Here is a 72,089-nt window from a genome sequence, read left to right on the forward strand (position 1 = left end):
TTTTTTTAAATAAACCTAATATTACTTATTTTTCAATTTTCTGGATATTAATTTATAAGTTTATATAGCATAATTTTTGAGATTGAGCCCTACTACTTATTCTCATGTGACGCTTTAGTTTTAAAGTAAACATAATTAATATGTTAATTTGGATAGCTGAAAAAATGGTTAACATTAAATTAAACAAATATTCATACAAGTTCACACAGAACTAGCCATCCACCAATTCTCTAAGGGGTGTCAGTCGACACCCCTGACCCTCCCTGTGTGCGCCACTGGTTATATGTAATTATATAATTTTAAATCTAACATCTAACACATGAAATATGTAACATATATTAGCTAATAACATTTGTTGTTGAAGCCTCAATTTTCAAAAAAAAAAAATAGAATAAACAATCAAATGAAGTAATCGTATAGTAATAACTCGACTTAATCCATAAAATTAATTTACATTTCATACATCTATAAACTGAATTGTATGAAATTAAGCCGAGGTGGAGGTATTTTGTGTGAAAACAGTCCGTGACAAATATCACACTAATTTTTTTTTTGTGTATTATAACATATACTTACTTTTACGGTATCACTACATACATGTATCATTATTTAAATAAAAATTAAATATTACCTAGATACCTAGAAAAATATACATATTAATTTATTCAGTTATATAAGCACTACTAAAAAATGTTATTAAATGTTATTTTTAAGCAGGTAATATTTATGCATTACCTTGGAACTTATAAATAACATATAGTGTCGTATACATAGGCGAAAATAGGAGAAGGAGCTTAGAGCTTCTGGGGTTACTATAGCTTCCCTCAAAAACCAATGATTTCACTTCATGTTTTTTTATGATATAAAAGCATCCAGTATAGACTTAAGCTTCATTTCCCTCTCCGAATCTCAAACACTTGCACATATTGTAGTATAGTTATGTAAACGAAAATAGTTTGACTTAAAAATTTGTAAACAATAATCGATTACTTAACACCGAATCCTTTGTGTTAGACATTGGACATGGATATTAAGCGCTCATGCAGCTGTTCTCTACGTCATGGTAGTTATTAAAAAAATGTTACTTGCAAATACGCAATCGCCATAATATTTCACAGTTGTTATCAATGAACGCACTTAAAACGTTACACAATACTATTGGTTATCTATAATACCACACGATCAAGATTACATAAAACATACGAATCAATAATTGCATTCAGTAAAAACAAATTCCTCAATACACCATGCCCATATTGATAAACATTGAATATAGCTTCAATATCATTATTTACATTTGGGTTTATTTCCATAGATATAACTGGAACTTACGTTTTTGGAGGCTAAAAAGTATCAATGCAATTTATACCTGTATTTACTTATTTCATTTAAGTTAAAAATAATAGGTCCATGCGATATTACAGGCTTGCATTCAAGACTCAAGACAATACACGTACGTAGGTGTATTATAATCAAGGGTAATCTTAAACATAATGCATATACAAAGGAATGTTTTAGATAGTGCATTTTACTTAAAACATTATAATAGGAATAACCACATTTAATTTACGTTAGCAGTTGAATATAAGGCATTAATAACCAATATGATAGGCGTAGTCACATATAAGAAATACTAAACTAATGCATATAATAATGAATGCATGTAAATCATGTATAAGATAGTATCACATAGTAAATATATTAGAATGTAACAAATATTTATATGTAACAACCCGAAAATGAGCACATAATGATGATTAGAGAAAAGTCAAATCCCGGACTAACAGGAAACTCCTTATATTTGAAAATAACTTATCGTTGACCACATCCTATGTAGAATAGTCATTAAAAAAGAACAATAAGAAGTTCACACGAGATCTGGCTTTAAAAGGGGTTCTCGAATAGACCCATTTTCAGATGTGTTTTAATTTGGTAAATGCAACTTCACGCCGCTTAACTTAATAAACATTTAATTTGGCCTTAGAATTATTTCACAAGTATTTAATTTGTATTTAAAATTATTTTATGAACTTATATTATTTGAACTTAGAGATTATCATAATAAAATAAATATTTTAAAGTCAAGAGTTCTTTTATTCATCACTATCGATAATTTAATTGATTGAGAATCTGTACGATTGTCTGTATTGTCTGTATTCTTCTCCCGTTGCAATAGTCTGTACACTCAGACAGGCACGCAACAGCGATTACAATGAATTATTTAGAAATAATTAGACTATTGGCGATAGAAAGTGATAATCTTTAAAGGGCACGTTATGCATTATTTGTCATAATAATGTTATTTTTCCAGTCGCATGTTACACATCCACCCTCCGCCGACCAATACATTAATAAGTTGTTTATCGCCAATATAGGCAGTGTATCTATATCTATAAATTAGCTATTTTTGTTTTTATTTATTGTAGAGATTAAAATCTATTTTGGTAAATCCATGGTAATATTCCGATACCGCGACTGTGCTATTAATAAAAACATGTTTACAACTTACGTCTTACATTATAAATTCTACTAATCATTCTATATTTGTGAATTATAGTTATTATTACTAATTTTTTTTATATATTATTAAAATATACTGATTGTATTGTCATATTACACTCAATACTCAATACTTAATGAGCTATAAGACAACACGAGAGAGCACAATACTGGTTTTAAAAATAATAATAATAAATTATCTAAAATTTAAATGTATTGTAAATAATACAATTACTTAGATTTAAAAGTTAAAATGTAGAATAAGTAATACGAAAATGTAAAATACAATAGTAATTAATAATTATGGTTGATTTAATTTGTAGGTAGGTACAATGTACATGATAAAAAGTATTGAGTTCGAGTTCGACTTAAAATCATAATAGGTTCGGTTCAGTTCGAGTTCGAAAAAATAATTTAAAATTCGGTTCAAGTGCTGTTCGATTTAGAAAATCAGTGTTCGACCCATCACTACTATATGCGTATCTTAATTAAACATAACCAAAGTTATGACGTTACGAAGTTATTTGATCACAATGGAATCAATAACCGATAGAAACAGTGTGAATTGTCATTTGTAAAACGACTACGGCAAAGTAGTATAGTTAGTAATTAGGATTCAATTTACCAACTACCTTTTTTTCCCCGGGACCCAAGTTACCTAATTTTTTTTCCCCGGAACTCAATTTACTGCTTTCAAAATATACACAAAATATCGCGGACTCAATTTACCTAGCCCCTTAAGAACATAGAAATTGAAAGATTATTAATAAATTGGAATACCTGTCTTCTAAAATTCACTTTATATTGGACAAGTGAAGGTGTGTTTAGATTTCTTATGAAATGTGGCCAATGTTCGATTTCAATTCAATTCAAGTAGATCTAATCAACCACATTGCAGTATGTACAAAATTAGTCCAAATAGGTAATGCAGCAATTGTTTGAATTAGAAATTATTTAAAAAAAGCAAACAATAAAATCAAAACTGTTTTATTTCAAATTGCATCATAAATCTATTAAACAAAAAATCTTAAAAATTATAACAACTTTTATTGAATAAACATAAATTAAAACACCTGAATTATCAATTATATCAATTAAAAAATGTATTAGGTATCCAAAACATATTTTAAGGAATGAGTTTTAAATAAAAGTATACATGGTTAAAATAAAGCAAAATTTATAAATTACATAATAACTAATGTGATATCATTCTTTAAATTCTTTAGTAAGTATATATAGAAACTTAAAACATTTTCTTTCGGAGTTGAAAAAGTTCACTTTAAAAGTACGTTTCTTAGTATTATCTTTGAACTGTAATTAATATACTACCAAATTCATTCAAATAACAAATAATTATCTATTGGTGGTATGACAAGTTGGCCCCAATATCCCAATACAAATTTCAGGCAACAAAATAAAAATAAATAAAACAGATAAGACATAAATAATAGTTAAGTAGCTACTTAAACAATAATTACTGTGATAATTGAGCAACAAATGATAACTGGTATTATTTTGACACGCTATGTTCTACATTTTGGCACCAATTAAATTTAAAAAAAATCTAATTTATAATTATTTTAAATTATAATTAACAATTTTTGGTATTTGATTAACTAATTACAATTATTAAAATTATTTGGATTCTTAGTACATATATAACATACATGGTTAGTTTGAAAATGAAATGATTAACTTAAAATTACAATTTAAAAATACAATTGCATTTTTATTTTTTTTTTTAATAAATGTTTTACCAGTAACATAGATTTTAATAACTATAGATATCATATTAATTAAAGAATAACTATTTGCAACAGCATTCTCGTTTTTAATACAAAAAATTATTAGGAATTTAAAATGATAAAAAAAAATATTTAAAGAAAATGTTAAAATATCTTTTAAGAAAATAATATTTTTATTTAACGTGTAAAATATCCCAAGATGTAAAAACTCAAAGCTTGACAATCTACATGTACCAATTTAAATTAAGTAATACATATTATTTTTACATTCAACATTTAATATAATAGATACTACCAAGTCAATCCTTAAATTTCTGAGCAAGTCTATCAAAAAATCTTTTGATAAAAAAAAATTGTATATAATTTATTAAGAAACATTAAACAATTTAAAAAATATTCTATTTCCAGGAACCTCAACAGTGACCTGCTGCACAATGAGGATATGGCGTATATCACAGTAAGTGAATATCACTTTATAAGGATAAAACTCAGCTAAACTGATATATATCTGACAAATCACTGCAGGGGTTTTTTACACTTGAAATAGAACACAGATAAGTAAACCATGAGATCTTTTGATATCCACCACAAACATTAAAGTATAATTATGCTACATTTTAAAATGAATACTCATATTAGGAACAAGTACACAATAAAAAAAACAAAGGTTTAAACCAATTGAAAAAAAATATTTGTGAAATAAAGAAGAAATTATTGTAATATCTTAATTCATGATTTATGTTTATATATTTGTTAGCATATGTCATATTTCTAAGTTATTTAATCAAAATGTACACATGAAAATACAAATTAACAATTTTTGAACACACCTGTACATTAATCTGTATAGAAAAATGCAATAAAATAAATCTTGTGACCCACAAAAATTCCAAATATATATCAAATTGAAAAAAACTGATTCTAGCCAATAAACCCATTTAATCTGTAATTATGGATGGTACATTTTAATTTAATTAATTCCTTGTGTTAAATTAAGTTCCCAAATAAGAAAATTCTACAATATTTTTAATTAACAATTGAAGCAAAATAAAAAAACTTGCAAAAATAAAATAATATTTATACTTATTTATTACTTAACATTTTTTTTAAAAATAGTGGAACTTTCAACTGTAAAATTTGAATGCAATAAATCAGTTTTCAATCCTTGACTTTTAAACTGTTAAAAATTATATTTCATATACAGTAAAATGAAATTTATATTTTTGATACAAATAAATATCTAAAATAACTTCAAATAAAATTAAGAATGCTTTTAAGAAAGATAAATAATTAACTATAGAATAAAACATTCTTAATCTTAAGAAGTTCAACAAAGGGCAGTATAAAAGACTCTTAGTTTATTAATTTAAACATTCAAAGAATAAATACATTTATAAAAAAAAAAAAGTCAATATTTAATATTCCTACTGTTGTAAACATTTTATTATTTTTTTATTGCATAATTTAAAATGTATCAAAAATATTTTCACTATAAAAACAATTGTTAGTAAAAAAAAAAATGAAAATGTTTCAAATAAAATAATAAAAAAATAAAAACAAATCATGATAATAGACAACTTGAACTTGAAATGCAAACAAATTTGATAATCAAAATATTGAATTTAATTTTTATTTAATTCTTATAACTGAAAAAAAATTAACACTAAAACAATTACCTACATAACACATTTTTTAGTTAATTAAATTATAAAAATGATAAATATTTAAATATTTCAAGGTATTTAAAAACTTAATACATCTGGAACAAAATACCAATTAAGATATTTAAGTACTCAACATTTAGAATGAGTACTTAAGAAAATTAATCAAATTAAGCACCCAGTCTCAATATTTTTTTTATATTATATTTAATATTTTACGAGTATTTTATTTTTATTATATTTAATATATTTTTTTATTTTTATTTTAATTATAAAGCAGAAATCTTTTCTGTATATGTGGATTAAAATATTCAAATTAGAAGATACACTGAGGCAATTACAAGGGCTGAAATACAATTGTTGAGGGGCTTCTAAAAAGCGCTATAAAAATGTTATACTATTTTTAACTTTTAGGGAAATCACTATTTATAATTATTAATCAAATATTATAAACATTAAAAATTACTGAAGCAAATGTATTTTAATAATAATTACAATTTTCAGTAACAAATAATTATTTCTGAAAATGTCTTATTGCAGAGGCTAAATGCTGTAAATGGTATTTCGGCAACAATGAAAAGAAAGGTATTTGATGGACATTATGATTAAAACTATACAGATTTGCTTGGTCTAGGCTCTAAGGGAGCTCTTAATATCAATGTCTATCTAAGGAACCCAATAAAAATAATGCTGAAAATAATTATACTAAAGAAAATATACTTCATACTTATACAGTTATATCACTTGAACTTTTTATACTAAACATCTCTTACGGATTATTTGTGGCGCTTGAGACTATAATATAATCATTTAACTTAATATCTAAAATATAATTACATCATTATTTAATTATACATGTACATTTCTTTTATAACATTCATTTTTAATATCAGCCTTATTTAAAATACTAACTTCACAAACAAAAAATAATAATAATAACAAATAACGTTGTTACAGGCTACTTATCACAATTCAGTATTCAATTTTCTAAATATTTAACATATATTACTTAGATTAACTGTCCAATTGATACCAACATTTACGTCAGGCCCAAGATTGAAGGTGAAACAACCATATTTTTATCATCTGGTTGAGTAACAATACTCCAAAATTTTCTCATTGACTCGTCTTCATTAGTTAATAAACAAAATGTAAACTTATGACTAATATTTTTATCGTTCAATAAATTATATTCTTCTACTACTAACTCTCCCAAATTAGTAGGTGTGATGTTCTGTTTAACAGCAATTGTACCAGTTATATGAACATCATCGATCCAAAAATATGGGGTTACTTGTGCTTCTGTATATAATTTGTAAATGACATCTGGTGAATAAATTATTGCCCATCCATAACAATATGTGGGATACCATCGATTTGGATATTCTGAATATGAAACCCTCCATCTTGATCGGAATGAACGTTTCACTACACTTGACAGAGAGAGTTGGCACATGAGTAAATTACGTGCTCCTAAAGGTGATAATCTATGATTGAGTATTTCCAATAAATATGGTGCATTAACAAATGTATCATCATCAGTTTTGAGCAAATACCTGGCACAACGACAATAGTATAAAGTCCATTTTAGTACCATCACATGTTTATAAGTTAAATTACGGTAACAATCCATAAAGTCACCTTGTACAATATCATTGTACATTTGATTTTCTAAAATAACTTGGTTTTGAGTAACATTTGAATCTGGGAGACCCATGAAAAAATAAGTTGGTATCATTTTTGCCCATGTATCTCTTATAGCCTGACGTTTTACATGATGACTTGGTGCAGTATGAACTAAAGCCACTATCAAATGTGAGGTACTGTTGCATACCTCTTTGTTTATTTTGAAATTGAATGATGGCAAATCTATCAGGGAATGAAGATCGGCATTGGATAAAGTATGTACCTCGAATGGTTTTGAAGTAACATTTTCTGTTGTGAGAATACGATAATATTCGACATGGCCTGTATGTGATTCGTTGACACTGACAATTTTGCTCCATACTGACCAAAGTGAAAATGTGATTAATGTGAGGCCGCCAAGCGATATAATTAAAGAATATAATCGTCCAATCATGGCATTTCTCCTAATTGTTAACTGTTCTGAAACATAAATATATATCATTAATATAGTGATTAAAATCTTTACAAAAATTTAAAAAATTCAAATCTTATTAATAAAACTTTTTAATACAGATAAATAAATACAATTTCAAAACAATAACTAAAATGAAATAAAATCAACTAAAACATAGTAATAAATGAATATAAAATTATAAAATAAATAGTTTGAAATTATGTGACTGAAAATGTAATAAATAAAAATAAGATATTAATAGATAAACTCATACTTTTTTTAAATAAATAAATAATTTTTGTCATAATCATTAATAATAAAGTATTGTAAAATTGTTACGTTATATGCTTTCTTCCATTTATTTTAAGAAAACTAAATTTTATTAAAACGTTGTCAGTTTACGCACAAGCCATCACGAAAATGAAAAATAATGTTACCAACTTGTTACTGATATTTAAGTTAATTATTTAATTAAATAATTAAAATTTTTGTCATGTATCAATTTTCTTCGTCAACTCATAAATTACTGTTATCTTACGACAATACAAGTTAGTTTGCCATACATCACGGTCCAACAAAACCAGTATTATATAGTCATTAACAATTTAAAATTTTGTCTACAGAGTAAATCAAAACAAACTTCCTCTTTATTTACTAAAACGATTTAAAATGACAGTTTCATTCAACAGGATATACATTTTTCACATCTCTATCACCAAATATACTTAATCACTAAAAATAAAAATACAACATAGAAACTAAACTGAGGTATCAGAAGATTTAAATAACCAACTGATGGCATAGATTTAGAATCATAATACAATGAACCTACTACCATTATTTTAAGAACCACACCAACTCCTATCTTCATTCATCTAGTTAATGATTTCAATTCATTTTGTAATAACTCAACAAAAGTGACATAAGTTCTCGTGCAAAAGTTCATAAAATAACTCAAAACTCTACCTAATCAGCAAAACCTTATCAAACTGTTATAAAATGCCTTCAATATTTGTTTAACTTTAATACAACTTGTAAATATGGAATAACTCCACAAACCCAGGCACAATAAATCATCCAAATTGCCCATATTATTTTTTCAGTATCATAGTCTAATGTTCAAAAATAAGATTAAATAAAATAAATCTAATATAAGTCTCAACATATTCCTACAACTAATTTGGATTTAGGAACAATCATCTCTCCACCAAGTCCAGAGAATAGTTGATATAAGCAAATATCTCAAAAAATATAACAGAAAAATGCAGAAAATACAAGTTTTAGATAATACAATTTCAAAATATGTTCAGCAACAAGTGTTTCTGTATTTCCATAATTATAAAACAAAACTGGTATGACGCATAATTCAGACCATTAGTATATATATATATATATATCCACTCTTACATAGAATACATAATTAACAAAAATAATATACTTACATTCCTCAGTTTAGATTCTTCAACAATTTCAAGTAATCACAATTGAAGATAATGTATGAGTTGATCATTTATAAAACCTAAAAATAAATAAATTAAAATTACAGAAGTAATTAATAAGATTATGTAATTTGCAATATGCAGTCTCCATATATATACATAACTATATGCAAACTATCTATGTACTATTTAAAGATGAGTGTGAAAATAATATACCTATATATAAACACTATTTCATTATAACTGATTTTTGATTTTTTAATTAATTAAATGATAATTTCAATCATACAATAATGATAGATTGTTAATTATTGCTCTCCATTTACATTCAATTCTAAATAAATGTAGATTATAAATATTGATGATACATAACCAATCCTAGCAGAAAATTAAATTAAATACCATAAGAACACAAGGCTTTGTAAACAAATGGGAGTTTCAGTAAAATGTAAGAAATTAAATAAAATAGCTAAGTAAAATATCATTAAAAAGTGTCAATGCACTGCAGACTACCATTAACCTACAAATTACTAACAAGTTAATCCGCATATGAGTAATCGAAAATTGACTCTATATGCATGGATTTTATACTGTTCAAAAGTTGAACTTCAAATAGGTGATGTTAAAATAAATAAAGATAAAATTATTATCAGGTATATCAAAAAACTAATTAAAAAAATAATTTCAAACAATTTTTTTTATCATGGTTTTTAACTTAAAATAACATTATTCCAGCAAAAATATGTTCTCTTTTCAGACTAGGAAACAAGTAGCAAAACAATAATCCACACAATGCCATTTCATACCGATTACATAACTATTTTTTGTCTACTTTGTGATGGTATATGAACATGATTTATGTCATGGTTAGTGTCATTGAATAATTATCCGTATGACTACTGTTCCATATCTAGTTTTAAATTACTTTCACCAACTGCCTACTTTAAGCCTAACTAATTTAATTCATCACAACTAATACTCTTAATTTAGCTTCACTTTTATTTTTATTTTTTATTAATATAATGTTCTACTTCATTGACACTACCTATTTATATTTTATACCTATATAACACATAAAAATAATAAAATATGTCAATACTTTAAATTATTTAAAATTCTATATCATATAATTAAATTATAAGTTATTACCAATTATTATTTAAATTACTACCATTATGAAAATTATATATTTCTTTTTAATATCAATATTTCATTACTTATGTATATCAGTTATAATTAATGTTGAATACATTGATAAACATTGAACTTCGATAGTTATAAAAATAAATCCATATGTATTAAATAAAAATGTTTCAAAATAAATAAGTACATAAAAAATTAAAATAACTAAAAAAAAAAAACATTAAAATGTATGTACACGCTACATCAATTACAATAATAGTTTTGATATGGAACTCACATCAATACAAAACCCTAACAAAATTATAGAATAAAAATATTAAAATAGTTTATTGGGTTGAAATATAAAATATTTATCATTATTCTTATAATTAATCTTATAATTTAACAATTTAATACTTCGAAAAAAAAATAATTCTACTTATTAATAAATAAAACATTTTGATATACCATTCCGCAATCTCCATTCTACACATACCTTTTATGTACAACCTAAAAAAAAAATCTATAGTCATTATTCCCCTCCAAGTATAATTATCAAACAGAAATCCATAAATAATTTTGACTTATTTTTTTTTATTTACTGAGCAATTTGAAAAAAAATCTAAGTATTATACAATAAATTTGTATTTCTTATATTAATATTTTATATTTATGTATAAATTAAAATGTATTATATGTTTAATTTATAAAATTCAATTTAGGTACATTTCTTTATATTACCATTTCCATATTTTTTAATTATTTATAAGACATTTAATTAATATTACTAACTGTAGTCTGTGCTCAACAAGGGCATAATAATTTATAATAAATTCTTTGTCTACAATAAATTATTATTATTATTATTAAATGTACTCAATCATTATCCTTATTAAGATGAAGTTTATTCTAAAGAAATTTTCTTCATAGTTATGCATAATATAAGATTAAAATCAAATAAGTAAAATTTAACATGTAAATGTTTTAAGAAAACAAATTTGATTAAATTTTAGAACATAAGTTTGTAAAAATAAATCTTAATTTTATTAAAATACTTAAATTTAATAAGTTAATTATTATTTAGCTACTTATATATTAACATAAAAATACAAAATAATTTCTTCTATAAAATATATTGACATTGAAAATAATAATAGCAATAAATAATAATAAAAATAGCAACTATAAAAAAATTGTCACTAAACCAACTAATTATGTTTGATCATTTTATAATTAAAGAAGTTATAAATATATTAATGACCTAGTACAGTTACATAAGTAATGACCAAGGATAAAATTTTGATGCACTTAGCATTGTTTTCCAAAGCTTACTGTGTGATGCTTGTCTTGTCATAAATTTGTTTTATGTACTTTTTGAATGAGAATAGGAAAGTTTATTTTGCATTTTTTTGTTTTTAGGTAATTTTCTTTATTTTTTAGAGCATTTTAAAATTTTTGGAGATTTTTTTGAATTTTTGGAAACAAAATTTGGATTTGAAATTTTATTTTAAGATTATTAAGTTTTTTAAAGCATTAAAATCTCTGCCCTAGTTATGACTAATTGATATAATATATTGGCAGAGAGAACCACCTATTTGAATATGAATTAAATTAAGAATATTCAAGAAATCAATGTGAATACACTCTATGACCTACACAAATTTATTTTTATAATATTTTATTATAAATTATACTTCATTTCATATCAATTAAAATTTCGCAACTATAAGCCTTTCTGATCAAACTTTTATGCTACTTTAAATTTCTTTATAATAATTCAAAATTTTTAATTACTGTACAAAAAAATGTATTGATTGTAAATACTCAATTCATAAATAATATTAAAAAAAATAAAAATATCAAATTTATCTATTTTATATAAATGGGAGAAAACTTAGAATTTTGCCATTTTTCTAATAATTAAAAATACTATTATGGTATTAAATATTAACTAATTTTAAATAAACTAAAAAAAATATTAGACATCATGAGGATTATGAAAATAATTTTTGACATTTTCTAAAAAATAAACTCCATAAAATATCAAATTTTTTGAAAATAATAAAATTAATTATATTAATTAATTACATTATATTGATCATCTTCATTATCTCAAGAAATAGATCTTCTTTCTGAGACACCATGTATATTACATATAAACAATAATTTCTGTGCAATCATTATTATATTTAATGTAGAGTATGTCAGTACACAAATATTACATTTTATAAAAGTTATAAAACAAATGTACTCTATCAAAAATATCATCACGTGATTATGATATCATCACAATTCATAAATTGGATAATACAAAAAATTTGAACTTAAAATCTAGAATGAAGTAGAACTTCATAACTTTAATTTGAAAATAAGGCATTTTCAATTGACTACAAAATACAATTCTAAGATTCTAATAACCTATTATATAGAAATTAATCATTATATTTTTCTATACTTAACATATTACTATACCTGTCAACACATAGATTGAAAAATAAGGCAATAGTCAATTTACAATTTATACACCGACATTATAAAATCGATTGAAATATTACTATTAATACTTAACTATAATAATTTATGCTAAAGAATAGGGTAGTAATAACGTCTATATGATACCAACTACAAAATCCTTTGCAATATTGATGACTTAGTTTTCTATGCAGTTGATATACCCATAATTATTTTGCTTGAAGGACAAAAGCTAAGGATATTATAATTTATAATATTATTTTATATAAGATATATAAATATGCACACACACACATACACAAATAGCATAAGAACATACTTTATGGTACATATTTGACCCCAATAAAATAAACAAAATATTGGTATATTAAAATAATCTATTTAATGTAAATAAGCAGTTTAAAATAATTTATATTGTATTATTTTATATGAAAGGCATTAGTGTATTACCAATTTTAAAGAAAAGTATATGATTACAGAAAAATAAATATGATCAGAAAACCTAAACATTCTTAATATTATTCAAAATATAAAACTATGAATTTTTTTTTGAAAATTTCCTTTAAAAAATGTATACATTTTAAAATAATTTAAAAACATAAATACATTAGAAAACAAAAAATCAACATAAAAACTTAGATGAACCATGATTACATGTATATAATTATTAATTAAATAAAAAAATGTAACTATTAATTTATTTGCATTTATGAGTTGCTAGTTAACTTTTAAAAAATTTAAGAATTCTAAACGGTACTCAAAATTGAAGCAAATTATAACATCTCATTATTGATTGGATAAATTAAATAAATAGTTTTAGTTATTTGATGGTTTGGTGTACAAATTTGTCCAATAATACATTCACGATGAAAAGATCCATCAAACTACTCAATTAGATGGCAGTCAAAAATTCATTACCCAGAATCCAATACAGTTGAAATGTTCAAGTCAAAGGTTAATATAACGACAATAATGAATCAGAAACTTTATATTAATTTGTCAGTGAAAAAAACAAAGACCCATGTCTGTAGAGCTGTTTTTAAAGTATGTGAGGCCCCAGGGTCTAATATACATAAAGGACCTTTAAATACATAAAGCAGATACACATATTTTCTTAATACATCAATTAGTGTAAGCTATTAAAAAATTTTTTTTTTTTAAAAAAAGAAAGAAAAAATGTAAAATTATAATATTTTGTAAAAATAATGTAATTTTTGTATATTTGGGGCCTTCAAATTCCGAGAACCCTCGACGACAGAATGTCTTTCTTCTTAAACTACTGAAATTCGAGTGACGGAAAAATTAAAAAATCGAGAATCTGGTAGTAAAGAACTTTGAATTCTGTTTTTTCCCCGATCCATTGAAACTGAGAGGGGGAAAATACGTAATACAGGATTCTTTTAAAATACATGCGACATACCAGTTTGCCTGTTTAGTCAATGGTCGTTGTGAAAACGATACTTGTTTGAGACTGGATCGCGCGCAACTTTCGATCATCAGATCAATATTGACAGATGAAAGTCGTACAAGTCATTCATTACAGATAAAAAACGTCAGAGATTTTTCTCTCTCTACGTGGGCTGGCGATACGTGACCGCCAGGTCTTGGAACTCATAGTTGATTTTTCAACAGCTGTACTCGATAAGGAAAAAAAACTGTTAACGAGTTTCGTGCAAGTTGTATTACAGAATTCCGGTAGAAACCGAAAAATAACCCTCTCCCCCTCAGGACGAGGGAGACTGGATCGGCTTAAGGTGAGGGTGGGTAGGTGTATGCATTTGGGGGAGGAGGATTAAGCCGGGTAACATCGAAAATCAACAATAACAAACGATAACACGGGATATACATTCCGGTGTAAATCTCTGCGAACGCGATTTATCGATATCGCACGACGATATCGAGATACTCGTACATCCGATAACGAACGAGGGTACTACTGTTCAGTACTCACCGACATCACGGGCCCCAATTGTCGGCGGGCGGCGTTATGGTGCCGTTCGTTGCGCGGCCGTTATTTTCTTTTTTCCACTTTATCTCTTTCTCTATCACTGCTTGGCATTCGTTCCCTCCGGCCGACGCGTGTGGCGTACTGGTGGTGCGAACACCACTCGTCGGTCGCTTAACGGGAACGGAATATGACCGACGACGCCAACCACTCGCAGATCGCACCGGCCCGCGGACGTCACTGAACCGCTCACACGCTACTACACGTCAACACTACTACAGCATTTGTCGGTCGCCGCAGTCGTCATCGTCGCATGTGATAACACGACCGGTGGTGGCGGCGGCGGCGGCGGCAGTCGCGGTCGACGGCGTTCGACGACCAGTGGCGGCGGCGGATCTGGCACGCGGCACGAACACAACCGATTTCAGATTTGGTTGCGATAACGACGCCGTTCGGTCCGGACGATAACCGTTCGTAGCGGACATTATTTCATCGGACGGCGCTGGCGGTTGCCGTTTCGGACCGTTCTCGATCGACCGCATACGTTTCGTCGGTTCATGGTCGACGTGCAGAAATTGTTCGTCTATTTGCACGGTGAACGAAATCGCAATCGTGAAACAACGTACAAAACAATAACAACTGCAACGGGAGTACCGTAGACGGCGGCTGTTGGGCGGTTCTACGGTACCGCGGAGGGGTCGAGGGGCTTGAAGCGGTCTAGGTGGTGGCGTCGGCGCGGTGAAGGTGTTAGGCGGACGGCGTATCTGCCGACAATACGGCCGAAAGGTGCGGGTGACGACGTCCGACGCGGTGTAGTGGTGCGCGCGTTTTTTCGCGGCCGCCGCGTCGGGATGCGTTTTTCGAATCACCCGCGCGCGTCACTACCGCCAACCGACCACGGCCCGTCCAGTGTGACCAATTCACGATGCATCTCTCGCACGACCGTCAGACACCGTTCAACTTCCGTCGTACAGTGACTTTTAACGGACAAGACGTTTTTAATTTTACGCCTCGCCAATCGCTTACGCGCGCCCGTCACTGATGCAACGGACGCGTTGTCGTCGCCGTGGATCAGTCTCGCCCTTCCCTCACCCGCCCCAAAGATGGCGTGGTTTCGACGGGTGGTTTTCGCGATACGGTACGCACTGGACGTGCGAGCGGAAAACAACGACTTCGGTTTCACGGCGAACAAAAAATACGTGCATCGACAATTCGAAGATTTTCGATTCCCTCTGCACCGCTTAAATTCATACGCGAGTTAATTGACGATGAGGAGGGATATTTGTAGCGGGATTTCCGCAGTGACAATACATCCCGAGAAAAATTCCCATCCTTTTTTTTACCACCTACTCAAATCGATTTATTACACGTTGGATATTTTTGAACGAGCTCTTGTACTATAAATTGTTAAAAACTTATTTAATCAATGCATCAGCGCCGCAGCTAAGGAGTCTTATTGTCTTATAACCCTCTTCCCGAAGTGCGAGTATTTTCTAAGAATCCTTCATACAAGTTTCATAATTTAATTTCCAATAAACGATACCCGTGCACGTACACGTCCTTATTATTCACGTACCACGTACAGCGATATTTAATTATTAAGACTTCACTCAAGATAACTACATTGTAGCTTATACTATTTTCAGCGTTGCTTACTGTTTTATTTAAAGGTTCTACATGATGGATTCCGAATGATTATTCTTTTCTCGACCAACTGAGAAATGTAATTTTATGAAAGATTTTTCAATCTCACCCGGCTTCCATAAATATGAGTAAATTCTGGTCGCGCATAAGTTGTAAATTTGTAATATATTTGATGAAAACGGAAACCGAACTAAAATCGTGAGTGCCCTGTAATGTCTGGAGTTGGTAATGTGGTATATACGTATTAACAGTATTCAATACAATTCCATTATAATTAATAATAGTTTATAATAATTGAATGATATTTGGAACTATCGAGTCGCATACGGTGTACATATTTTGGATTCCTGAGTACCCTTATTTAGTTGTAATGAATTCGAATTAACGAGTCAAGTTCACCGTGCAAGTTTGAAGAGATTATTATCTATCGAAATAATCAACATGTGTTTTTTATTACAACGCGAAGCTTCAAATCGGAGTTTTACGAACTGCCACTCCATAGTATATATAGGTTGACTAAGACAATATGTACTAAATTATGATATACATACTAAATGTACAATTTAATTATAAACCCATAAATTTTCATAAATATCTGCAATATCTGAGAGATTCTTTTTTTTTAATACATAGGACATTGGCGTCGCTTTGTACTGAAGTATAAAACAACAATCTTATAACGATTACTCCCCGCTGACCCTGAGACATGAGTGACACTACGTGAGGTCTATGAGATTGTGGCCAGTTACCATATGTCCAAAACTGCATCCTTGCATGTTTACTATCGTTAAAGCTACGCATTGTTATACATTTACGTACCTACTACAAACCGAAAGTATGTCCGTTACTCCAAAATTTGTTTTGTTTGTTTCAATATTTATATTTATAAAGGATGACGTTGGATCTCTAAATTCCAATACAGGTCTATATGAGATAAATTTACCAAATTTTCATTTTTTTTTTTTTAACAGTTCCACAAGACTGCAACAATGGAGTATGTATCAAATTTGAAATACCTATACTTTTGATGGATTCTATAGAATAAAGTAGTGCATATTTTATCTAATATACTGGGCGACATATATCTCGTCTACAATATGATATATTTAATTACTGGGCGACAACGTTGTTTTGGTAAAAATTAAGATGTTTAAAATTATTTTAAAAAGTTATTTATTAATGATTCATTATGCTTGATTATGTAACTAGTTTATTATTTCCTTTGATAATTTGAAGTTGAAATATAAATTTTATTACCAGAAAATCTACAACGGAAAATCCATGCGATAAAAACCATACGATATTGTATTCTATACAGTATTTAGAAAATACGTCATTCGAAAATAAAAGTTCACGTGTTCACATTTATATTTTGTATACAAGTATAGGACACGCGAACGTCACTCACTTTTACAGGTTGAGCGTTAGACATGAACAATGTTTATATTTTTAATGAAATTGAACGATTGGGCCGCCAGTTGCCCACCCCTGATATATACATTACAAATTTGGATCGTACTATTAGAGTTTCTAAGGTTTGAATATTAAGCTTTGACATTTTTTTATTCTATATTTCTATATCGCAAAAAATAAGCATTATTTAATTTAATTACATATATAATCGAAAAGTGCAATTTAATTATTTAATTTTAATTGCATTTATCAATAAATTTAGTTCTAAGCTCGATGATAAATAATGACAAATAGTACATTCTTACTTTATTAGTTTATTGTTAAAATATCATTTCTTAAAATTATGTCTATGACACATTTGTTGACCATAGTTTCAGATTTAGTAATAGTTCAAATACCCTCAATTTTTGTTTATCAAATCGTTGACTTAATGTCTACTGGTAAGCTATGTAAATAAAATACAATATTTAAAGTCATACATTAAAGTATAAAAATAATATGGTAAATATGTATTTTTAATTGTTCAACTTACTATGTAATTAAACAATATGTAGCAAATAAATTTTGTTTTTAGTCGATTAAGAACCATTTATTATTTAATAGCTTATGTTTTTGCATTAGTTTGGTAGACATGAAAATACGGTCTTTCGAAAACAAAATTAATGAGAAAAAAATATGTTTTAATATGATCACTATCTTAAAGAAAAGAAAACATCGGGAAAATCAATCTAATCTAAACGTTTTGATGCATGTGAAATCAAACATGTTTATCCTTATATCACTAGAGCTTTAGTGCATTTTTTGGAGAGTTAGCAATCGAATTCGTATTAACTACGTGGTCGCGGGTCAAACAATTATTCGATAAATTACAGTTCTAATATTCTCGAGCGTATTTGTAGTAGTCAATAGGTACTAATCAAATACGTAGGTATGTATAATACTTATGAACAGAGACGTATTCAGAAATTTGGCATCCCGGTGCAAACGTTTTTCTGCCCCTCCCCTCAATAAAAATTATTTAACTTTTTCTGTCTACTGAGCGCGTCAGAGCCAACCTTCCAGTAACCACCCGTAGGCCGTTACGTTATCGTTATATTTTCAAGTGCTTTCTAACTTATTTGTTACATTTTAGTTGTTAATGTATTCATTTTTTGTATTCTGGTGGAACCAGTTTCCATTGATTATTTAATCAAAAATTTCCATTAAAAAATTTTTAGTTGTTAGAAGAAGAAAGTACAGTTTAAACTTTAAACATTATGTTATCTTTATAAATTAATCACAAATATAAAATAGGTTTATTTATTATTTATTATTATTACAAAACAATATTTACAATTTACATATTTTTTTTACGAGTTTGAAAAAAACTTTTTGTGATGTCTGATTCAATATTAAATATAGCTATACTGTTTAGTCGTTCATCGGTCATTCTCAACCGCGAGTAACTTATTTACGTTTTAAAGGAGAGGTTTTTCATCGACCGTTTTTGTCCCCCTTCCTCTGAATATTTCCAATCTTAGAATATTATCTTAGATAAAAAAAAAAATTAACCAATTTATATTATTGTTCAACAACATAAAATAGGCATGTAAAAATCTGATGCCACGGACCGTAGAATTATACCAAAGTCAGTTTCAATTAATTGTCGGAAATAGTATTATAATTATTACATATTATGTAGCTATAAAATTAAAATATATAATCCTATGTTTTCTTTGCTATTTTTAATTATTTATATATTTATACATTATTTATAATTAATTATTTATACAACCTGTTTTGTCATTTACGCAATACGATAAATACTAAAAAAAAACAAAATATTCTTATATTATATATTATACACTGAAATGCGTGTATAAGTTTACATATATATTTTTTTTATTTGTTGAGGTATCGAATTATTTCCAAGTAGTGCACAATACGACCAGATAATTTGAGGGGATACGAGTAACGACGATGACACCAAAGACCAAAGTTGAACGGCGGGAAAAATAAAAGAAAACTAGAAGTATAAGCAATATATTTTATGAAAACCACTAATTTTACAGAATTCGTCGAAAATTACTATTGTTTTTGACTTGAAAGGGAAAGATAAATAATTCGTAAATCTAAAACCAGTAACATTTATTATCCATAAACTAATAAAATATAACTTTTATAATCATACGTTTACGACATACAAGTGTGTACAATGAAGTACACGGAGGACGAAGAATATTGCTAAATACTTAAACTATATAAATCCTTCTGTGCCTGACATAATACATTTTTTTTTTTTTTAATAATAACTAAATATCTCTAGCACTTATGAAAAAAAAGTAAATCACAAGTCACGACTATTACCTATTCCTATAAGTAAAAAGTTTCGAGTTTTATCATCTAAGCCTATTATAAAATGATCTTATTCTCTAGAGGTTTCAAAACATTTATAATATTACTATTCAATGAAAACTGTTGAATGGATTCGTAACAACGTGCATTGTATACTAATATAACAAAAACTCTAGCACATCATAGCAGTATACAACATGTGCTGGCCATACATTTCTTAACGTAAGTTCTAATTTCTATTTTAAAAAACCATTTTACTTTCAATAGTTATTTTACCGTAACAAGATGTGGTTTAATTTTACCATAGTTAATTGTTATTTTTAAAGTTACTTCGACGTAATAACAATACAACAACAAATTTGATGGCAATGAAAGATTCAAACGAGAGAAATAAAAATAACTATTTTTAAACCATATAGATTCCATTCAATACCGAAAAATCTGGAAATATATTAATGTCATTTGGTTACTATAAAATCAATTATTTACTGATTAAACAAAGCAATTCATTTTATCGTTGTTTTTGGAGCATCGTAGACGGCCAATATCAACGGAAGTCATGTGCGATAAGAAGATATGTAAAACAGTTATAACCATATTAGATGCTATTCAACATATTCCAACCATCAATAAAAGTGTATTTATTCTTAATATGTATAATTGAATATAATATATATATATATATATATACATAATGTATTTCTACATATATACACTCAGATGTTCGATTATTTTATAGAAAATCTAAATAGGTGTAAAATGATTTGCTACAAAAATATTTGATACAATATAATAAGTACATTAAAATTTCACATGCTTAGAAATAATAAAAAAATATTTCATTTACAATTATGACTTCAACTACTGAACTCATTATTTTAGTCCTATCCCCTTTTAACTTAATTAAATGCATGGGCACCATATGTGCAACACTAGTTTATTTATTTTTCTTTAACGACCGCTCACGGCATGTGTCCATATACAACACACACCACATGCGGTGGTTTAGTTATAGTTACAAAAACTAAGTTTGTAGGCAATGTAGTCACGATTTTAAAATAAATATTGACAAAATACACATTGTCAATTCTATCTGCAGTGTTAAGTACATAGCGGCTATCAATAGTAATGTTAGGGAATAAATTCGGATAGCCGAAATGTGATATCCAGATAATTCAAATTGCAAAATTCGAATATTCTCGATTATCTTTAATATATTGATATTTCCTATAATGGCTGATCGGGCATGTCCCGTCTCCGCCAAAAATCCGGTTCCCTGATTTACGCATAGCCCTTTTCTGCAAAAAACGAAAAAGCTATGATTCCCGTTTCCGTCAAAACTAATTATTATGAAAAGACGTTTCCGTCAATTACTATTTGGGGAACCATGTACAATTGTTACATATTCTTATCATTATTAATTTTAATAGAAGTAGATAATAATAATATATTAGTTGAATATAGGCACAATTATATTAGAATTTTTAAAATATTACATAATTGCATATTATAATAATATGTCCATTATATTTAACTATTTCAAAGTATAAAACAAATATAAGTCAATTATTGTTTCGATAAAGTTTTGAAAAAAACACATATCGTCATTTTTAAATATTTAAAAATATCACAAAAAGTATAAATTATAATACAAGTAATATGTCAAGTTTTAAAAAATTACATTTGTAAGTATAGATCAGGTTTTAAAAAATCTTATAATTGAAAGAAACAGTTTTGACAAAAGTATACCTACTATTTTCATTCGAATTTTTTTTATAATTTATATTATTGGCCCGACAATTTTTCATGAAACATCTCCACCGAGTTACATTTGTTTGTGACGTATAACCAAAAACATTTTGAAACCATCAAAAATCAACATCGTTTTACCCAGGAATTTTTAGTAGAGGGGTGGGGTGTCCAACATTTTTATTTTATCTGATAATGGAAAATTAAAATACACTATAATATCATAGTATATACTATTAAATCGTTGGGTATGTAGAAATTTCAATGACGGGGGTTCGGACCCACCAACATAGCTACGCCATTGGTTATACCTCTTGCTTACAATTACGGTATTAAGTGTTGTTAGTCTGGTGACAAACAGAACAAATATATAAGAATTTAACATTTGTCAGATAATTATTGTGTGCTAATTATAAATAAACTATGATATAGTGAATGCTTCTTTTCGTTATCGACGATTATCAACAATTATCGAAGATTATCGATGTATACATTACAAATGTCATTGTCTTTTACACGTACATACCACAACATATATTCAATATTGCTTAAAAATTAAAACTATTGGTTTCCAAACTTATTTGGTGGAAATGGTTTTTGGCGAAAGCGGGAATAGTACCTTTTTCATTTTTGGCGGAAAAAGCCTATGGTGGAAACGGGTAACTCCCGGCAGATCAGTCGTATTTTACAAAAAAAAATGGCTTAATTTTACTCAAGATGCCTAGGAAAAGTGACAATTTAATAACACATTTAACACATTTATAACACATTTAATAACACATTTAAACCTATTATAAATATTAGCTTTAACCGACTTTTGAGCTGACAAAAATTAACATAATGTCAGGGCTCATAACTTCTAGCATTTACATATTTTTTTTTAAGAGGTCCTAGAGGTACCTATGTGAACTATACATTTGTTTCAGATAACCAAGAAGCTAAATACGAAATTTATGTTGCATATTTTTGCATATTTCGTAGTATAAATGCTATTTTGCTTATTTTTGGATTTTTGCATGATTTTTATCATTGATTTTTTTTTTAAATATGTTTTAGTCACCTAAAACATTATTTCTTAAAAATAACAAGTAATTATAGTCATATTAATTGTTCATATTAATAATTAATTCATGTTAATTAATTTTTCTTTTTACATAACTCATATAATATCAGATAAACTATATATACCTATACGAGTTCAGGCGACGCGCGACGTAGCGAGAGTGTACGCCCGAAACTTCGTAATTCCATCGATAAGGAAACCATTATAATTGTATATAATTGTAGCTTGTACTGTAGCAATTTATTTTTATAGTTTCTAGGTATTCGGGTATTTCGATATCATCATTCTCAGATTATTTACAGATTATTTTTCATTAACATTTTGCCGTCGTTTCCGATTTTTCGTACTGTATGCATGCGCTAGTTCGTTCGTTAACTCAGTATCTAATTTTTTTTTTTTTTTATGATAGAAGCTAAAATAATAAAATAATAAATAATAATAATAAAATAATAATTTTTGTATACAAACGTTTTTTTTTTTTTGCATATTTTAGTATTTTTAGTGCATATTTAAGCGCTTATATGAATACTTTTTAGAGCATATTTAAGCGCTTATAACAACCTTTTTTAGAGCTATAAGTTATGAGCCCTGATAATAATAATGAATTTTAAATCGATAATATAAAATAATTTTTCTGAAGGTTTTGGATTTAGTATTCATTACAATAATATATTAATCGAGACAGTGGCGGTTTTACAGGGGGGGTCCAGGGGGTCTGGATCCCCCCCTCCAGATCACAAGTTTAGGCTATGATACATTTTTCGTTCGTGGCATTCGGGTTTTGAGTAGCTATTTATATGCGGGTATACACACTTAATTATTCATAATTCTGATGATTTCATCATTATTATTCCATATATTTGAATGTTTGCTACAGCTATTTAGGTATTTATATTTCTTTGAAATTATGACGTTACGATGTCTATTATTTATGATAATAATAGCGTTCGGCCATTTGAAGAATGCACATTTGCGGATTAGGGAAGCGATAAACTGACAATCACTTCACTTTTCAACCGATCGTGACGCGCCTGTGTTGAACGTATAAATTGTAAACTTTTAATCTTGTATAAATAAGTTACCAATTACTATTTACGAGTTTATTTACAAATATTATTTTAATCTAAGGACCAAGATTACCATTCAATTTGAATCAAGTGTGAAAAGCATTTAAAATTCAAGTTAGTAAAATTTATAAAAACAATTTGTTTTGCTTTTTAATTTACTAAGTGTTTATCCATATTATTTGACTTATAGTAATATGTAGTTAATTTTAATTTGAATCTAAGTAAATTATTTTGTATTGTGAATGTAATTTTAAATGATTTTTAATATTAATTATTTTCACCCCAAGCCAGTTAGCCAGTTATATTAAAAGATAATGTTTAAGGACCCCCCAGAATAAAATCAAAAAATCGCCACTGAGTCGAGAAACCAAAAGTAAGTGTATTTGTTTCATTATTAGATCCTAAACATAAGAATTTGGATCATGGAACTACTAAGAATGGTAAATAACATGTGAGCTAGACTTTCAAATCTCTTATTTAAAGCTATGAAAAAACATGAAAAATATCAAGGTCAACGTACAATTTGACGAAACTGAAAATTTATATGAAGAACTTCAACAGTATATTAATGAAATTTATATTAACCACAATCTAGATCCATGCATGTTACGGAAAGAACACGAAACCATTGAACTATAAATTGCAAAGATCGCCAAAAATAATTTATGCAACCTGCAACATCAGCATCTCCATAAACAGTTTTTCCTACTACCCAGGGAATATTATTACATTGCAAAACGCAATAGATTAAATGAGTAAAATGTTTGCACTCTGGTTTTTTTAAAGTAAAATAATAATATGTATTTTGGATTTAAAATAACTATTTTTTAACGTACTACTGTTTTGTATAATTTTTATTATTTATTATTTAAATAATATCTATCTATTTATTATATGATATACCTATATTTTGTTAGCACCTACGTACAATAATCTTTATTTATGAAGTTAATACTTCTTTTATTATGTACCTAACCATTTATATTCCAAATATTCTTAATTATATTTTATGAATATTCGATTGATAAAAATAACTGAACAGTAATATATGAATATATCCGAATTAATTTTAACTGGATTTTAAAATATCTCAGTATTTGGGTAATTTCAAAACTTATCTATAGCAAATAGTAATTAATGGTAAATTTATCTACACAGATTAGAAATGAAATGTATTTTTTATTTGTTTATATAATATTACCTATTATATTTTTGACAAATCTTGATTCTAAGTGGCTGACTTTTTAGAAAGCATTACCTATAGTTTTTTTTATCGTTATTATAGTAAATTAATAGTTGTATAATATAAAATAGATACGTTATAATACGTTATAATAATGGTACTTATAAGCTTTGGAATAACATTAATGACCATTTAAAAAAAGTAACAGGTACGCATTACAATTAACGACATGCATTGTACTAATTAATTTTTTAAAGTTACGTATTTAATGTCATACTATAAATAAATTACATTTATAGTATGTAATTAATTTAATTTTAAATAATATTAATGATGTTTACAAATTACGTAATTAAAATACGAATTTATTATGAAGATTTGTACCTTTATATAGTAACAAATTATACATCAAATGTTTTAAATATTAATAAATATGATTATTATTGCAACGATTGTGAATAGTTTTGATATTATAATAATGGTACTCTGAAAATTTTAAGAAAGGTAAGTGAAATTAATAATAATAAATAAAACTATTCACAGATTTAATTCGTTAATTTAGTAAGTTTATGTTTGGTTTATTCGGCCAATACTTGATCATTGTCAATTGTGTGCTTTCAATTAATCTGTTTGAAATGTTTCAGTGTTTAAAGAGAAGTATTTTGTGGTGCAGTAACCAAAATTGCAAATTGGCTCAGTACATTTTATTCGGCCTCTTAAAATTCCGAATGGGCTGAATCACCCAGTTTTTAGCCATTAAGCCATTAAAAAAAAACACAAGAGCCAACACATTAAAAACATAACTCCAACCGATTTAACACTCATTGTTAAAAGTAACTACTCGATAAGACAAGCTGCCACGAGATATAATATAACTTAAATAGATTTTTTCAGTGGTATTAACCCAATTTCTTTTCAACGTGTTAATTAAGGCAGACTCCATTAAATTATTATTGTTATTATTATTATTATTTGCGCAGCCAATTAAAATATAACTTTCGAAGAAAAATAAATTATATCATGGAACATACTATAAATCAGTACTATATTCGAATAATTATTTATTACTGTGCAAAAGATATTTCAGCCATTAAAAACAAAAATTCTTATTATGTTATAAAACCGGTGTTGATGAGTTGCGGCCCAATCCCTAAATTAAATACAATTTGCGGCCCGAGTTTATAACATATAATTGTTACTTAGTAAAATATAAAATTTAATTTTAATTTAAATAAATAATACTGAAGGTTTGAAAAATAGAATAAAACACTTTTTCAACAAGGTAAAGACAAGTGTATTTTTACCAACACTAAATTTTCTAGGATATATGTACATCTTGTATTCAAGACCATCTTAAAAAAAAAATACCAAGTATTTTATGTTCAAGAAACGAATTACAAAAATGCCCCGAAAGGCTAATAGTCATACGATATTGATAAATAATGACAACTTTAATTTACGTAATAGGCATAACACCTATTTACATAAACATAATATAAAAAAAAAAAGTTTTAAAAATATTTAAAACATGTATGTTATTAAATTGATAATCTTTGACACAAATACATATAATGATTCATAGTATAAGTATTAATAAGTTCAATATCATAGATTCATTGATTATAAGGGGCCGAAAACCCATAAAAATGAATCTATGACATGAAAACCGCTAAAAATGTCCTTCCAAATATCTAAAAATACTAGAAAATCACCAAAATTATGTATGAAATTAATGGATGAAATCAATTTAAATTAGTTATACAGATTCATATTTATACATATTATTATGTAACTCATTTTTAGGACTGTTATTTGATTCATACCTACTAATTGTTGTTACTTTGCCCCTTTTACATTTTAAATTTTTATAAAAAAGTTTTTTTGTAAAATATTAAAAAGGTATTTTAAAATAAAAAGGTAGATATTCAATTTTAATTTAAATAAAGAAATACAACACAATTTTCGAAAAACGTATTTATTTTATAAATTATAGAGAATAGCTTTATTTAGGCACATATATACATTTATAAAAATTAAAAAACTCGTACTCACCAGTAGGTATCTAACCTAAATATGTACGAGTATACTTATTCATGAACCATTTCTTCCATTAAGATAGCAGATCCGTTACTGATCAAAGCCCTATTTGAAATTATTATTATAGGATATCTATCTATATACCAATATATTTTGTAGTCAAAATTGTTTCGCGAATAAAATCATGTTATTCATATTTTCAATTAAAAATAAAATTGTTAAAAACATATGAAATATTAGAATGCAATTGATAAAAAAATATCAATCAGTGGTGAGTGGAACGTATACGCAAGTATACGGTGTATAACGACTTCTCAATTATTTGGTTGATACGTTGATACTTTAATATAATTTCTGATACGCAGGTATTTCTACAAAAATTAAAAATATCAAACATATTTTTTTGTTATCACGTTTAATAAGAATTTTACACATCTATTTTTAATTATATTGCCCTGAATAACAGTTTAAAAAGTCATTTCACTATAGCAAGTCACTACAATAGTCTTAATTTTAAGGCCGCTTTTCATGCAACAATTTATTGTGCGTTATATGGAACACAACTTACCGTATCAAGTAAAACGGAGCGTGTGTAAACTTTTACTTTTACTAGACATGTAAAACGGACACTAAAACCTACATTTCGTAGAGTGTCAACACGTTTAAATTTTTACTGTTTTCCAATCTTCAATATTTAGTTAGTTAAGTGATTTTTGACGACATGGAATGCACCGTTGTAGTTTTTTTTTTATGTCCCTAATACGTGTGCAACGGAATTTCCGTAGATCAGATCTGTTCGCAAGAAAATAAAAATTGCCCTCAATCAAATTTTATACTATTTATTAAGTAATATAGGTAAATATACTATAATTGCTTAAAAAATGAAATTAAGTTGTTGAAACTAAATAATCTAGGAAAAAATTTAACCCAAAAAGGTCGAAAAATGTTACAATTCATAAAGTCTGTATTTACATGTAACGACTTATCGTTCAATTTCACGAAAAATGAATCCGCATCCATAAGCTTTCGATTCAATTTTTGATTTCATTCCGATTCGATAAAACGTACAATAAATCGTTGAGTCTAAACCAGCCTTTAAATTATATTTTTTGATTTTAATTTGGATCTTAATTTTTTTTGCTAATCTTATGGCTCTTGAATAAATAAAATAAGGGAGAAGGTAGAAATTAAACCCGCTCACCATTTTTACTTAAAATTGGCGTATACTTGATGTCACCATCTGAACAGAATTGTCTCCTTTTTCGCATCTTCGTTCTGTTTTCTTCAGGAAAATGTTTGGGACACTTAAATATCCCGTTTTCAAAAAATGGTAAAAAATAACAATAATTAATTTTAATCTGTCGATAAGTTATTGTTGTTTCTGTTATACTTAACTATTACGTGATATAATGTAAACTGCAAAGTTAATGTTGAATGAAATTAGGGATGTGTGGTGTATTGGAATAGAACTATACTAATGAAATATAAAAATACCTATTGCGGCGGACGATGTATCAATATGGTTATCAATATAATTCATTATTTGATATTACAGTAATCGTCGGCCGTTTTTTTTACGTAGATGCTTTTTCCTTTATATAAAATAAAAGTTTATTTTAATAAAATTTAATTTTTATCTCTTAAAACAATAATAGTACATCATTTTGTTAATAATAACTATTATTAAATAAAAAAATTTAATTTAATCAAAATGATTTTTTTTATCTTTTTGTGTCCCGTTTTAACATGAAAAATACAAGGTCACCTTACGTATATTAAATATATTATTTTTAGAACTACATTACTAGCTAACTAACCAATAACATAAAAAATATTAAGAAATGACACTCGAATTATTCAATTATGTCCATAGCTAATTTTTTAGGTATTCATTCTACGATGTCCAACATTTTCATAAATCATAGAATGAATATACTAAATTATGTGATTTAATATAGAATTAAGACACAATTTCTTTTTTTTTGCAAATTAATATTTTTAATTTAATTTAGTAGAAAATTATTCAATTATATTTTGAAACACAACTTAAAACCGTTTAATAATAATATATAAATAAAACAAAGTTGGGTTAGTTAAACCGTTTATAACTCAAGAACGGCTAGACCAATTGTAATGAAATTGAGTATAGAGATTGATTAGACCTTGAAGAAGCATATAGGCTACCTATTGTCGTGAAAAAAAAGAAAAAGGAAGTATCAGTACATTTGATAAGGCTCGAATGGGCAGTTGTAGTTTTTTGTTGCTATAACAACAAAAAAAACGCAAATGAACCATATTTCAGAATGCACCGTCAAATTTTTCTGAATTTTAATGAAAATAATTTCCAAAAACCACTATCTTTTCCTACAAAAACGACACTTGCCGCTTTTTTTGATCTCTGGTCTAGATATGAATTTGCAATAACTGGAAACGTCGAATATAGCCAGTGTATCTAATTTCGTCCAAATAATGTTATTGAATTGTTTATTTCCCGATAAAAACTTAAATTGGCAGAACACTTAGCCGATACAAAAATGAAAAATGTTTGTATATCACAAGATGCTTCACTTAAGAAAATCCACCCAATGCAGCAATATACGGAACTTCATCAAAGGAAATATCTTACAGACCTGCGATTGAAATATTTGACTTTTGTAGTTTTTTTAATTCTTTACTTCCTCTATATATACTATCGTAATGAACCATTGAACTAAATACATTTTTTATATTAATTTTATTACGTTAATTAAAAGGTATCACATTCATTGACTGTTAGCTGGTTCGAAGTTCGCCGGGTCAGATAGTTATAAAACGAGTTACTTTAAATTCCGAAAGCATCGAGAAATAAATTGATTTAAAGATAGTAGAATTTTTATTGATTGACATTTTTAAATTTAGTTTCATTTACGTATTATATGATACTGTATTATTATATATTATAGGTATAATAACCGTATAATCAGTCGTTAAAGTGGAGGGGGACGGAGTCCCTCTTCTTATTTAAGGTAAGTATATACGTCTTCTTTAAGTCGCCAAAAGTCCAGCTTAATGGCATTGATCACTAAAATACAATACTTATTATAATATTACAATATTACATGAAATTTATTTCAACAAGTGGAAAAAATTTCGGAGAAATAATATTTAGGTATTAATGTACACCATGGGTTAATTTAATTGACGCTGAGTCTAATTATAGATTATCCCCGAGCGGTTATTACCCATAGCTCTAAAATTAAAGTGATAGTGATTATCGACTATTATTTGGAATAAATATAAACAGAATAGAATAACTATAAATGGTATAAATATTAAATTATGATAGAGGATAGACACTATCTTATAATATACACAGTATACACCTTATGTGCAATGTACGTATTTGTTACTGTCTACGTCGACAAACAACTAGCAAGATTAGTAATTGTTTCTTTTTAGTTTTGTTAAGTTTAAGTTAAGTTTTTTAAACATTACCTACTATGTACTTCAATTAATTTTTTTTGAGCAAGCATAAGTATAGAATTATTTTTCTTTGAAGGAAACTTGTTTTTACACTCTATGAAAATAAAATTTTTATGAACATGTATGTGTAAACAAAGGAGGCTTAGACCTCATGGGTTTTCTAAAAAAAGGTTGGTAAGATTTAAAATTAGGAAAGGGAACGCTTCTCAATTTTTGATGTATATATTCCCCCTCCCCACAACATTTTCCCTACTTTAACCACAGCGTATAATAATGTATAGGTTACTCATAGGTACGTGCTTTCGATACAATTGATTTTTATTCGGTTGGAATATAAATAGTGACAATAATTGATTTCACAACAATGTATAACTGTTGACATAATTGTATATTTTACAATTAAACATTCATATTGCTATGCAATATTAAAAAAATGGAGTCAAATAAGAATGAAACGGTGAGACAAATAATTATAAAAACAAAATAAATTAAACATCACTATTTAAGGACATATTTTTATTTTCAGTTACATACCACACTACGCACTGCATAGCATTAATTACTAAGTCATATAATAGAGGAAGAAGTGGGACAGTAAACGAAAATACTATTTAATCAGGAATCAAAAATATTATTTTCATTGTTTTTAAATTAATTCAATTTCAATTTTGTCAAGGCTAGATCCGCAATTTTAAAGTTGAGTATTTAGCTCATTATGTCTTGCTCATGTTTGATCAACGAGTAATCGCAAGAATTGCTCTTCTAACGAGGTTCCCATTTGAAGGGTGGTAAATTATACACTCGTCCGCCGTTTGATTTTTTTACCTACCCTTAGTGGTTGAGACAAAATTTGGTAATGGTATGACCTGGTATGTAAAAGGTGAATGCAAGATTTTTCAAACAATTTTTTAAATATTTAAGTGATGTCATCATTAATTTAATTTTCTAGACTTCAAAGCAAGAGTTGACCAGAAAAAAACTCTCAGAACATGGAATTGTTGACCTTCAATCATTATAAATAGATGCAGTATTGCACGATTATTTGATAAATTATCCACTTTCAGACATTACAATTGTATGTATACATTACTTATCTCATATGAATATGAACTGTTAATTTTATCAAGTTCGGTATAACCAAAAGAAAAAAACTAAAATAGCGCTATCGAAGTCACGCTATAAGTACTTATAATATACGTACTCGACTTTGACATGTTATGATTTAAGCGCGTTACACACTACCTGATTTGGTCGGGCCGACAGGATAATTTGGTCAGATCAGACGTCATATCAGGTCGTGTGTAGACGTGTCGTCTGACTTTAATCCTGTCGGGTCTTGTCAGGTGGCCATACTATCTGATCGCCCGACCAAATCATATAGTATGTAGCACTGTCGGGCGGATTTTAGTTGGTTTATTGAGGTTAACGTGATAACACGTGTGTGTACCTAGTACCTACTTCCAGTTTAATAACGGTGTTAAGACTGACTAAATCATGTGGTGGTCGTACTGTGTGTACGCAACATCTGATTTGATCAGGTATCCTGTCGGCCCGAACAAATCAGGTAGTGTGTAACGCGCTTTATGATCTTTGTTAAATTGATATTGTCGAATAATATTTATGAACGATATAACGGACATGATGAAGGTGACCCGATGTGGTGATTTTCGAAAACACTTTTGACCACACATAATAACATCGCAAATGAATGGAATAGAAAAATAATCATCGACCCAATGTGTATTTAGTAATAGTATACAGTAATAATGAATTTTAACTCCAATATCATCACATACGGTAAGCATAGCGTATTTTAAATGTTTTGTTACCTAACCCGGGCCGCTGACCGAACTTTTTACGAGTGACAGATATGCCAACACGATAATTAAATGTGTCGTCGCTTCTTATTTAAACATATAATGCGGGCAATGTTTAACTATTTTATACCAAAAATATAGCCGCAGAACGGATTACCCAAAAGGTAAAATTCGCTCAACGCAGTGCCAAAAAATACAATGTAAGTGAAGAATAACAAGTGTTATGTGAAATGTTACGTCGGGAAACTGTGAGGAAATTATAAACTTGTTACTATAAACGAAACGGACAAAACGGTCAGAACAAACTCTTGCTCGGGAAACTACGTGTACAACGGTGTATAGATGTTTTCACATTTTATAACTACAAATTATAAATTTAAAACCAACTGAACAATAAATCCTGGAGGCAGAAAAAAAGTTGCAAATGCACAACTTCCAAACTCTAGTGATAATATATACAAGGCTGCAATATTTGTATTGTTCTTATGAGTGTGGTGAGGGGTTATTTCGAATATCACTAATTGAGATAAGGTGCGTATCTAGGGATGGTGTTACAGGTGTAGGAACATCCCTCTTGACCTTGTTATACTTATTAAGTCCTTATAAAGGTAAAAATTCATCATAAACCGTGATGAACACATATTTATCACAACGAAATATATATTCATATCACGATAACAATGTAAAGTCGGGACCCGACTTCGCATTACATCGTTTTGTCTATAGATATTCTTGTGTAATGCACTAATATGATTGTATGCTTGTACAATAAAGTATACGTGTACAATTATTATTTTGTTGTATATAATTTTTTCGATTAATTTCGAAAAACCTGATCGAGATAATTTAATCAAATACGAGTAGATGAAAATTAAAGGTATGAAAAAAAATGGGTAATGAGTAAAATTATTATGCGTAGTGACTGTGTCTGGTATTGACCACCAGACGATTGATTGCATCAATATTTCAAATTTTTTTTTCGATTTGAGACAAACGTTTTCGTATCCTCTACTAGAGTATCCCATCAGGGAAACCAGCTGCAGCGTGGAAAAAATAAAACAAATGGTCGCGGCCCGTCAAAATCGAACCAAATTCTTGGCGGTAAAACGGCAAAACGCTCGTATTATTTATTTATAACGGTACACATATACACTGTAACACGTTATAACGTTATATGACTACGCTGTACTTAATCATAGAATAAATAAATACATACTGCCAAATTCGTAATTTTATCGCTTTCCACGTTTACAGCGTAAACAGATAATACAGGAACACGTCGATCCACAGGGCACCCAATTGGAACAGCTCACGACGACGTGTTTACATGATTTATTAATACACCTACGATATGGTCATAAATACTCCGGTGACGAATGCTGCTACAGAATCGAATGTAGGTACATAATTATACTATATACTGAAGAATCTACGTTTTTTTAAATCAGCTTTTGGTAAAAAAAAAAAAAAAAAAAAAAAAATTAAAAACATACCGTATCCTGTATAACGCTATTTTTCTGGAAATGTTGAAAGGGCGAAAGAAATTAAACGGTTTAACGTCGAAAAAATAATGTCAAACAGATTATTCAATCGTGTATATATTGTCCATAAGCAACACGTTTTTCACAGATAGCCTTGTATCAAATACACCGAAATACATACCCATCAGTAGCTGCACACGGACTGTTAATTGCAAGCGTACCAATAGTTTGATTCCGTTCGGTACATTAAAATTTCAACGATTACAATTTTTAGCGCGTTCGCGTGGTGATTTTTCAGACGAAGTGTACCTGAGATTAGTGACACCAACTTGTATTTTATTTAATGAAGCAAAGTATAAACTTTTGTTAATACCACCACCCAAAAATTTAGAGCAAAATAATGACAAGCAAGGGTGTATTTGAGGGGGGGGGGCAATCGCCCCCTAAGGCTTGAATTTTTTTTTGAATATAATACATTGATCTATTTAAAAAATGGGAACTCGCATCGTATGCTATCTACATGAGATATGTATCTACTATAATTGTTTGTAGGCGTTGCATATTATCTACAATTTTCCACCCCACAATCTTAAGATTGTAGGTGGCATCTGGGCATTATTATATAAATGAACATTTTTTTGTCTTCAAAAAACTGGTCAAAAAGATTCTTTGATGCATTGAATGAACGCTATCACTCTTCCATCGACTGCCGTTCCAATAAATTAGTGGCACTACGTGTTTTTATGCCATACTTTACTTTGATGTCTCCACGTAGACTCTATATATTGGATATTGGCCCCTGTTTTAAAAATAGACGACTTAAATTTGTGTTGTAAAAATTGTTGTTTTCTTTTTGTTATAAGATTTTGTAAAATTATAACTTGACCACCCCCTAATCAAGGCTCTAGAGCCACTCCTGATCAATTAAGTGGAGCTGGTGGTTTACAGTTTTATGCACATAGCCGTGGTCACTTAAATTACGATAAGCCTTCCATTCGTCCGAGTTTATGTTTATATTTATACGGTTATACTTGCAATATCAGTCTCCGTATAAAATAGATACCATCCGAAAAGTAGATGGGCGAATGTTTTCAACCAAAACTGTACCCTTCCCTTTTCGACCAAAAAAAAATGTAAATAATAAATTTAAAATAATAAAATAATGATAAACAATGTTTGATTATGATGGAAACTACTATATTAAATACGATTCAGGGTTTTACTCGCGTGGCGTGGTTTTAGGTTCACATACAGAGCATAATCCCATTTGCAACAGTATCAAGATTTGTACAAGAACTAGGTTAGGTTTAGACCATAATTCCCCTTGAGGCGAAGCCCCATCCCTCCGAAAAGTGCCACGCAGTGGCATTTGAGTTTATGAGTGGAGCCGGCAGGCGTAAAGAGCGAAGTCCGAAAATTTTTAAAATTAAAGTTCCGATTCTTCGAAAAAAAAAAATGCAAACAATTTTCATTAAGATAAGAAATCGAAACTAGATACAAAATATCATTCTCATTTATATAAATATTTTAATAATTATTGACAACAATTGTACATCATTATTTTATTATTTTAAATTTATTATATACATTTTTGTTTGGTCGAAAAGTGAATCGGTCAAAAAGGGAACGGTACGTTTTTGGTCAAAAACAACCATGCCTAAGGTAGATAACATACAACGAAGTCCAAGTAGATAGCATACGACACGAGTTCCAAAAAATGTAATGTATAAATAATTAAGAATATAAATTACTAGTCTATCACTATAATATTTTATCATTGTAACAGTAATATGAGCTGTAGGTAATGAACTGTGAATTATTTTTAAGTTCGTATTGAAGAAAAATGAGTTTCACCCCTCCCCATGGCCACAACTCAAATACGCCCTTGATGACAAGTTACATGATTGAATGATTATATTGTAAATTTAACCGTCATAAAGTCGCTAGCAATTTATCACTCCAATTTCATCTATTAGGTAGGTATTATTTAGCAGTAGCGAACCCAGGGAGGGGATAGGGGGTTATAACCAACAGCCCGCACTATTAAGTTTATTTTAGAATACGATTGTATTAATTGTTAAATGTAATGCTAAAACAGCACATAATAATAATAATATAAATTATGATCGACTAAAATGCCTCATATTTTATCACAATAATCATACAAACTGAAAATAATAATTATAAATTAGGTATTAATTATTACCTACTTACCTTACTTATTGCTTACCTACTTTATAGTGGTTTTAAAAAAAAAAAAGGTCGCGAGCAAGCCCCTTAATATCAATTTGAAGCGTATATAAATATAGATTTAATCATTTAAATATTAAATACGTTATTAAAATTAAAGAAACGTAAAACAAAAAAACCGTTTATTACATTTTTTAAACAACTGTAATTTAAAAAAAGATATTTAAAATATGTATTTGCATGCTGTATAATCATTTTTAAACACTGAGAACCAAGAGGCATTTAGCTTCATCATGTGTGCGAAATAGATATATATGTCAATGTACGTCTTTATACTTGATATGATATAAAGACATGCATTGATAGGCGAATTTCGCTATCGCATCATAGTATCCTACCCATCTACTGATTGACTGTCACTTAATGTGTACATTCCTATTACCCCATTTACATTTAGCCATTGCCGCTGTTCCTCGCGCTGCTTTATTTTATTGTCAAAATACTTCAGTGGCAGCGTCGTTGGCAGTGAGCGTTTACAATGCCCTGCTAATGTGTGCTAATATCACGCTGTCGGTTAACCTGCTGCTCGAACTGCTCAATTTACCGCTCCTAACGGGAGCGACAGGCAGTGACAATGCGAGGAGCAGGATCAGCGCGAGTGACGTGTTCACATATCGTGCTGCCCACTTCCATGCCCACTTCCCTGCTCGCTACCACGAAAACGGGCTGAATGTAAATGAGGTTTAAGATTTACTAAACAGAATGTAAATTTATCCATCCAATCCACCCAAACACCAGACACCCACCACCATAGTTAAATGAAGAGGCGAACTGCCCCATAAAAGTACGTGTTCGGCGCCACTGCCTGAGACCAGTCACGGTACAGTATTTGTAACAGCTGTAGCCCAGTGTTGATATCTGTCAAATATTAGTTGATACGCATGACCGTCTCGAACGTTTTTGAGTGCGAAAAAAATTTAGTCTGGTATAAATATACATGAAAACTGAAAATTGAACCTAGGATTTTTTTTTTTTGATGTTACAAGCCAATATGAAAATTGAACTACGGTGAATACAATAAAACCGTAATTTATCATGCAGATCTCAAATCGTTCGCGTGGAATATTTTAATTAGTATCTATTTTTTGTTTTGTTTTTGTATGATTCGAAATCAATATGAACATAATGCCAAACAAATGTTACATACACTGACTATAATTTATTTTAATATTGTAAATAGTTTAAATTTATTATTGGTAGAATACATTTTTAGTTTCATATTCTAAAAATTGTTGTTCATAAAATTAAAACTTCCAAAATTAATGAAAATGAAAAGTTAATAACATTTATTTAACATTTTGCTTATCGAAAAATATTTGTATACTCCGCAGATTAAATTAAATATAAATAAATTTTTTAATTTGTGAGAATGCTATTAAATACTTTCTAATGACTAACATTTTGTGGAACATTTCAACGCTATAAATACACATTTCATTAATCTAAATTATAATTAATTACTAATACATTATTTGTATTTTAAACATCAAAGTTAGAATCAGAATCAATTTCGAAATTTCAAACAATACCTGTTGCCAACAGTGGTGTTCCCAGGAATGTCCCTTAGAAAGATGTTATCTGGTGTTAGAGTGGGAACCTTGTCAACGTGTTAAATTTTAATAACAAAGAAATGGTTTTCTTGTGACACTCAAAACGCCACTTTTCTGACTTTTTTTTCATCATTTTCCTAATAATTGTAACTTCAACTTAAAAGTACATTATGATTTGCTACAAATTACTATTTTATTAATTGATAACTATTATACCACCAAAAGCTACAAGAGTAGCTAGAGTAATAAGAACATATCCATTTACTTAAAGGTACCTCCAATCAAATATGTCATTGATTAAATTAGATTATTAATTTTTAATTAAAATTAAAAAGAAAGATAAAAAAGATAAAAAAAAAAAATTAACATTAAATTATTCTAGACGGAAATTTAAAAGCCTAGCTTTTGCACTCAGTTCAATTAGAACCTCATCAGTCTTCAACTGTATTTTAATGGATATTCATCAGGAATAATCCACTCAACTTACTGTTTGATCAATTCTAGTTTTATTTCGAAAAATAAGACTCAAATGTTCCGTCGCGTTTTGACATCATAAAAAACTTATAAAACTAAATAAGCAAATATAAAACACTCAAATACATGGTAATAGATACATAATAATTTCAGCAGACTACAATTTGTAGAATTATCTTAGTAAATTAATATAATTAATTTGTAAATTAATTTATAATAAATAACAACTCCCACCTTGATAATATTTTTAAAAACATTGATAAACTGATGAACATTTAGATAATAGATACGTTTTAGGCGGTTAGTCAATGGAGATAACAATATTACTTATAATTATTAATTATAATTCATATAATCGCAGTATAATTGTACAATCATAATTTATGTTTTATTGCTTGCCTTAATTTTCATGAAATGGCGGCTATAGAATATGCTAGACGTACTTTACGAGTATACTAAATATAGTACGTAATAAAATAAAATAATAATAATACATTTAATGAAATTATGTACTGTAGGTATAATTATAGCAAAACGAATTAGTAAACCCCACAGGGAAAATAAATGCAATGAGGGGGGGATATAACTCCTAACTGATTCTCTGGGCACGCCACTTAAAATTAAAGTTGCCATTTAAAATTAAAAACTAATAACTTACTAAAAATTTTCTTTTTAAAAACATATTGATACAGAAAATGAGTGTTGAATCAAAAAAAAAAATAATGCCAGAATGGTCATAACTAGGGCTTAGGACTTTGTGTGCTTAAAATCTTAAAAATAAGCGCATACATATGCACCAAAAAATATAAAAATATGCGTTTAAATATGCACTAATTTTTAATTAAAAAAAGACATACAAATACAACTTTAATTAAAAAAAAAACATATCTTGCACATACCTACTACTACTACTACCAAATTCCGAAATGAAACCTCTCAAGCGACTAATTTGTGATTAATTTTTTTTCAGTATATTTATTTATTTAAGAAAATTATATCACGAATACGAGCACTAATAAATTAACAGACATAAGCCAAGAAAACAAATACGAACGCGAAGACTAACACACAAAACACGCAGTAACGCATTAACAGGAAAACGATAGTCATCCGTGGTTCGTCGATTACTGAGTAATGGTAAAAAAAATAATACTTAGACAGATAAATAAAAGTAAAATTGTCTTTAGAGCTAAAAATAAAATGAATTCCCCAAATAAAATAAGCGAAATAACGCTATTAAGTATCGCCTTATCGGCATTATTGTAGACGAATTCATATAGATAAAATTAATTTAGAATGAATAATGTATCAGCGCGTTTAGTTTGCTATATAACATTTTTATAACGTGTCAAAAATCAAAATTTTGCATTAATATTTTTGATTTACAAGTAAATTATCAACAATTATTTTAAAATATGCAATTTAAATCAATAAATCTCAAAAATATGCAATTGAAGAAAAAAATCAAAAATATGCACAATAAACTTTTAAAATTCAACTCCAAACACCATAATACAAATTTGTTCCATATCAGATTTATTCTATTTATTTCCCGAACAAATATGTAAATTTATTTGAGTATTTGTTTATTAGTCAATAGATAGGGCGTAATTTTAACATTTTACCCGGGCGTAAAAATTCCTAGTTCCATCTCTGTAGACATCCATTTCATGAAATGGACAATACTTATATTGTGCATTTTGTGTAATTATTATAAAACCAGATATCATAGTATTATAACCAGGGTTCGGATTAAATAGCACCGAAAATACTAATATATGCGCTATAATATGACCAAAAAAACCTTAAAATATGCTCTATAAATATGCCCTAAAAACAACAAAAATATATATATAAAAAAAAAAAATGTGAAGTCAAAATTTTATTAAATGTATTATATTATTTTATGAAGTAATAAATTAATAAAAAAAAACTAAAATGACCATCTTCTGTTAACAATTTCAAAAAACTTATATGTGGTACGTCTTGTTTTATATATACCTGTTTTACCTTGAATGATGACATCGTTTGTATGTAACTGTTTCTCCGTTTTTAAGTGTTGAGTAACGTTAAACTTTTTATCACTATTAACTTTACATTCACACAATTTACAAAATAGAATACATGCATCATTCGTAAAAACATCATCGCCACCAAACTCAGACACAAAATATTTAAGTTTCGAACAGTTCGACGTTTTAATTTTCGGCATTTTACGGTATCAAAACAGAAAAACAAATAATACACAATCGAGTAATAAACGAATATGAAACGAAATCAAACGATACGGAGAACTGACACTGAAAGCATGAAATACGTACTGTAGACGACAATATATTGTAGAACAATAATAAAATAAAAATAAATAAAACATATAAGAGGACATAAATGTATAAATATATCTGATATCAGTGGCGTATACAAGGGGGGACGTGGGGGTCAAATCCCCCCCCCCATTAGCTTTTTATTATTTAATTATTTTTTGTTTTTCCTTATATTATATAGTATGCACTATAAAAAAATATTTTGTGATGTGAATCTATCGAGCTATTGAATTTTAACAATTTAGTCAACACTAAAAACCATTATAATTTTATTTTCGTTTATTTATAGCAAAGTAATGTTTATTTGGTATTTTGGTCGAAATGCCAATGACGACTATGATTATACTTTATTATAGCTTATCTTATAATTTATAGAGACAATATGTATATAACAATATGTATGTAACCTGGGCTTTAAAATATTATCGGATACTATCGTTGTTATGAGAAAAGAGAATGAGATCATTATCGTTACGGATTTAGTTCACCGCCTATACATAGTACATTCTATTTATTTATCTGAAACCTAAAAAAAAAAAAGAAATTCACGGGATAATTGATAATTTATTGAACCTATCATGAATTCGTGGAGAAACATAGTTCATAATTGTACCCATATTTACAAAAATAGCAGTGCCGTCAGACGTCAGATTGTTCCTATTGTTAAATATTTTACTATCTAAAATTTTTTAAAAAATTATAAAATAGTAAAAAAAATTTGAGAGGATGGGAGATTTTTTCAATTTTTCCATCCCATTTAGTTATGTCGTTTTCTTTTTTTGATCCCCCTTTCAGAAATCATATCTACGCCACTGTCTGATATCGCCAGACTATTTAAAAATAGATCTAGTAACATGTTAAATAGTAAATACCATATTATTTATCAATTATCAATATGAAACGAAAATGTGGGAATTTTTGGATTCAACTAAATAAAAACTATTTTTCTATTATATAAATGAGATTTATGAAAAATACAAAATAAAGCATAAAATCATGTATATTAGCAAAAAATATCACTAAAACTTCAAAAATAGCACTAAAAATCGAAAATACTTCAAATATGCAAAAAATAGCAAAATTAAATTTCTAATTTGGAGTCCCTGGTTAATAACACAAATAAATAGCTCACTCTGCTATCTTTATATTTATACTATAATAAGTAGAAAATGCTATAAGATCCGAACCCTGATTATAACTATACTTTTCTATATTGTTCTATGAACAAAAATATAACAATAATTTTAGTCATAATAAATTATATCATATTACATAATATTTTTATTTTATTTTTTATAAACCATAATTTTAAGTATATTATTATATTATATAGATATAGAGTATATTATGATAATCAAAATAATTTATACCGGATACAGGATGTACATGACTCATAGTCAATTCATTGAATGCGAATGTAATAATCGTTTTATAATCACACATTTGATATACATTATACATACGTATGTATGCGTATTATACGATTGCAAATTAAAATGTACGTTAGCCATGGTGATTAAATGTATGATTGAAAGTGTGTTTACCATGGTCACACATCGATTATCATTGCTTAAATACGTTTTGTACCATATATTCCATAAAACGATGTGTTTTTCGGAAGAGGGGAAGTAAAAGTAAAATACAATTTTAATTAAAAACTAGCATCCATTAAAATGTCGACGGTTTTTTTTTTTTTTTATAAAAACTAGACGTATTATTTAACACACGAGAAATATCACATAACTAGTTGTAATCACTAGTTCTGGAAGTGGACGAGAAAGGCTGTTGAACATCATTCAAAAACGTATTAATATAATGTTCATAATACAATATGTGGTAATTTGGTAGTTATCATAAAATAACATATTTATGGGTGACAAGAATATCGTGTAACGATATCATATGAATTTAACTGAAATTTGGATGGTTTTATCAATCACGCATATTACGAGTTTCAATTTAAATTTAACCTTGACGGGTTCCAAGTTGATTTAGTGCTGGCAGTATACATGATTTTATTTTGTTGCACTTTAGACACTCAAATGTAACCCATTTAGTTATGCCTGTTCACATTTGCGAAACGAGAGATGATCACAAATAATATAAATGTGAAAAGCATTTTTTCACGTACAATGGGACAATGGGGCCTAAGTACCAGAAACCACTAACCGCTATACAACATAATATTTCCCATACATAATTAATGTATATTTTATACACATGAAAACAGGTGTATACAATCAAGTGGCATAATTTCTTTGTATTAATAATTATTATGACATAAAATTCAATGGTGTTACAGCTGTTATAAACAATTTTATAATCCGTACACGCGGCTTAATAATGCCAATCAATGTGTGTTTTCCCGTATCACGACCAATTTTGTATCAGTGAAATATCATGTATATGTATAATTCAACGGTTTCTTGCCGCGCTTTAACTTAATAATTTTTTTTTTTTTACTTAGGTTAACATCAATAAATAAATTAAAAACATTCAAAACAGTACGTGTCGATATGTATCTCGTATTATGCATTGTACGTGTAAACTGTACACTGTACTTTGCATTATTCTCGACGGTCACGACTCATAAGAGAAATTAATGATTAAAACGATTTCCGGCTTCCTAATATAGATAATTTGTACATAGTTCTAACGATATAATTTTTCTTAATTTTGTATCAAATTTAAATTAAAATTTTAATTTTACTGGTAACAAAGAATCAGTATGAAACATAATCAGTATGTTTCAAATTGAAATACCACACAATCACTCACTGCTTGCGTATAACCAAAACAATCAAACCGATTTATTTGAAATTTTTTTGGGAATGTACTCATTACAATATATAGATGCATTAAAAAAAGATTTTTCGGAAATAGCATTTTAAAGGTCCAAACAGTTTTGAGTTCTGGGCTGAATGTACACATTTTTTCACTTTTTGGTTACTGAGGAAATATTTTAATTTTAATCATACCGTTTGAGTTATGTGTAAATTAATATAGTATAGATAAATATAAGTAGATATCCTTAAATTATATCAATGTTTTTTTCAAACAAACATTTAATTTTACATCCAATTAGTAATTGCTCTAATTTAGAAAAAAAAAATATCTCCGGGGCGAGGCAAGGTAATTCGGTTAGTATTTAAAATTGCATAAAATATACGATTAATGTACGACTTCACTTCCGTATAAAGTCTAAAATATATAATTATTCATTATTACGTGCTACTGTTGGTCGTGCACAAGCACGATTGTAAATTTGTATACCTAATAATCTCAAACCAAGACGATATAAATTATATTCTAGTAATGTACTATAGGCGGAAATACAAGTGCACCGAGTACTGTATCGCACATCTTGAAAACATTTTGTTCAAATATCAGGAAAATAATCAGGAAAATTTGATTGTAATTATACTACTTACATAACTATTATGTTTAATAAAACTGATGCTTAGTTAAAAAAAGTCAAAATAAATTTCAGAAGTTATGTTTTTTATTAATCCAAATTACCCCAACAATCTAAAAGATAATTTCTTCAGGGTTCTATTCATACGTTTTCCGCATGTAGGCCCGTGGAAAATAGCCGCTTTATTTAAATAAAATACCACACTAATTGAATTATCATTTAATTATCTACTATAAAATATATATTAATTAGGTAAGTTTACAAAACGAATTTTTTACTAAAACATAATTTAAAGATTTAAACCATTTTTATTAATAATTGATAGGAAAATACATTCTTAAAATTTGCTGCTGTAGATACGTGTTTATAATACTTACATATAAACAAACCATTAAATTTCTTATACATTAAAGTTAGGAGCGTACCCTTAAATTTAAGTCTATCTCCTACTATAATCTCTATATTTCACACAGTATTATGTTCACCGTACTCAAATAAATGTATGAAAGGGACGTGTTTAGGATGGAGCGAGGGGGTACCACCAAGACGGGCAGCAAATTTTTATTGAAACGAAGGGGTGGCTGCATTTTTTTAGTAACCATAATCCATCATCCATTTTCATTCGTTAATCAAAAAATTTTAATATTTTAAGATTTTGCAAAGCGACCACACTGCAATTTTTATTTTCATGACAATATTATCAAAAGTTGACCGCGTAAAGTCCATGGATAATAAATATTATCTTTCTTGAAAATCGTATAAAACGTGTTTAGGGGTGGCAATAAAATTTTACCTGGGGCATCAAAACTCTAAATACATCACTGCATGTACGTTTATATTTATTATTCCTGCATTCCCGCTAGAGAAAACTTATAAGTAATAAATTAATAGGAATGGTATTAATGGGAATGTAGGAACAATAAATATATACATGTTGTTTGAACACGGTGACCATCGTACTGTTTGTCCGCAATGTATGTGGATTAAATTATAAATTATTAAAGCCAAATACGAACCTTGTTGTGCACAGCTGCCTCTGAAGTCGAAATCACGGAAGCGATTAACTGTTTTATGTTTGATAAACAAGACGCACTTTTTTTGAATGGTATTACAATAGCGTAAAAACGATGAAATCGAAATTGGTAAACAGGTAAATGTACAGTCGTTTTGTCAAGAATGCTTACGCAGAAAATGTGCCCGTCAAATCATGTCTCAGATCGAACACATCATCAAGTATCAATGACGTATAAGATCCAGGGGGAGGAGGGGGACACTGTAATCGGTGACTCTCAACAATCGTAATCGATAGGTTTACAATAATTATAAATTACATAATCAGGGAATCTTAAATACTTATTATGAGTATCTATGATATCCCGGAATTCGTTTTCACGTGGTAAAGTGTTGACTATTAGCGATAAGAATAGCTAACAAAATAAATTTAACATGTGTTTAATATAAATTAATAATTATAATATTTTGTGTACAAACGTATATGATAAACACGGACAAGCTAGAGGGACATGTCCCCCTATAGTCCCCTATGAATGCCCTTGTGAAGTCACAGACTTCTATACTAACTATAACATAGGTAGTACTATTATGTTATACTGTAAGTACAACTCATGACATTTATCGTTGAAAATGAAGCCTGGCGGGAGTGTTCTTATCATGCCTCCGCCATATTTTGTTTGGCACAAAAATATCAAATACTTGCCGGGTACTATTCTTAATATTTTTTCGGTAAGTTAAATTTAAATAAATGAGAAGACATAAAAGTTAAATATAATTAAGGAAAAAAAAACAATATTCATCATAAATACAATATTTTTTTCAGGTATAAACATTTTTAATATATTAGTCTATAATAATAACATAGGTACAGTACCTATCACATATTAATAAATAAAATAAATTGGATAATTTACGTCGTTTACTAACAATATTTGAAGCTTTTGATATGTTAACATTATAGCAAAATGTACAAAATTGGAAATATATCAAACAAAATGTAGCGAAAAATAATTTGCTGTGCCAACCAAGAATATGACATCACCGTTTGTTAAGCTTCACGTGATAACAGAAGTACCTAATCTAGTTAGTATAGAAGTCCGTGTTTGAAGTACATCGTATATCCTTACCGACATAGGGAATTTTATTTGTTCAATGATAATGGATACAATATGTTTGTTTAACCACATCATGCATACGTGTATTATTTCTGTTATCGTGAGTACTCTGGCTGCCAATAGCATTTTTAAGGTTTATTTGAACATACATTTAGTGTATTTTAGTGGGAAATGCGCAGTTTCATTATTACCACTGTTGTTTTAATGGTGATTTTTTTTAATTATTTTTCGTTTATTGAAGTCACAACAACAAAAATTATTCGATGTCTAAGCAATAGATAAAATGAAAATGGGATCACTTGAGTCATAAAATAAATCAAACAAGATAGGAAACAGGTATGAGGTCGAAATAAATTCTTGACAGTAAAGATATTTTAGTAGTGGCTTTATCTGGGGCGGATCCAGACCAAAATAATGGGTGGGGGGCGATTTTTAACGGACACATGATATAGATATTTATATAGATAAAATTAAAAATATTCTTTTTGATATAGGTTATTTATTTAAATAAAAAAATAATTATATAGTTATAATAATAATAATTTTTTTTAGTTAAACCAATATGTGTCATAACAATAGAGTTTATAATTACAAATTTCTTGATTATGGAGGTACCGAACGATTTTCACGTTGGTTCATACAGGTATCACGTTTCGGAAACACCGACAAACACAATACTTGATTACGAATATTTAACATCATGATAGCATATAACTGTGATATCAGTATATCACCAAATAATAAATATAAGTGATAACATAGTACCAGCATAAGTTTGGTACAAAAAAAATAGTTTAAGATTTCCCTATTTACCCTTGAAGTAATTACGTCAAAAAAGTCTGCTACGGTGAACGGGGGGGAGGATCGCCCCCTTCGCTCCCTCTGGATCCGCCCCTGGGCCTTGTGAAGGAGTCTAGAGAAATGGCCGCTCCTTCAACATTTGGAGTGGGTGGGTACAGAGTCGTTCTAAGGATTCTTAGGGTTTAAGACAAATTGATTCGGAGGTCTCGCAATCATTACAATAATATACGAGTATATAATAAAAAAAAATACACACCAAGTTTACAAAATGTTGGTATATTAAGTTTTACAAACTTCAATCAATCGAGGTAATTTAAATGCATCGATACAACGAATTTAATTTTTAATAACATTTTTCAAATTTTCCCTATGGTTCTTTATTCAAATCGCTTGGCATATTATGCTTAACACTAAACGTACGACAAACAGTTTAATGAAGCAATTAACAAATTATATTCATATTTTTATTAAAATTTAAGAGGATTTATCATAATTTTATGAAAAGTAGGTATTATTAAAATTATTTTATTTTTCAAAAAATGTAACATCAATAAATAAATATTAAGTATAAAAATATAAATTAATATTACTTGGAATATTACAATCTATAGATTTTATAACAAATATTAAAACAGTTTTTTTATATCTGTCACCTGATGATGGTTTTCGACCGAAACCGACCGTAATACTTATTTTTGATACTAAAAATATATTTATTTATTAAATTATCTATAGAATACTTAAGCCATATCTAAAGAGTTTGCCATAAAACAATTTTATTTTATTATTGTTCAAAATTAAATTTTTTTTATAAATATTAGTATAATTTACTAAGCGATCACGACTTTTAAGTATAGAAACCATCCACCATCTTATTTTATGTTTTTATTTTTTGACTTTTTTCGATGATATATATGCAAAGCTCAAATATGGCTTGCAGCACCAACGACCTCCTTCTGTTCGGGATTCATTTCGAATCGACTTAATAATTTATTTTAAATCGGATATGATATGAACTTATTAACTGGCCAACTATAGTTACAACTATAGTAACTATATATACAACCCATAGGGGACCATAAACAATTACCATCAGGCGCGTATCCAGGGAGGGGGGTGTTACAGGTGTAGTAACACCCCCCCCCCTCAGCAGTGGTATACTTAATATATTTTATCAAGATAAAGATGCATCATATGCCATGATTTACACTTGTTTATCAAAATTAAATATATATTATGATAACAATAATGTTAAGCCCTAAAGCCGGGACCCGGCATTAATTAGTAATTACTAGGCTTAAGTACTTATAGCTCTAAAAAAAAATCACCACATAGTACACAAAATAAAACGTGTCCATCGGATGTAAATGTATCTTTAAACTCCAAAACAAAACTTTGTAGTCGACTACTCGTAGATTGTTGTACTTTAGGCATTACACAATAATAAATATTTCCTAATGTTCATCGACTTTTAAAAATATTGATTACTTTACCACTAACCACTGTAAGCAGTGAATGATCTTTTTCCTCTTTACGGCGCTTAAAAACATATTTGAGGAACACAACTGGTGAAAATCGGTTGAAAGGCTAAGCAGTTATGAGTATTCGTCCGGATTTAGTGGCAACCACCGACGAAATAATAGATACTCTAGCTTTAAAAAGTAGACGCATTAAGTTAATTTAATAAAAAATATTTATTTATTTTTTTTTTTGTATTAATTATAATAATATATATGTGAACAGTTTAAATATACGTAAAGTAATCAATTTTGTGTATATAATTTTGTCAATTAATTATGAAAAACACCCCTTCTTAGAAATTTCTAGCTACGCGCCTGATTACCAAGACCAGTGTATACCAGTGCTGGGCAATGAAGGCTGATATGGAGACTGGTAGATATACACTAGTTGTGTAGGACCAAACACCAATATTGACCATACATCGCCAGTGACCAATGTTGGCCAAGTACGTCAGTCGTTTGGCACCGGTTTAAGATGACATTCTTCACACACCGACTGAAATAGAGTTACAGCAAATTAAAATAACAGAAAATGTAGCCTATATAATAATGCTTGAATATAGATTTAAGTTAATTTTATTTAATTATATTTATTAATATCTCATAAAGAAAAATAGTGTAGAAATAATATATTAATATCAGTAATTTGTCATGGGTAATATTTATAATTATTCTGGACATAAGGGGCCCCCTTTAACTTTTATAGACAGAGGCTTGGGGCAAAGTGGTACCATTGTCCTTTCTTTCTTGCGACGGCCCTGGATGGGTATTAAAATTTAACATGATATACGTACATAGTACATTATGTAATAGAAGCATTGATTATAGATAGTTTTTTCGGTTTATTGTATAATAAATAGTATTATGGTTGGTACATACAAACCAGCAAATTTTAGATTTTCGGCGTATACCTAATGTAAAATATTATTTTGCAGGTATACGCTTCTGAAATAACTCGAGAACTAAATACAGTTTATTTAATAGTTCAACGGAAAAAATTGTTATGAACTATGAAGTTTGAATGAAATATTTATCTGTTGAAGATTACATTGTACGCTGCGTTTAATGTATTTTAAGTTTAATATAGTAAAAAACATTTTGAAAATATATGTTATATATGTTATATAGATGTATATAATATTAAGTATGGACATTCAGCTCATGGTTCTTAAATCTGCATCATGTAGTTTATAACACGCGGCAAATATTAATCTTGTAATGTTATATTTTATTTTATATTCTTATTAGAAGTTATATACATGTAAGGTATTAATTAAATTTATTTCGAGAAAAAAGATTGTCGAGCGAAGCTAGAATATTTTTTTTTTAGATTAATATCCATATTTTATTAATGCGTCTACCCATTAATATATTTACCAATACACTATTGTAAGGTATACGTATTCTGACAGCCGAAATCACAATTTTAAAGTGTGATTAAACACTGCCAAATTTAGCTTAACATAGTGAAAAAGGAGAAGTCTCGTACTAGCACCTCAACAGTCTAAAGTCTGTGGTAGTATATTAATATGTTTTTCTTTGCATTTTCTATGTTTGCAGATATTCAAGCCTAAGGTTGGTTTTTTAGTTTCCCATATTCAGTCCATTCATGTATATTACCGTGGTGGTCTATGTTAATATGTACTAACGTACAAAAAAGAGGGTTTTTAGCACCCCTAAGTTCAAATTTAGTGCTCCAGTTTTTTTTATTCAGATCTATATAATATATAGTAATTACAGTGAAATACCATTCAATTTTATTTTTAGCAATTTCAGCACCCCCAATATTTGGGCTTTAGTTACGCCCATGATTATAATCCGTTTTCAGCATTAATTTTTTTTTACATTTGTACGAACGAGTTATAAATAATGAATATAATAAGACAATATAACTTATACAGTTTAATTCGTCAACCATATTATGCAGATTAAATGTTTGCATGAGAAATTAAAATGAAAAATAGATACATAAATCGACTTAGGTACATTGGTTATAAATCAACTAGCGGTTTGTAGTTATAACCAACGGTTGAATGGTTAATGGCTATGTAGTAATGTATATTGTCTATAATATATTTACTGTAAATAAATAACTTTTGTTGCGTGAGTTGAATACTGCGTGGTGAAACAAACTCGTTATTGTCGCCATTTTGAGTATAAACATAAAGTTTTTAGAATAAATTGTATTCCTCACGCATGTTTTGGATATCAAACACGACGAAGTATTCAGAAAATTCGTTTTTAGCTGAAAAGTAATCACCGTCTATTTGGTGTCAACTATGATTTGTATGTGGTTATGAATTTAAACAATTCGTTATGTGCTTAAATTTTAAAGGGGCAATTTATTTATTTTATCTCCAATTTTAGTGGCCATTCTTATGTAAAAAATGCTATAAACTTAATAGTATAAATACTAAAAAAAAACAATATTCTTAAATAATGAATCTGATCGTTGAAAATGTCGATTCATAGTCATCGATCAGCTATCTGTACATACAATTTTCCATATAAAGAACTTCTATAAATATCAGTCAGAAAAATATAAATAAACGTGAATGTAGAGCACAGATCTACAAGTTAAGTTAAAAAAAAAAATATTGGTAAACTTTTTTTGGATAATTTAGGTACATCAAATTTTAATGCAATGCCTTTATATCTTAAACAAAGTATTTTCAATAATGTAAAAAAAAAAATCGAATTACATAATAAATAAGAATTCTATTTTTAACTGGCTGTTTAATGAACTTTAATTTTAAATTTTGTATAGCCATAATATTATTTTGTAATAAATCAAAAATGTTTAATAACCTATTACCCCATCTCAAGCATGCTTAAAGGGGTAAATTAATTCTACTACATTGTAAATGATAACTTTAAAATTTGTAATGTATAATGAGTGAATAAATAAATAAAAAAATATTGTTCAGCACTTTTGGCAAATTGTCTAAAAGCAACAAAATATTATTCGAGTGCGACGAAATGTCATAAAATATTTAACATGACGTCTATATGTTGGGGGTACAACCACCAGACGTCAGCGTTGTAATGTGTTTGAGTATACCGACGTTTAAATATTTATCATAGTGTACCAATTACTATTTTTAATAATGAAATTCTTGAATATTTAACAAAGTATTTCAAGCGCAATTTTTTTTTTTTTTAAGCGAATATTAATTAAATTGTTATGGCTATGCATTATACAATGACGCATATGATAATACATGGGCAACCGCGGTCGTAGTGTTGTTTATACCATTACACATGTACGGATTTCACCGGCTATACAAAACGACACCCAACGTGTTGCGTACTATAAACGAGCATTAACTAGGGAAATCACAGCGGGTCACCGAATACATTAAACGAACATCTAACTTATTGATGAAGAAGTCTCTACATCTCGTATCGTACTGCGATGTGACGTATAACCCGTTCATGCATACAAATGTACGACCGACGAGCCGATTATTCGTATACTGACTTGGAGTATTACATTGTACGTGTGCATGTGTCATGGACAGGGTAGGGAGGGTCCGTCGTTCTCTCTTACTACATGAATATATAAGCTCTTGTGCATGAATACAACTATGTGTCTAAAAAGCGATGATGTAAATAACTACGTAGTACCATAAAGTATTTGATTTCCTTTATTCAATAAACGCTCAAACGAATTCTTACCTCTACGTCGCTTACGAGCCATCCGATTTACAAGATTTTGGTGTAGAAACCAGTGAACTAACCTAAGTGCAAAAGGAGTATTTGCTCCAAAGCGGAAAATTTAGTGGGGCGGCATAAATAAAATAGCCTCAAAAAAATTATTTAACATCGTCATTAGTATAAGAAAAAATGTCCAATTTATCAATTTTATGTCTAGAATCTGATTTGATTGAGGAAATGAAGCGAGAAGAGCTAACATAAAAACTTGTAATTATTAAATCCATAAAAAAATATAATTAAAGAAAAATAAATAATATTATAAAAAAAAAATAATATTTAATATATAGGTACATAGTTATGTGGTTATAGTTTTTATTTTAATTGGCGTTAATATTAAAAATTACTTTAATTATTATCTGTATATTTTGAACCAATTTATTAATATTATAATTATATTTTGTCAGTATTTTCCATTAATTTTTATTTATTCTTCGCAAAACTTTTTTGTGACATTAATCATATACCTATTTATACTTTTTAGTTTAAGTATATTAATTATTATATTAGGTACCTATATTTTATAATAGTATTTTATTTTTTCAATTTATACATAGAAACCAGGAATTTTTTTTTTTGATTTCACTTACACTTTATTTATTTGAGGGGGAGGGGGCGAACATTATTTTCTCCAGGGCAGCATCAGCCTTTAATTCGGTACTGATCTCTATCGGTGTCTACGTAAGAGGAATATTCTCCGTTGACGAAGAGAAATCATTCGACGTCGAACATACTTAACCGAATCAGTCGTGTTATCCAGTACGAATACATATTACAACTTGAAGACGTTTTTTGTCCGATAGCTTTTTCAACTTATCAGCTTGTAAATAATAGTTTCCTATTCATTTTTTTTTTCGCCTAGAACTAAGGGCCACATTATTGTACCCCTTACTGAAAATAATTTGAACACGATGCAATTGACGAATTATTATGGCATTGTCATTGTACATCATTTCCACATCAGTGGATATCTAATGTGAGCGATAAATATTGACGCAGCCCCTGTACGGAAGTCATTATCGAAACGGCTATGCGGCAACAAGAATATATTGTCTAATTCTGATTAGGCATTATCTATATATAATGACCAGAGAATGAGCATGTTAAATGATTTGCCTGGCAATATCAGTAATTTTACAACATGTCTAGGCATTATATATAAAGTCTAAATTATTAAACATATTGCTATTAACATATACACATAATATATTATATATCAACAAGTGAAAAAGATTCGATGATTGAACATTCATGTGATCAAACTCTAAAATAATTTTTAAAACCTCACCTTTAATGCCATTTTGGTTAAATGTTCGGCAAGACTATCCAGCAATCGCTAAAATAACACTTGGAAACTTGATAGGCTGTCATTTGAAAACCCATCAATGTGAACGAGCTTTTTCTATCTTAATTTTTTTTAAAAATAAATATAGGAATAAACTGAATGTTAAGAGTGATTTTAGGCTTAAACTATGCAATTTTTATCCAGTTAATCTAGATACTGATTCTCTTGTGCAGGACAAGCAACGTCAAAAATCACACTAAATTGTTTAAATCTTGAATAATCAGGTTTTTTTTTCGATCTTATATTCGTATACAATAAAATAAAATTTGCGAAATTTTGAATACACAGTTTCAATCGGGAGATTTTAATCTTTTATCGGGATGTCGGGGCATAGAGCTCAGTAATGTTGACAGTCCTGATATATCGGAACGGATGGCAATCCTAAACATAAGCCATCAACCCTGTTCTTCAGGTTTTTATTTCTATACCCAAACATTCGCATCAATTAAAGTTTTACTGTTTAACAAGAGACAATAAATTATCATATAATGGAGAAACATCTATTGACAAAAGTTTAATTAAAATTATCGTGAATGATTATCAACCACTTTCATTGGTTAAAAAGACAGGTTTTTTAGAATTCACTAAAATTTAATTAAATTAAATTGTTTGATAAATATTTATGAAAATAAAATTATTTTTGGCAATTATGTAATATTTTACTTTTCGATAAATTTATAACACGCAATTTTTTCGAGTAACTCGATTAGCTTACTTTTGGTGAATATTTCTAATACCTTTATTTTGATTGTTAAAATCATTCAACTATTCCCATCACTAGTTATTATTATAGTAATAATCAATATCATGGAAAAATACTGAATTTTAATGAATTCGTCAATCGTTCGTAAACTTCCGATTTGAAATTTTGTACTCGTTTTGATATAATTTGCTTATTGTACATAATTTTTCAATGTTTACGGTCCTCACTACTACATCTGCTTACGTCGCAGATATTGTTGTTAAATATTGTTATCGCATGTTATATAAAACGACTACCGGCTACCATCATAGGCGTAACTAGGGGGGGACTTGGGGGTTAATTCCCCCCAGACTTAGCCCCCTTGTCATAATTCTTAGTCTTGCTAACGAAGGCTACATTTTTAATTTTAATTTAAAATATCGTTTTATTTTTTTTATTAATATCTTGGAAAAATATTTACTTTTTTTGGTTATACGTATCATTGTAATACGATGATTGTATATAAGGTTTTACTACATTATATTCGGGTTTGGTAAATTGCGTCCTATTTTATTAAAAAAGGTAAATTGAGTCCCTCATATAAAAATGAAATCGGTAAATTGAGTCTCTCGTATAAAAATTAAAGCGATAATTTGAAATATGGTGAAATGCTGTTTTTTTTATTTAACACACTTAATTATATTAACACCATGGATCAATGTACGATTCTTGGCTTAAGATTTTCACCTAGGTACTCATATTTTTAAAGACTTTCAAAAAGCTACACACTATACCATTAGCAATTAATATTAAAGGTTGTCGTTTTTATCTTGGACAAAGTTAGTGGAAAAAATACAATGTCTAGGTATAAATACAAATTATAAAAAACAAAATTCAGACGAAAGTAATTTTTTAAAATTATTTTTTGGCTTATCATTTTTAAGTCCTAAAGATGTTTATGATTGTTTCATTGAAGATATTCTGCCAAAATTTCCTTTAAATGAAAATATAAAATTGTTCGTCGATTATATTATTAAAACATATATTGCACCAGATTGTACATTCCTGCCTTATGTTTGGGCTGAATTTTCGACAACAGCAAATCGTACAATAAATAGTTGTGAATCATTTCACTCAAAACTAAATAGTTTATTTTATACTGCACATCCAAATATTTATATTTTTATTGATGCACTCAAAGAAATCCAATCAAATAAGAAGCAAAGACATGAGTAAAAAGTCAAAACACAACATTGAAAAAGAAAATATATTAAGAGAACAAATGACGATGTACAAAAATAATAAAATTAGTAGCTTGACTTTATTAAGGTTGTGTCATTAAAATATTTACCTGTTAAATATTTTTATATTATTTTTATTATTTTTTTATATTATTATTTATTGTTAATTTACCGCATTAAATATTTTATACGAAACTCAATTTACCACTTTATTTAACTGTTATACGAGAGACTTAGTTTACCTCTTTAAATTTTATACGTGGGACTCAGTTCACCATTTTCAATATTATTATTGGGACTCAGTTTACCTATTTCGAAAAAAGATAAATTCGTTTGGGACTCAATTTAACTACGCCCTTAATATTACTTAGAAATAATTAATAAATTTAACAGAAAAATAATCGTAAAACACGTACGATTATTAATAACTTTTTAGTAATAACGATTAACGAGTAACGAAATATTAATGAAACTGACTTAAAATCAGAAATTTTGGTTGCAAAAAATTATTAAGACAATCAATTAAAACATTAACAATCAGGAACAGCTAAAGCTGCTAAAGAGTATCGTAGAAAAATCTGTTTTCCCAAATTTATACAAAATGCTACATTTAGCGCTTGCAGTTCCAACAAGTTCCTCATCTGGTGAAAGAACATTCTCAGCAACTCGTCGAATAAACAACTACATAAGCATTGGCTCACACACGGGGAGGTCTGGGGTGTCGACTGATACCCCTCAGAGCATTGGCGGATGACTAGTTCTGTGTGAACTTGTATGAATATTTGTTTAATTTAATACTAACTAATTTTTCATCTATCCAAAAAATAATTAGTATAAGGTTTATTTTAAAAAATTTTATTTTTAGTATCTTTGTGAGAAAGAAAAAACGTGTAGTGTATTTCATACACGATAAAAAACATAATGTGTTTTGATTTGCTTTCCGCCCGACTTCAACATGTAGCGGTAGATCGGCGATTTTAGTGATGTTAAACTGTGAAAATAGCATTCATACTTATTAACAGTTTGTCCTGTGATAGTAGTATAATTAGTGCCATATTTATGCAAGGACATTGTGCGTATTTGTCTAGGGTCTCTCAGGGGCCCACCTACTGAATTTAATTATTCTTTTAATTTCAATTAATCCTTAATATTTCTAGTCTAATTATATGTAAAAATTATAAAAATATAATAATTACTCCTTCTGACCAAATTAAATGTATTAAAAATATGTAAATATCTCATACGTTTCAAAATGTAGAAACATGTTTGTATATATTTTTGACGATACCAGTAATTAATTGTACCGGTGAAAGATCTTTTTTAGTTCTCAAAAGAAATAAAAACAGATTAAGATCATCTCTGGGTAAAGAAATGTTGGATGCCCTAGGAATCTTATCCAATAAAAATTACATCACTGCAAGCATTAATTTCAATGAAGTTATTGATGCATTTGCTCAAAAAAAGGCTGGACAATTTTTTTTTTAAAATTATTAAGATTGTGTAAAAAAGTACCTACATTCTAATATTGTTTTATTTACTATTAAGTATTGATTGGTTATTATATTTACTAATTATAATTTAATTTATAATTCATAACATTTTTTTTTTTTTATTGACCTATATTTTTATGTTATGCTATTGTGGCATAAAGTTTATAGAACTTAAAATTATTTCTTATGTATCAAGCAATAGGAAAAAATAAATGGGATATGTATGCAAATTGTAAGTGCATATAAAATATTTTCGCCCCCCCCCTTGTGGCTTCTCAAGAACTGTAAAAATGTCTCAAACCGCCACTGTGTTGGACATTCTTCTATTTTTGATCAATCCATATTTTTAAAGAGAAAACCAAAATGTTTTCTAATTTTTTGTTAGTACTGTTTCTTTTCCAATTTTTTTAATTCATCACATTACATAATGAATGTTGTAAAATAAATATGAATACTAAAAATTGGATTTTTTTTTGGTAAAGAATGGAAATGAGGTCCTAATATTTTGGAGGCTCAGTGCTTGTTAGAAATTTTTCATATTATTCAATTGATAAATGAAAAGTTCAGAATTCTTAAAATTAATGATCAATCAAAATAATTGAATAATTTTTTTTTGGCAAATATGAATATTTATTTATTTTTATGTAGATTTGGGGGCCCTCTTTTCCACCCAATTGAATCAACAACTGTTGTTTTGAAGTCATTTATTGTTATTGATCTTGACAGTTTTGTTCATAATTTGATTTTCATTCTTTTAATTCGTTCAAATGGCTATTGTGTTTTATTATTAATATTTTAATTACGTACTGAATATATATTAATATAAATTACAATTGTTATTTTAATTTTTCATGTATTAATAATGGCTAGTTATAAACTTGTACCATTAGCTGGTGTTTGGATTGATACATCAATATCGATATTCATTTTTTTTCTATATTATTATTAAATATTGCGAAAAATCAAACAATATCAATTAAAAAAAAAAAAGTTTTCAGGGAAGCCTAATAATTAAAATAACTAAAAATTAATTTTACTTTACTGAGTATACTCTTTACTGATTTACTGAAGGATGAGAAAAAGTGCTTAAGAATTAATTAATCTCTGCACAATAATTTGACTATATTAACTGATTTGTAAACTGAATATATAATTTATATAAATATTCATAAATTATTTATCAGATTTCTTCACCTGAACCATATTTACGTATACATAAATTAATAGTGTTATAACAAAACTTTTGAATGTACTGGTAAGTGTTTCATTGGTTGCCAAGGGGATAACCATACTTGTGTTCATTAGATTTTACATTATGCAGTTATTCAATAGATCTCTTGCAAACAATAATGAACATATATTAATAGTTTTAAAAGAAATATAATTTTACTTCATGAAACAATAATTTTAATCTTGGAATTACCTATCAATAAAAAAATCATAAAATGTACTTGGACATTAATATATTATTTCATACATTATACTAAACAAACAATAGTACTAAAAAAATTTATATTAATCATCCTTCTTTAAGCCTCCCTCGACTTCTGGATTATACTTAAAAGTCTTAACTGGCAAAGCATTATTGGATTGTCTGAAATTCATATGATCTAAACGCTCCATTTTTTCAATTTCTTTTATGATTTGTGCATTTTTCCAGGCTAATAAAAATTCAAAAATGGTTTAAAAATTTGTAAATACATTTAAAATAATTCAAATAAAATTACTTACACTTTTTAAGCTCACCAACATTTTCTGCATACACTTTTTGTGATTGTTCAACTTTCTCTATTACATCAATATTAAAATATTTTCTTACACTAGGTATTTTAAAAAACAATACTTGTCCTAGTGAAATAAAATTAGTAGATGCCCAATATATACACACTGCCTAAAATAAAAAATATGATTATTTATGGTATATGATATGAGATATGAGATGATATATGTATTATGTAAATATATGAATATTAGTGTATTAATAATAAATAAATTTGATACAAAAAATAAAGCTAATATTCATACTTATTAAATACTTGAAATTCTATCTAAAAATGGTCCTTTTTATAAATGGATTAACATTTAGATTGCTCACTTTTATACATTTGAGAAAATAAAAAAAAGGTAAGAAAATATATAATATAAAAATTCAGCAGCTTCATATAAGGTTCAAACCTTCATGTTGATCATTGGCACCATGTTATAATGAAAACTGAGTTTTCCAACAGACACTAAGTAGAATAAGAACAGGAATAGGAAAAACTAAAGCCAATTGAATGAAAAAGAATTTTATTCTAGTATAGAAAATAACAAACAATATAACACATCATACATACTCACTATGTCCTCATAATTGTACCCCAGAGGACTTTTAAGAGCTACTTCCAAGGGAACTGAACATACTTCCTTTTGGGTCGAAGAAATATAAACCATTATTTATACTTTATAATATACTATTTTAAATAGTATAATAATATTGCACAATAATATGAAATATGAAACAGTTATATAAAGAACCAGACATAGAAGCAGTATTCAAATATAGAAGAATGGGCTGGTCATGTATGGAGGTCAAATAGTCTAATGAAAGTGGTATTAAAATGAAAAGCTTGTGGATAAAGACCACAAACTAAAACAAAGGTGAAATGATAAAGTGGAGAAGAATTTAGCAGAGATTGAAATACGAGATGGAGAAACAATAGCGCGACATAGAGACAGATGGAAGCAAGTCTGTGTTGGGGTAATTGGCCTTAATGGCCTTTAAAACTGAAAAAGAAGTTTATACTATTTTTTTTATATTACATTCATGATATGTTTTAATACTATATCAATATTGTACATACTAACATGATGAAAAAAAGAAATTGAATCATTATTATTTATGTTACTTACACATGGAAAATTAACAATGAATGGTAACATAATGACAGGTAGTACACGGATTCCAAATTTCAAAAATTTTCCAAATCCAGCTCCTGCAGCATTGAATTTATTAGTGTCTACAGAAAACTAGAAAATTCAAAATTAAATAAATAAACATAAAATATAATGCCTTAAAATATAATACTACCTGCAAGGTCACTCCAAGAGTAATAACAGTAACAATAGGCAATATAAAATATGGGTCACGCATAGTAATATCAGTAAACCACCAGAGACCACCATATTTAAAACTTTCTAGAGGTAACATTGACATATTTCTTAAACCCCAAAACATACTTAAAAATATAGGAAACTATAAAGCAAAATTTTTTAAAGTACAGATTACATAGTAGAATTTATATGCATTACATATGATATAAATATTAAATTAAAATTACTTGAACAACGGGTAGTAACATCATTCCTTTAAATGGATTAATTTGATGTGTTTTCATGAATAACATGAATTCAGTTGAAGTTCTTCCCACTAAAATTAAAATAAATTTCAAAAATTAAATTAAATTTATATTACTTATAAAAAATGTAATTAAATAAGTAATATTTATCATGCTATATAACAACAAATAAGTTTACTTTCAACATGATCTCCGCTTAATCGAGCTTCAGTTAACTTTTTTTGGTATGCTTGAATTTTTGGCAAATAATGATTCATCTTGACTGTATGGCGTTGTGATGAAATTGTTAAAGGAAAAACCAATAAACGTAATATGACAGTACCTGAAAATAAAATTATTATATTATTTAATTGAAAAATACTTTTTTTGACACTATACTGTTAGCTTAAACAGAATACTAAAAATTATAGTTTAACATTGTTAATAATGTGCACTTTATATTTTTCTGTAATGCCTTCATTATTAAATTATAAATATCAAATCTACACACGTGCTTGGAAAAAAGTAAATAATACATGTTCAACATTTTTAAATCTTAATACAGATTATATTCTATGATTATACAAATTAATCTGTTATATTAAGTTAGATCTTATAAAATAAATTAGCTCTGTTCAAAATTGATTTTTAAATAAAACACAAGTTTAATAAAATGTAATTATAATACAATTTAATAAATTTAATAATAATAGTAATAATTTGTAATAAAAATGTATATATAATACTAAATGCTTACCTCGCACCTGTTATAATAGCACCCCACCATGGTAAACCACAAGACACATGTAAAAATTCTAAAGCATTTTGTAACAATCCAACTGGAGTATATAATCCTAGACCAGCGCTCTGTAAAGTTTCTTCTCCCAATGCATTCTGAAAAAATAAAAATAATAGAATTATATACTTTCCAGCATAAGGTCGAAATTAAAGTATTGTACCAAAGATTTTTCAACAAGTTCATTAGCTGCTTCAACTGGTATTACTTCTGGTGGCTTGAGTATTATGTCTTCAGTCAAATCTAAAGGTTCATAGCCATTGTCAACAGCAGATGAAGATGGTTGTCCATAAATATCGCTACTGCTAAACCGCGTGAATGTAAAATTTGTTGCTGTCAATTGCCTAGGATATGATGCTGAAAACTTGTTCGGCAAAAGTGGAACTAATCTTTTGGAAACCGAAATTCGATGAAATTGGCGCTCTTGGCTGATCTACAGATACACTCAGTCAGACGAAAGAACTAATAACCTTTGCTAGACGATTGAGAAATCAATCAAAACTCACCACTTTGGACTGTTGGAGCAGCGTCGTGAACGTCGGATTTCTGTTCAGTAACTTGCTGTAGGCCATGTTTGCAGATTAGGAAGCAATCATGTCACAACACCCTTACGGGAGGATGGGAATGTCGGAACCGAACGAAATCGTAAGGGGAAAAATTAATATGAGTTTCGATCGAGTTAGCTGTTTTGGGGATAAAAAAGAAATTCAGATAGAAAAATACGGGCTATAACAAATAAGAGCTACCGAGTTAACCGTGAGAGCCGGCGACAGTGTTTTGACAATGTTCTGTGCTGATATCATAGAATAAGATCAAATAAGATTTGAGTTTTTTGCGCGAATCGTAGACACAATATTAACACAGACTTCTGTACTGTAGTAAGTATAGTTAGTATAGAAGTGGGTGAGTATGAACGTCCGCGGTGCTCGCGTTTAGAGCACAGATTACGATTACGCGGTTCTCGCGTGAACAGCCCACGCGGTATGGCCTGACTTTGACCTCTGCGTGTGTCTGCACGTCAAGGCAACGGTTTGCCGGCCTGTCCCTGTCCCGCACGCTGATAACATCGCCATTTGATATTGCGTGCTAGCGTTGATAACGACGGCGGCGGTGGCCCGTTCTCGTATTACACTTTACATTCGTTTCCATTATTTTTTCGTTTTTTCAATGTAACGTTTGTACACCACTGTTGGTGCTTAAGTACGAGCAGTACTCGTCCTACCGCGGTTCATTGACGTCGCGTTCCGCGCAAGGCCCCGCCGAACCGTGTCTTATCGCGCACGTGCCAATCCTGATCACTGGACACTGGATATCGTGCACGGGCCATCTCACACCATCCGTCGTTCCTAAATAGCAACAATAATTAATCGTACGTTCTACTTACGGATCTGTCTTGCGTGCATGTGCGCCAGTCCGTTTGCCCTCCTCGTCCACTTCGCGTAAAATGAGGTACAAACCTAGTGCCGCCGCGGTGCACACCGTTTGCTCGTGATCGCGATTCTAGCGTGTCGTACGACGCGGCTACACATATGACCGCTGTTGTGGTACACCGCACAGTTACTGTGTTACGACGATGGTCGATTCATTTGTTTGTTTGATTGTTAGTAGTCGACGTAAACGCCTGTCAGCGTCGTAACACAGTCTACTTCAACTGTTGGACGTCCTGTCGCACAAGAGTCTAACCAGATACGCACCTACGGAGTTCTCGGCTCAACCATATCCATTCCGTTGGTTAAAATCCCTAAAACTAACATCAGGTGAGACATGTCGTCATCTTAATTACAGAGTACTAAGGAGTAGGTATGAGGTCTTGAGTGCTTAGCCAACCCACATATATCACTACCATTTTTAAATAAAATATTTATATTTTTTGATAACATTATAATTGGGTCATAGCAAATCTCTCAAAATTTTACACTTAGTTGGACAGTTTGTCATAATTTACATATATTTCGTTTCTATTTGCTGATTTAAATGTTCGTTTAGTCTCGGGTGATAGTAATGTAAAACAGAATTATTTTTTAAATCTTTATAGCAAATATATGAATGAGTTATGCATTTAAAATTTTTCTAATTGGTTTCTTGAATGCAGCTAATTTAATTTTTTTGAAAGAAAATTCTTTGTTTTTAGTTCACATAAACATGAGAAAATTGCTTTCTTCAAGCTATACTATATTAGAATATATTACGTTGATACAATTTAAATGTTTCATGAAAAAAATGGTGTATGATATTTTTTTATAATTTTAATTTGATTAAATAACAATTAGTTTATTTAAAAATCAATTACAACGGTTAGTAATTGCTTTTCAGAATGGAAGCTGACTGTAGATCTACTTCAAATCAAAAAACTGATACAGCTAATATTCCAAATTATAATTGGAAAGATGTTACTCCTGAATTTTTTGCTTCTATTAAAGGTAATATGATATAAAATCATATATTTTAATCCTATTTCATTTATATTTAGTTTGATTGTTTTAAATTACTTAATCAATTATTATTTCTAAAATAACCACTAATTAAATTAGAAATGTGTTAATATTAAGTTCTTATTAGTTATGAAATTTGCATTAATGATTAGTTATGAAATATGCATCAATGATAATATTTTATTTTTTATGTATATGATTATATTACTTGGTAATTGATAAATATTGTTATATATTAACTATTCTTTTACAAAATGTAATTTATTAAAATTATCATTAAGATTAAATAAGGTGTTATATTTACTGATATAATATCCTTTAAAGTTTTTTTTTTTAATTTTTTTTATAATATACAATCTAAAGCATTTTAGTATAATAATTAATAAATATTACATCCCTTAAAATTATTCTTATCATTTTCTATAGTTTTATACTTAAAAAATAATATACCATTTTTATATTTTATTTTATGGAAAGTAATTTAATTAACGATTACATTTATATTTTTAAATTTTTATGAGTTAAATATAACTATGAAACTATAATTAAAGTTAACTATTATTTTGTCTATTTAAGAACTGGAACTTGGTGAACTTTTACATGGCTACTTTTTTGGCTTATTTGAAGCAATGTCTGCTATTGAAATCATGGATCCAAAAATGGATGCTGGCATGATGTGTAATCGAGAATCAAAAGCAATTAAAGTAAACTTTTCTATTATTATTTATCTACCAAATGATATTATTAATATATTAGTCTACCAAGCAACAAAAGTATATTTGAAGAAGCTAATTTCTATAGGTTGTTTATAATATCCTATTTGTTGTGAAAAAATAATACATTTTTTGATAAATTATTAGTATCTACAAAAAAATATTAATTTTTAAGCTCTGCCAGGTAATTTTATTGAAACCTGACACAAAATGATTGAATGGTCAAATGTGTAAAAAAAAAATGGTAGACTAATATCTTTTAGATAATAATTAAATTTATTCCTGTTTTAAAATCAAGTAAAATTACAGTTGGAAGATTTGAAATTAAATGGGCTAACTGTATCTGAACAAATATCAATTATAGATGTAACATTAGCTTGTATTGTATCCTGGCTTGAAGGTCATTCATTAGCACAAACTGTATTTACAAATTTATACTTTCAAAAGCCTTATGATATTGAAGTTGTTCCTTTGAAAGCATTTTGTATATGTGTCTACAAAATAATTGAAGCTATTAGAGATTTTGCTAACAGGTTAGTACAATTTGTTGTATTCTGATTGTAGCATATTATCTAAATATGTGTATATTTTACAATGTACAGAGCTCAGGTGTATGAAGAAGAAGACTTTCAACCTGCGCTTTATAACTATCATTATTTTAATGAAATTTCTGACCATCGTGTAATTGGTATGATGAGAGAAGTTGATGAGTCAATAAACCATATACTTAAATCAAATCCCAATAGTGATGAAGTACAGTAGATATGATACTTAAAATTAATTCCAATTAATTTGAAACATAATTATATTTTACAGAATGAATCTTATATTGCATTAAATACGCGTATTAAGTTTGTTAGACTTTTTCTTCAAATTTTACTTTCTTTTAATCGTCGTGAAAACCATTCAAGTTCAATGGGTGAGACTCAGAGATTATTGACAACTTGTGGATTATTAATTCCTTCTCTAATAAAGACTGTAGACAAAGGTGTTCCCAAAGTTGGCAGTAAGGGAACTATAAAGCATTATAAGTGAAACGATCATGTTTAATACTTTTATATTTTTCAGACTGGTATTATGATTTGGGTTTTGATCCTCTTATCAATCAAAAATTGTTACCACCTACTTTTCCTCGATATACTAATATTAAACCAGCTGCTGAAGCATATTTGTATTTTGATTCATTATTAACAAGACTGAAACAAATTTGTAAATTGACAAATTGTGTAACTTTTATTAGTGCTTTGGTTTGTTTTATTTATTTGATATGTCACGATTTACGGTACACGCTATAGTATAATTTATTTTCAAATACAACCAATGAATGATTTCTAGGAATGTTTTATTGAACTGGGACACAACAGTCACTTATGTATTGTTTCAAGATCAGTAATGCAAACACTTTATTTTCCACTACCTAACCGAGTGTTTGGTACACAGGATTTTGATGATTGTCTACGAGAATGGGCAAAATCGTTTATTGCCCCACCATCACTTATACCACGCTTAAATATTTTATCTAATTTTCAAGTAAAATTACAAATTTTTTTTTTACATAATTTTATTTAAAAAAAATTGTAAATGTTTGTTTTTTATTTTCAGGCTAAGGAATGTGTAAATAACTTTTTTGACCATTGCACTCGTCCATTTGCTGGGTTAATTCAAATTTGTGGTCATAATAAAGCTAGACAAAGAGATAAGTTAGCTCATCTTATGGAAGATTTTTCGGCATTACAGGACGAGGTAAACTTTTCTACTTATAATTTCAGTGTTATACTTTAATAATATACTTATTAGTAGAATTAATTTATTTTTTATGTTACCAGTCTCAGAGAGTAGATGCTTTTTTGCACACATTTTCATCGAAATTGGATCCTCCAAGAGAGCATTTGGCTAGTTATAGTACATGGATAATTTATCATACAATTAGAATAATGATTATGTACTTGTTATCTGGTTTTGAATTAGAACTTTATAGCCCACATGAATATCAGTACATATATTGGTAAATATTTAATTCAATTTATTTTTACATGATAATTAGAAGAATATAATTAATAAACTGTTTTAGGTATTTATATCAATTTCTATATGGTTGGTTAGTGTCTACTTTAAATAGAGCTGATAATGTGTTACTCGGAAGTGATTCTCCAGTTGATTCTCAGAAAAATAGAAATAAAAGAAATAAGCCTAAAAAAAAGAAAACACATCCGTACACCCAAGAAATTGTTATGTGCCATGCAATGCAAAGTTTAACCGGCGCTTATTTTAAGGTAACTAAAGGTTTTTAAATGAAAAAACATCATTTATCAATGTTAACTTTATTTTGACCATAAATCAAATTTTCAAGGTATTTTATCCTCAACTCAGAATAATATAATATTATTTTGAGTTTGTGTTCATATATTATATTTTGGAAAGTTTAATTATGTTTTAAAATTAAAGCACATGATGATTATAGTTATTGATTAATTTATAATCTATATTATTTTTAATTAAATGTAACAATCATTAAAGTCATGGTTAATTTAGAGCAGAGATAATAATTATGTTATAATCAAAATTAACCATTAATTTTGACATTGTGTGTTATATTATTTTGTTTATATAACTTATTTGATAGTTTTAATTATTATTTTGAATCATTTTAATGTGGATAAGTATATTAATAATATCTATTAACCACCTATTTTCACTTTTTTATGTATCAATGAGCATTAAAATAATTAAAGAATTTCATATTTTTTATAATTTGTATGATTATATTGTTATAGACTTTGATAGGCTTTCAATTAGAAGGTAAAATTCGAACACCAAAACATGCCAAATTTGACAACGAAAGAGTTCGCTATGAACATCGATTTGCTGCATTCTCTGCAGTAGCTGTGCCACCACCATTTTCTTATAATGAATTTCAAATGACCAGATGCCAAACCCGCGATAGTGCGTCTGGAGATCCCAGGATGTTATACATGAATAGCTGTGAATTGTTTCATCAAGCAAGGTGTCTTTTAGATAGCATTCCTCAACCGCACTCACAACAAGTAAATCCTGAAGTTTATGTATTGTCTTTCATTAAATAAACAAAATCTTATTATTTTCTAGGTACTTGATTTAATTAAAGTCTGCAAAACAAATTTTGTAACTATGAAATTATTAGCTAGTGGATATATGAGAGGACCAGATGTGTCGTTAGACTTTGACTTTACGACCAATTCTTACTTTCCTATATTGAAACTTAGCTAATTAGTAATAATAGTCCAAAATAATAGAAAATTAATGTTTTAAAGACTGTTTAAACCTAAAATAATTCAATGAAAAATTATAATCATTACAAATGCTTGTGGCAATTGTTTTTTTTTTTATTTGTTGTGTTGTGATGTAAAAAAAAGTTAAATTCATTTTAACTTATTTATGAGTTGATTATATATGAATAATAACTGCTATATTTAAAAAGTATAAAACAAACAAAATGATAATTTCTTTTTTATGTATTTGTTATTTTAATTGGTTATATAGCTTTAAAATCTTAGAACTATTATTAAAACAGTTCCATCGAACAATAACTATTTTTCAAATTTTTATGAAATAATAATTAAAATAATTTTTTAGATTTTCTTTTAAATTATTATTTGTTTTTTTAATTACAAGTTTAACTTTTTATTATTTTATATATTTTCACTAAAATATAGACAATAACTTTAGTTTTATCAATTTTGCTCTTTAAATGTGGTCTAAGTCAAAACATATGTCTTATAATATTATTATATTATTGTATATAAACGTTATTGGTGTTATTTAAATTATAAGAAAACTACAAAATGTGGTGTATTATTTATCAAAACATTTTGAAAAATATATATATATATATATATATATTTTTTTTTTTTGGTAACAGTATGAAACAATATATTATTTAGAACTGTGGGATGCAACTTTCTTTGATCGACGACCTTCAAATTAATTTATTTTGTTGAGGCCATGTAAATGTATGAAATATACTTAATGAATAAAAAAATTTTATTCGTATAAATTAAATTGTTAATTTTAGGCAATTTTAATATTTTTTAAATTTAATTAATCCAAACTACAAAAAAAATATATATATATATATAAAATCGGAGTGTTATAAAATATATGTATAAAGTTATATAAAAAATTACTTTTTCATTTGGTGTTAAATTATAGACGACCCTGAAGTTGTGCACTACTGATTTAAAAAGGAAAAACATATCGATGAATAGAAGAAAACATATAATCAATGAAGTATAACAATGGTGGCGCCTATTCCCATCGCTTACTGCAGCGGTATTTCAAAATACATCAGGCATTAGGTAAATGACTTATGTGGAAATATTAGTACAGAACTACAGTGATAACTATAATTTAAAATCGTAGTTGCTCAACGCTCATTATTGTAACTGAAAATATTGAACTAATACAGTTCACCTGCTTGCATACTACGTACATTTGACGGGATAAATGTGAACATAATAATGTTATAACTGTAAAATTTCTAAAGATATTCGGAAAAAAATTAATACACACAGTTGCTGCACTGTTTAACCGATACAGGTGAACCTAATCACCGTTGACGTCTCTGTCGTCGGTTTTGTATCCTCACGATCTATTTGCTTATGAAGGCCTCGTAACTGAAACCATTAGCACGTCATGTGGGTTCGGCAGAGCGGTGGTACACGTTCACGTTGGCCAGTGGCGGTTTCTTCTCTGTTTGAACGGGCGCGACTGTATGCCCAAGCCCAGCCGCCTTATCCGTTCGGCCTCAACACCCCCATATTATTAACTATATGTTCTTATCATGTTCCTGTTCACCTGTGCTATACGTGTACACACCCCGTATACGGGTTTTCGAACGACGGTATTCACTGGAACAACAAGAAGGATATTATAACTGATAGAAAATATATGATGACAGCGACGAAGCATGTTTCAAACCCTAACCAAAGTATTTATACAGTGGTGTAAGCAATCACCAAAAATTTTATCTATCTGTATCTCAATTTTTTTTTTCTTGTACTATCTCTAGAAAGCCGCTTACAATTTATTTTACTGATTTTACCTTGTACAAATTATAGAAAAACATAGTTAATATAGTTCGTGATTTTTAATCTGCCATTTCGCGTCTTCAAAATAAACCATTTTTTTTCATTACGAAGAATTCGTAAAAACCTCAGAAAAATGTCGAGGGGTTACAACCCCCAAACTCCTCCTCTAGTTACGCCACTGTATGTGTTTGATAAAACTGATCAGAATATTCACTCTGTAAATGAACTAAATTTATTCCGACGGAAATAATCTTTGCAATTAGAACATTTTTCAAAATCAAGTAACCCCATACATTTTAAACTGTGTCTGCCATCGTGTATCTTATGCATACCGTACCGGCCGACGGAATCGCGACCGATCGGTTCATCTTCGGATGGACACATGGATGAAGAAAGTGGGTATCATCGTAGGGGATGTTTACGCACATACCATAGATTCTCGAAGACTCTCAGAGACAAGGCTGCGGCCTGCCGAATCGCCTTGTTTCTGGTACGTTTGGTAAAATTCTTTCCGTCCATACTTGTTGATTTTTTTTCTTTCGGTTCGGTTTAGTCAAAACTGAAAAATTGTTGGACGACGTTTTAATTTTAACGGGATTCACTAAACGTCTGTCGTTGGTTTCTTTTCGGATATTATTCCATCGCTATATAAGCCATGTCGGGGATGCGTCACGTATTATTTGTCATATATAAGACAAGTGTCGCACGAGACTGCGCTTTTGCCAATAGTTTTCGGCCAACATCAAATTAATAACAAATTATACGTTTTAATCGTGGTTGTAAAATCTAAAATATGGTACTGCGTTGTAGCAAAAAAAGCTCAAGTGCCCATCGTATTTTACCCCGTAAAATCGAGTACATGTAATCGCTCTACACTAATTGGGTCCCAATACCAGGACGAGAGGAGAAAAAATATACTAATTCAGTCCTGGGTACAAACTAAGATGTATATTAATTGAGTTCACGGTTGGAAAACTAAAATTTTCATAATTGAGTCCGAGGATTGTTTTGAGTGAAATATAAAATCGACCAGGTACGTGCAGACACAGCGGAAGTTTTAAAGCCGTTCGGCATTAAAAGATATGTTTTTGTCACATTTATGCCGCACCGCGCATCAAAATCCGTTCCGTCTGAATAGGCATGGATACTGCTGTATAATTTTTATAGCTTTCATCAGCTAATACGATAACGTATTATTTAGACGGGAAACGTTTTTTCATTATATTATACACTCTAGTTTATGAGGTACAACAAGCATCGCGGATCATGTTAAGTAGTGCTCGATTTGAGAGGAGACGGAGTACCCCAACTAATTTTCAGAAATTTCAACGTTCCCCTACTATTATTATGTTATAATTATAACGCTTAACAAGTTTTTGGGACAATCTTTTTTTTAAAGTAAATAGAGTCCCCCTACTTCAATTTTTCCAAATCGAGCATTGATGTTAAGTGAAAGAATTGAAAGTATTTTTTCGATCGACGGATACAAATTTCGTTAAATTATTTCATAAACATTTATCAAAAAATCAGCAACGCTGGAATTGTTGCAAAAATAACGCGACGTTTGATGTGGCAAGTCATGTAGCAAACACTTAACAACAAAATGACGTTTGGTGTGACATAACGCCTACCTACGAGTATGTATCTAGTAGCACTAGTAGCATCAGTAATCAGTATGTCTTTTTCTTCATAGGACGACGAAAGTGTTATGACATCAGTGAATTTAATCAATGTTTAATAACGCAAATACCCCTACTATTTTTTTCAGGACTAGCTCAGTATATGTATATTTATTTATACACTTACACACACACACACTTCTTGCATCAACGAGATTAAGCGTTTAGCGGATAGAATGGACCGTCAAGATTAGCAATTAGGACGATAAATTTTACGCTTATCAATCCATTATATAAAAAAGTTATAATTACACAAAATAATATCACACTATTAATAGGAGCATATTAATTGTTTGATATATTATGCATATCGAAGTACCTCTGTATTATAAAATCATTAAAATTATACCTAAACTTCAGTGAACTGCATTGTTGTATAAGTGTCTAATAACAATAATGGATTTCATGACCCATGAAAGAACACATAATGCGGAAAAAAACTGTGTACATTTGTTTTATTCCTAATCAAATATGCATATACGTGAGATTTAACATTTTTAATGTCTATAATATAATGCTATCGTGTACATTTACTATCGTAAGTACCTACTCCAAAGTGACACAATTGCCAATTATTTTGCATATTATGTTTAAACCATGATTATTTAATAATTTATTTTGATTTTCTAACGAAACAATTATATATTATGCAATTGCGGATTATTAAAAGGAATAAAAAATTACACCGAATATTTATTCATCTTAAATCACGCAAAAACGATTCATAAACAAAACAAAATTAGATAATTTTACCGTAGGTATATGATTTTTGTTTGGAGATTCAAGAAATTAATAGATCAAATGTAATCGGTCGATAAGGTTAACCCGCGAGCACGAAAAGCGGTTTCCTGCGGACTGCCTTCTGTATAAAGCACAGGTTACCAAAGTGATCTATATCGACCCTCAGGGGTCGATTCTAACCTATAAGGGGTGTACGT

At 28.5% G+C, this 72,089-nt stretch overlaps 3 protein-coding genes across 7 annotated transcripts; 1 reads left to right on the forward strand and 2 right to left on the reverse strand.

Annotated features, from left to right (window-relative positions):
• Nucleotides 1-6,774: 6,774 nt before the first annotated feature.
• LOC112680055 (beta-1,3-galactosyltransferase 5-like) lies at nucleotides 6,775-45,431 on the reverse strand. 4 transcript variants are annotated; one of them, XM_025550049.1, is made up of 3 exons: nucleotides 45,243-45,431; nucleotides 9,428-9,504; nucleotides 6,775-8,011 (listed from the first exon to the last, which is right to left on the reverse strand). In XM_025550049.1, exon 3 carries the CDS (start codon nucleotides 7,983-7,985, stop codon nucleotides 6,945-6,947), a length of 1,041 nt encoding a protein of 346 aa, XP_025405834.1. In that variant the 5' UTR covers nucleotides 7,986-8,011; nucleotides 9,428-9,504; nucleotides 45,243-45,431; the 3' UTR covers nucleotides 6,775-6,944. The 4 variants fall into 4 exon arrangements, with proteins under 4 accessions (XP_025405834.1, XP_025405833.1, XP_025405835.1 ...); XM_025550048.1 differs by lacking the exon at nucleotides 45,243-45,431 and adding an exon at nucleotides 14,970-15,794; XM_025550050.1 differs by lacking the exons at nucleotides 9,428-9,504; nucleotides 45,243-45,431 and adding an exon at nucleotides 14,970-15,795.
• A 13,163-nt stretch (nucleotides 45,432-58,594) lies between these two features.
• LOC112680034 (mitochondrial inner membrane protein OXA1L-like) lies at nucleotides 58,595-62,236 on the reverse strand. Its single transcript, XM_025550013.1, has 9 exons — nucleotides 61,768-62,236; nucleotides 61,425-61,694; nucleotides 61,230-61,359; nucleotides 60,665-60,808; nucleotides 60,469-60,557; nucleotides 60,219-60,383; nucleotides 60,041-60,157; nucleotides 58,880-59,039; nucleotides 58,595-58,809 (listed from the first exon to the last, which is right to left on the reverse strand). The coding sequence occupies exons 1-9, from the start codon at nucleotides 61,831-61,833 to the stop codon at nucleotides 58,664-58,666; spliced, it is 1,287 nt and encodes a 428-aa protein (XP_025405798.1). The 5' UTR covers nucleotides 61,834-62,236; the 3' UTR covers nucleotides 58,595-58,663.
• Nucleotides 62,237-62,363: 127 nt separating this feature from the next.
• Nucleotides 62,364-67,725, forward strand: LOC112680033 (N-alpha-acetyltransferase 35, NatC auxiliary subunit). Of its 2 annotated transcripts, none has more exons than XM_025550010.1 (14): nucleotides 62,364-62,805; nucleotides 62,867-63,018; nucleotides 63,575-63,681; nucleotides 64,270-64,397; nucleotides 64,716-64,939; nucleotides 65,009-65,159; nucleotides 65,223-65,412; nucleotides 65,475-65,653; nucleotides 65,742-65,936; nucleotides 66,009-66,149; nucleotides 66,233-66,411; nucleotides 66,478-66,679; nucleotides 67,181-67,450; nucleotides 67,512-67,725. In XM_025550010.1, the coding sequence occupies exons 3-14, from the start codon at nucleotides 63,576-63,578 to the stop codon at nucleotides 67,650-67,652; spliced, it is 2,106 nt and encodes a 701-aa protein (XP_025405795.1). In that variant the 5' UTR covers nucleotides 62,364-62,805; nucleotides 62,867-63,018; nucleotide 63,575; the 3' UTR covers nucleotides 67,653-67,725. The 2 variants fall into 2 exon arrangements, with proteins under 2 accessions (XP_025405795.1, XP_025405797.1); XM_025550012.1 differs by having other exon boundaries at nucleotides 62,364-62,710.
• The last annotated feature ends 4,364 nt before the right edge of the window (nucleotides 67,726-72,089 follow it).

This window comes from Sipha flava, unplaced genomic scaffold (genome assembly GCF_003268045.1).
Source record: "Sipha flava isolate LNK unplaced genomic scaffold, YSA_version1 172_pilon_pilon, whole genome shotgun sequence".
Lineage (NCBI taxonomy): Eukaryota > Metazoa > Arthropoda > Insecta > Hemiptera > Aphididae > Sipha > Sipha flava.

Bases quoted from the DNA above. Each gene is read 5' to 3' on its own strand.
- LOC112680055 (XM_025550047.1), bottom strand. From the start codon at position 8,296: ATGATTATGACAAAAATTATTTATTTATTTAAAAAAA. The intron at 8,012-8,259 runs GTATGAGTTTAT...TTTATGTTTCAG, and splicing joins TATTTATTTATTTAAAAAAA to AACAGTTAACAATTAGGAGA.
- LOC112680033 (XM_025550010.1), top strand. From the start codon at position 63,576: ATGGAAGCTGACTGTAGATCTACTTCAAATCAAAAAACTGATACAGCT. The intron at 65,937-66,008 runs GTAAAATTACAA...TTTTATTTTCAG, and splicing joins ATATTTTATCTAATTTTCAA to GCTAAGGAATGTGTAAATAA. The intron at 66,150-66,232 runs GTAAACTTTTCT...TTATGTTACCAG, and splicing joins TTTCGGCATTACAGGACGAG to TCTCAGAGAGTAGATGCTTT.
- LOC112680034 (XM_025550013.1), bottom strand. From the start codon at position 61,833: ATGGCCTACAGCAAGTTACTGAACAGAAATCCGACGTTCACGACGCTG. The intron at 60,809-61,229 runs GTGCGAGGTAAG...TTTTATTTTCAG, and splicing joins GTGGGGTGCTATTATAACAG to GTACTGTCATATTACGTTTA. The intron at 60,558-60,664 runs GTAAACTTATTT...TTTTAATTTTAG, and splicing joins AAGCGGAGATCATGTTGAAA to TGGGAAGAACTTCAACTGAA.